The 62,142-nt window shown below is 37.9% G+C and overlaps 5 protein-coding genes across 6 annotated transcripts; 2 read left to right on the top strand and 3 right to left on the bottom strand.

Moving 5' to 3' along the window:
• Positions 1–17,740: 17,740 nt before the first annotated feature.
• LOC117497992 (trace amine-associated receptor 13c-like) lies at positions 17,741–18,754 on the bottom strand. The gene has a single exon (XM_034150039.1). The coding sequence runs from the start codon at positions 18,752–18,754 to the stop codon at positions 17,741–17,743; it is 1,014 nt and encodes a 337-aa protein (XP_034005930.1).
• A 3,528-nt stretch (positions 18,755–22,282) lies between these two features.
• LOC117497993 (trace amine-associated receptor 13c-like) lies at positions 22,283–23,296 on the bottom strand. The gene has a single exon (XM_034150040.1). The coding sequence runs from the start codon at positions 23,294–23,296 to the stop codon at positions 22,283–22,285; it is 1,014 nt and encodes a 337-aa protein (XP_034005931.1).
• A 3,363-nt stretch (positions 23,297–26,659) lies between these two features.
• LOC117497994 (trace amine-associated receptor 13c-like) lies at positions 26,660–27,673 on the bottom strand. The gene has a single exon (XM_034150041.1). It carries the CDS (start codon positions 27,671–27,673, stop codon positions 26,660–26,662), a length of 1,014 nt encoding a protein of 337 aa, XP_034005932.1.
• An 8,717-nt stretch (positions 27,674–36,390) lies between these two features.
• On the top strand, positions 36,391–50,988 carry LOC117498126 (sterile alpha motif domain-containing protein 9-like). 2 transcript variants are annotated; one of them, XM_034150211.1, is made up of 10 exons: positions 36,391–36,453; positions 42,165–44,867; positions 45,171–45,247; positions 45,340–45,404; positions 48,163–48,377; positions 48,456–48,706; positions 48,853–48,981; positions 49,109–49,237; positions 49,374–49,409; positions 49,563–50,988. In XM_034150211.1, the coding sequence occupies exons 2-10, from the start codon at positions 42,182–42,184 to the stop codon at positions 49,611–49,613; spliced, it is 3,639 nt and encodes a 1,212-aa protein (XP_034006102.1). In that variant the 5' UTR covers positions 36,391–36,453; positions 42,165–42,181; the 3' UTR covers positions 49,614–50,988. The 2 variants fall into 2 exon arrangements, with proteins under 2 accessions (XP_034006102.1, XP_034006101.1); XM_034150210.1 differs by having other exon boundaries at positions 49,374–50,988.
• A 4,458-nt stretch (positions 50,989–55,446) lies between these two features.
• Positions 55,447–58,436, top strand: LOC117497983. The gene is made up of 6 exons (XM_034150028.1): positions 55,447–55,514; positions 55,679–55,819; positions 55,938–55,970; positions 56,138–56,398; positions 56,955–57,257; positions 57,897–58,436. The coding sequence occupies exons 2-6, from the start codon at positions 55,783–55,785 to the stop codon at positions 58,169–58,171; spliced, it is 909 nt and encodes a 302-aa protein (XP_034005919.1). The 5' UTR covers positions 55,447–55,514; positions 55,679–55,782; the 3' UTR covers positions 58,172–58,436.
• Positions 58,437–62,142: the final 3,706 nt, after the last annotated feature.

A 62,142-nucleotide genomic window follows, 5' to 3' on the forward strand; every position in this document is an offset into this window, starting at 1 on the left:
TGTGAACTAATTTGTGTACTTGCATAAAGAAATGCAGTATTTTAAACCCATTTTTTAAAATTTACTCAAGGTAACCGGAAGAAAAGCATTGTATATTAGTTGTTTTTTGCCATGTACTGTTGAATTAAGAAGTTAATTGTTACAAAATGAAAGAGCAAAGCTAGTCGTTTTTTGCATTTCAAAATAGCATGAATATGGTTAATACTTGATTTCATTTCATTTCATTTCAAACCTTTATTTAACCAGATTGGTCCCATTGAGATCATAGATCTCTTTTTCAAGGGAGACAAAAACAATAAAGGACATCATACATTATATTTACAGGATACATTTACAATTGATTGATTATTTAAGATGCATTTTGAGATCAGAAATGTGTATCATTTGCCCCTTCAAATGTTTCTAATACTTATTGTGAATAAAAATAAACATATAAATTAAAATGCCCATTTTGAGCACTGTGTTATTTTTTCATTTTATGTCCACATGTCATCTTTTGTTAAAATAAATCTTTACAGAGTAATGATGATTGATCAGCTGGTCGGCTTTTTTGTGATTGGTCAATCACTTAGAGATGTCCCGCCCCTTAGCCTATCACGTACAATGTGTTGGAGCGCTAGCCAATAGAAGCGCTTGTGTTACCTACTGATTTCAATATATTACAGAAGTAAACAAAAGAGTCCAATGGAGGCGTTTTTACATTCTTCTGTGTGTGGAAGAGAAACTTTGGGATTTTAGCCTTTGCAGACGATTCACATGCACAACACACCTATATGACACACTGCAGGAGAGGGGAAGCCCCCAAAAGCACAATAGGGTCTCTTTAAAAGCTGATAACCTTTTGATGTAAAAGATTCCGACAGACGGTCAATCAATACTTAGTCTAATTTCATTTAACAGTTGTAAGTGCTTGAACATATCATGCATGCGAGTCATACACACATAACAATAATTTTAATTCAATCAAATGTTTAAGAATTAGTTTTGGAACATAACCAAAGCAACACGAACACAACCAAAGGAGCTAGTTAAAGCACCCGATGCCCGAGGACAACTTGTAACCAAATGTGTTCTTGTTTCCTCTGCACAAAAGGATGCGTTTTGCATAAAATGACTTTAGAAAAATGACAAAGCCTTGCATGTACTCCAAAACAGAGTTGGTTGTTGAACGAAGAGGTAAGGCTGTGTTTAAAATATTATACAGTCGGCTATTGTACTAGTAATTTGTTAAAATGTATCCCACACAAAATATGTCATTACTCTGTTATAACTTAATTTTTGTAATCTTTCTCTGTATGAAATACTTTATGTGATGCGCTGTTTGTGACATTTTTATTCTCCTGTCTCACAGATAACATGGTGTGGCTACAAAGTGTTATCCCCTTCATTGGTAAGCAAATTAAATAACTACTACTGTTAACTTGGTTGTTGTTGAATTGTGAGAAAAAAAACGCTGTGCTTTTTTCACAGGGATTGTCTTTTTGTCCCAGAGGATGTCTGCCCTGAGTAAGTACTGAACTAACTTTATTTGTATTTCTTGGCTGATGTTCAACATGTTCTCTTTGTTGTATTATTAATCATGTGAGACAACAGCCATAATAGAAATGTGAGGACTGTGTGAAAATAACTTTTAAATATTGGTCTGCTTAGATGCATTTCTGTGTTTTTTTCAGTGACATAGGTGTTGATTCTGCATTACTTCTAGACACTATTCCTCTTTTTCCACTTGTTTTGTGTTCAGACTGTGACATACAGTAGGTCTTTATTCTGCAGTACTTCTGAACACCCTTATTCCTCCTTTTTGATATCATTTGTGGTGTGTATATCAATGTTTCTGCTCTTTTTTGAACTTGTTAACCACCTAAACTTCTGCCCAAAGCCTCTCTGCAGTACCACCTCATCAACGGCTCCATGACCTGGTATGAAGCTCAGAGCTTCTGTAGATTAAAGTACACCGACCTGGCCACGGTGAACAACATGAGCGACAAGAACGATCTGGTCAACACTCTTGGCAGTCATGTGACATACAGCTGGATCGGGCTTCGAAGAGGAAACACTCGCAGGTGGATGTGGTCCGATGGCAGGGGCCCAGCTCACTTTACCAGGTGGTATCCATCTCAACCCAGCAGCGGCGGAGTGAGCGAACCGTGTGGAGAGATGCTAGTTGGAGGCAGGTGGAATGACTCACCGTGTGGATATGGAAAAGATTTTGCGTGTTATGAAGGTAAGCAAATTGCACACAGTGTGATTTTTGTAGTAGATGTTAAAGTTGTGATAAAATAAGCTTTAAAAACATCTTAAATCAGAAGAGCACCCTGAGCGCTCGGACCTCCAAGAGGGCGTTTCCATACCCGAAAAATAATCAGCAGTGTGATTCTGATCAGATCCCAAATGTAATGGTTTAACTGGTCATGCTGTAACTTCAATCAATATTTATCGAAAATTGTTGGATATTTTTTATGTAACCCTGCTGACAAATATCAAACACAAACTCCCTGGCTGAGTTAATACAAATCCAGATGTAAAAACAGAAGTTATTACTTTTTCTGATGTTGTTAGCAATATCTTACAGCAGTTTTTCTTAATCCTTTCTTGTTTGACCCCTACGGGCCCTAAGGGGACATGGACACAAAAAGCGTTATTGTTCCCATGAGTTAGTTTCTCGTGCTCACAAGAAAGTTACCGGCGGGGATGGCGCACACAAGAGACCACCAGTTAATTGCAGAACCTTGTGTTAATTTTGGAAATTACATTACAGGAATTATTTGAGTTATAATTCAAACTTGGACATCTTTTTAATGACATTTTAAAAGCATTTATTTTGGTTAAAACTGCCTCGTGCCTTGCGCACAGAACAGACTACACATTTTCAATCTATATGTGATGTGGGTAGAGATGTACAATATGATCACTTGATTGACTGATTGATTGTTCACGCATGCGTCATAGGTGCACTCCAGTGCCGAAACAAACAGCTCTTGTTTGCACGAAAAGGTTGTTGTTGTTTTTACGTCCATGTCCTTTTAGGAGCTCAGTAGACCCCTGCTTCGTTTGCTGATAAAAAAAACGTAAATATATATGTGCCTTATCCCTGAATCTCTTTTTAGCCCGAGCAGATGGAACAGAGAGATTTGTGTTTTACCCAGGAGTAAGAACCTGGGTGGAGAGTCAAGAGCAGTGCAGAACTAAACACACCGACCTGGCCTATATAAGCAGTGACTTGAATAATACAGCCGTTGCCAATCAAGCCAAAACATGGAAAAACGAAATGTGGATCGGTCTCTTCAATGATGCCTGGATGTGGTCTGATGGAGGAGAAACCTCCTTCAGGAACTGGCTGAGTGGCTCAGATTCAGGGGGAGACTGTGCTTCTGTTGCAGAGCAGGGACGCTGGGTTGGAGCCGATTGCAACAAGAAGTCTGCATTTGTCTGTCAGGGCGGTGAGTTACTGAAACGCTAGTTAAATACATGACTCTGAGACATGCTACTGTACCTAAGTTATTCAAGTTAGTAAGTTGAGAGAAGTTGGCTAAGAACCCAGACATTTGGATTTCCCTTCATATTTAGAAGAGCTTCACAGCTAAAGAGCCATGTATGACTTGTATTTGCTGGTGGAGACCAAACAGAGCAAAAAGGAAAGGGGAATATTAGACTTAGTCTTTGTCTTTATTAGGATCCCCATTAACAAAATTAAAACAAAACAAAACGGCTCATCATTTCATGCAATTTACAGTGCTGTATGAAGTGAAAACTAAAATGGTCATCCAATTATAAGACTTAGTCTTATTAATATTGGAATTATGGAAATCCAACTGCATTATAATCCTTAAGTTTTATATTTTCAACAACTTAAGCATTATTTGTAGTGGTTTGGTAGCAAATTCACCACACCATTCCTCACAGAAGATGTGTCTTTACAACTTGATTCAAATGTCTCAGAGTGGCCAAAAAAGACCTGATACTTTACGATTTGCTAAGTATTGTTTTCTTTACTCAAAAGAACATGCAGGCAAAGTTAAAGGTACTTTGTGTGCATATTGTTTAATTTGAGGCCACCTTATTTCCTGTGTGTTGACTTTAAGGCAAGGCGCAGGGCCAAAAAGCACTACCTTATTTCCCACCTTCAATTTTTCTCGTCTGGATTTTGGCTGCTGATGGTACGCTTCTAGAGGTTGTTAAGAGTATTACAAACTAAAACTGTAAAAATGGGATGTCTAAAATTAAAGGTCACCTATCATGCTATTTGAAGGCATATATCATGGTTCTCAGATATATAAAAACATATACAAACATGTCTATGATGTGTTTTGCTCAAAATACAAACAGATCATGCATTTTAGACATCCCTCATATCCCTCTATTCCAGCCCTGTTATGGCGCATTTCCACCGCAGGCCTCGCTTGACTTAGTACCGTTTTGTTAGGCCTTGTTAGGCCTTGTAGGCCCCGCTCACTTTAATGCTGCGCTTCCATTACAGTTTAGGAACTGGGGTAGTATCTATAGTAACGCAGTGTAGGCGGAGCCGTGACGTCATCTTCAATGAGCACCCCAGAAAAACAACATCAGCCGTTAGCTGTTAGCACTCAAGGTCACAGCTCCTCATATCTGTTCAGAAACTAGACAAAAGTTAAACAAGTACAAACCACAGACTGCCTGTGTCATGGTGAATACAGTCGCTGGTTTATTTATGTCTGTATAGGCCGTTGTTGTGAGTGTGGACGGTCGGAGCATATACAACGTTAGCTTAGCCGATCTCCATTTAGAAAACACGCATTTTAAAAGGTTTTTCGCCTGCCGTCTGTCTGCAGACTTGTTAAAGCATTAAAGCATTAATTCATGGTTTTTACTAACCGGTATCAGTATGTTGTTACTTCGGCATCATTTTGAAACGTGTATTACAATTAAATCACGGTCAAATATGTTCATTTTGTTGTAGTTGTAGCCACCTTGCCAGCGATTCTCTCTCTAGTTTAGCAAACTCAGCCCGACTCAGCCCTGTTTGTTGGCCCCGATAGAACCACGATTTTGTCGGGCCAGAAAAAAGGTGAAAAAGTAGCCCCGGGCCGGAACTAGGTATAGTGGAAACGCAACCAAAAATGTACGACACAGCACGCTTAAACCGCGCTCCGCGCCATGGTGGAAATGCGCCATTAGAGAAACTTGGATTTTCTGTCCTTAGCTTTAAAAAAAAAAAAAGAGGAGGCAGAGCTAATGCCTGATGAGAATTCTACCGGAGATAAAGTTAAATTCTGTTGTGATAAAACGCCATACTGTTCTAAACCACATCAAGGTTTATTTCTGAAACAGTATGGAACAGCATTATTTCCTGCTTTTTAAACACAAGTGCTCTACACTACAGGTTAGCTCTGAGTGTTAGCGAGGCTCGCTAATGTAAACACCGACCATATTACGTCCAAAACACGTCAGGCATTGTTTCTGATAGCAACTTTCTGTGGGTCCACCATCCGAAATTACGTCATATCGGCAGCAAATCTGTATCCGCTCGTTGTAGCCCCGTTTTTAAAAGATTTGGGTACGGAGGAAAAGAGAAAGGGTTTTATTTTCTGACGCTGAGTGAGTTCCCCGACACACCGGGGACACATATTTATGTATAACTGACATCAAAAAGTGCATTTTGCATGATAGGTCCCCTTTAAGAAAGTAACGTGACATGTCCTCCCATGACCATTGGTAAATACATTTTTGGTTAAATAACCTACACTCCATTACTGTTTTCCACTAAATCATTGCACTTTGCCTGACATTGATCACTAACATTATTCTGTGTTGTAATGCAGGTCTTAAAGTGAAGAAGACTGTAATAGGAATGACGGTGCGCTCTGATGTTGACCTCACTGACTCCACAATCAGCGATGCTCTTCTGGAAAAGGTAAAAGGTTTTACAAATAACAAGAGTAAGAATGAAGGATTATGTTATTTCTAACACTTTCTTTTACTTTCAGTTGAAGGTGAGCCTGGCACAACAGGGGATTACTGATGTCAATCTCAGCTGGCGAAGGGACAGCAGTGGACTCGCCTTTCAACGTCATAAGTAGTTAAAGGTCCCTTAGGGGTGAGTGTAGCTTCTTAATCTCAAAATACATGATCGTTGTAGTCCAACGACTGACATATAAACAAACCTATAGCCTCCAGTGTTTACAGAACATATAGATGTTATGTTGGATGTGTGTTATATAAAAACGACATACTGTATACTCATTAAAAGCAAATCTGCAAGAAATCAACACTTTACCATTGGGGCCAGTATCTAACAATACTGTGATGTGCTTTTTAACATGTGACATAAGTACATATATGTTCAAAGGAAATCAGAATGATGCTTTGGGTGTAGTTTTGAATATAATCTGCTTTTAATTAAGAATATATAGGAACATTTAATCTTGTTAGTAATTTATTTGTCTTCTTCTCAATACAGAAACTGTTAACCAGAGGAGCCACCATTAATTTAATATGACTCTTGTGGTTAAGATGCTCTGAGTGAAGAGAGTTTCCCTCTATTAACTGCCTCTAGTATAAAGCCTGAGCAACCTCGGGTCATATCGATATAATTGACCTTTAGGTTTTAAGGTTTGCGGCTTGTTCTGAAAGCTTTCTCCTGACAGATAAACATGCAAACATCTGTTTCTCTAAATGTGCATCTACTTTGCTTTTTCACATGTTTACCTGTGGAGGGAGTCGGATTACAGAGTGTGTGTGAGCTGCCATTTCTCCATTAAGTGTATTTGGTGAAAAAGGAGTCCTGCTATTTTGACAGGAATATATGTTCTAGAGGGAATAAATGGGAAAATTAGAGTAGGATTGTAAACAGAAATTTGTAACCTCTTATTTTAAATGTACTCAATGTAACTGGAGGAAAAGGTTAGTATTTTACTTGCTTTTTGCCATGTACTGTCAACACACTTGATTATTTAGGATGCACTCTGAGGTCAGAAATGTGTATCTGTTTGCCCATAAAATTCTTATAATACTGATTGTGAATAAATAATTATTGATTTCCAAAGAAATGGGTTTTGTTGTATTTTATGTCCAGTTGTTTGTTGAAACTCAATCTTTACACATTAATGCTTGCACATCGTTGAGAACCTTTTAGTAACAATTAAAACATATCCACAGATGGTCCATCTATACATTATATATTTTTGTAAGAGCTTGGAAATGTCAGGTGCATTGGATTACATAACACTTATAACAACAATAGGCCAATACACAGTCACAAATGTTAAAGTTTTGAGGGTTTTATTATGTTTCAAGGTTACGTTAATATCCTAAAACACAGGCTTCTGCATCTCCAAATGCAAATTCAATCAATTGTCTTAGAATTTGATTGGTAAGATAAACAAAGCAACACTTCAGTAAAACAGAACAAACACAAACAAAAAAGGAGTGCAACCCAAGGTGAAGGTTAAAGCACGGGATGCAAAAGGACGACTCATACTCAAATGTGTTCCCTACTCTCTAATGGAAATATTTTTGCATGAAGTGACATTGAAACAGTGACAAAGCTGCCAATAAATATTTCTATCACACAATCTAAACTTTGGAAAGAGTTGGATGTGGAAAGAAGAGAGGTAAGCCCTTTGTGTGGAATAATATACAGTATATGCTATTGTACGTACATTGTTAGAAGGTAATTACTCTGATATAACTTAATTATTATTAAAGTATTCCATGTTCTCTTTGTGATATACTTTATGTGCGCTGTCTTCTGTCTCACAGATAAAATGGTGTGGCTACAAGGTGTTATCCCCTTCATTGGTAAGCACATTTAATACTAATGTTAACTTGGCTGTTGTTGAATTGTGAGAAAAAAACGGTCTGCTTTTTTCACAGGGATGGTCCTTTTGTCACAGATGATGTCTGCCCAGGGTAAGTACAGAACAAACTTTATTTTTATTTCTTGGCTGATGTGCAACATGTTCTCTTTGTTTTATTATTAATCATGTGAGACATAACAGAAATGTGAGGACTGTGCAAACATTTCTTGAGAATTTTGGTCTGCTTAGATGCTTTTTACCTTATTTTTATCGACTGTTTTAATAAAATGGACCGATTTGGCCAAGACAGAAATTAGACCGTCATGGGACATGTTTTTGCCTTAGTTAGAAAATGTAAAACGTACCGCCTTATCCACCGCCTGGTGATAGATTAACAACTTTTAGATCACAGTTAATCATCAAGTGGTCTTTGTCATATAAAACCAGACATGTTAAAGAAGTGAGATGTCCCACATGAGCCTAAATTGGTTGTTCCCTAGTTCTTATTTGCATCATGATTAAATACTACAACTTTCAACTATAAATACAGGTTAAACTACATGTATGTTAAAATCCCAAAAATAATGGTGTACACTTGGTTAAACTGTTTTACTCAACATTTGAACTGTGACTGCAGTAGAAATCTTAATTTAAAGTAGATCTTTCAACCTACCTGTACACCAACCTTTCTGACAGTACGTTGCATCGGGATTAATTACCAATGGGGAAAGAATAATGCAACGCAGCATTAGCTGGGGAAAGCTATGGTGAAGCATCCAAGGAAAGTTCCAGATAGGAAGTTTCAACATCAAAACATCAACACTTGTGATTCATCTGGAAACCTATGCCTTTATGAACAATTAAAGCAAATTAGCACATCACCAAGTTCCACCCTAACTTTATCCAATAATTCCAGCGCGGGTTTTTACCATGAATTCCACGGCAGTGAAATGGCAATGAAAACAGAGGAAGTTAATTAAATAACACTTTTTCTCCTCTATTAAAATGCTAACTGTTTTGTGTTCAGACTGTGATACAGTAAGTGTTGATTCTGCTGTAATTCAGGAAATCCCGATTCCCTGTTTGTGACTTTCAATGTTCCTGCTCTTTTTTAACTTGTTAACCACCTAAACTTCTGCCCAAAGCCTCTCTGCAGTACCACCTCATCAACGGCTCCATGACCTGGTATGAAGCTCAGAGCTTCTGCAGATTAATGTACACCGACCTGGCCACGGTGAACAACATGAGCGACAAGAACGATCTTGTCAACACTCTTGGCAGTAATGCGACATACAGCTGGATCGGGCTTCGAAGAGGAAACACTCGCAGGAGGATGTGGTCCGATGGCAGGGGCCCAGCTCACTTTACCAGGTGGAACGTTGGTGAACCCAACAGCAACGAAGGCAGCGAACCGTGTGCAGAAATGCTTAACATTGGCTCGTGGAATGACATACCGGGTTCGGAACGAAGAAATTTTGCGTGTTATGAAAGTAAGCAAATTGCACACAGTGTGATTTTTGTAGTAGATGTTAAAGTTGTGATAAAATAAGCTTTAAAAACATCTTAAACCAGAAGAGCACCCTGAGCGCTCAGACCTCCAAGGGGGCATTTCCATAACTGAAAAATAATATCAGCCGTGTGATTCTGATCAGATCCCAAATGTAATGGTTTAACTGGTCATGCTATAACTTCAATCAATATTTATCGAAAATTGTTGGGTATTTTTAATGTAATCCTGCTGACAAATATCAAACACAAACTCCCTGGCTGAGTTAATACAAATCCAGATGTAACAAGAAAAGTTATTACTTTTGTTGATGTTGTTAGCAATAGCTTACAGCAGTTTTTCTTAATCCTTTCTTGTTTGACCCCTACGGGCCCTAAGGGGACATGGACACAAAAAGCGTTATTGTTCCCATGAGTTAGTTTCCCGTGCTCACTAGTAAGTTACCGGCGGGGATGGCCCACACAAGAGACCACCAGTTAATTGCAGAACCTTGTGTTAATTGTGGAAATTACATTACAGGAATTATTTGAGTTATAATTCAAACTTGGACATCTTTTTAATGACATTTTAAAAGCATTTATTTTGGTTAAAACTGCCTCGTGCCTTGCGCACAGAACAGACTACACATTTTCAATGTATATGTGATGTGGGTAGAGATGTACAATATGATCACTTGATTGACTGATTGATTGTTCACGCATGCGTCATAGGTGCACTCCAGTGCCGAAACAAACAGCTCTTGTTTGCACGAAAAGGTTGTTGTTGTTTTTACGTCCATGTCCCTTTAGGAGCTCAGTAGACCCCTGCTTCGTTTGCTGATAAAAAAAACGTAAATATATATGTGCCCTATCCCTGAATCTCTCTTTAGCCCAGCCAAATGGAACAGAGAGATTTGTGTTTTACCAAGGAGGAAGAACCTGGGTGGAGAGTCAAGAGCAGTGCAGAACTAAACACATGGACCTGGCCTATATAAGCAGTGACTTGAATAATACAGCCGTTGCCAATCAAGCCAAAACATGGAACAATGGTATGTGGATCGGTCTCTTCGAAGATGCCTGGATGTGGTCTGATGGAGGAGAAACCTCCTTCAGGAACTGGCTGAGTGGCTCAGATTCAGGGGGAGACTGTGCTTCTGTTGCAGAGCAGGGACGCTGGGTTGGAGCCGATTGCAACAAGAAGTCTGCATTTGTCTGTCAGGGCGGTGAGTTACTGAAACGCTAGTTAAATACATGACTCTGAGACATGCTACCTAAGTTATTCAAGTTATTAATATTGGAATAATGGAAATAAAACTGCATTATAATCCTTATGTTTTATATTATCAACAACATAAGCATTACTTGTAGTGGTTTGGTAGCAAATTCACCACGTCATTTTATTAAGAAGAAAATCTTTCTTTACAACTTCATTCAAATCTCTCTGAGTGGCCAAACCAGACCTGATACTTTACGATTGTTTATGTGTTATTATCTTAATTAAAAAGAACAAGCAGAACCGTTCAAAGGTATTTGTCTGCAGATAGCAATGCCTTACTCCTATACTGCACCTAGCACAACTTTTTTTCCCCACATTTAGTCTTTCACTTTTTTATTTTTTTATTTTGGCTGCTGGATGGTATGCTTCTAGAGGTTGTAATGAGTATTTCAAACTAAAACTGTAAAAATGGGATGTTTAAAATTAAGATTTTTGATATGTGACGGGACATATCCTCCCATGACCATTGGAAACTACATGTTTGGTTAAATAACCTACACTTCATTACTGTTTTCCACTAAATCATTGTATTTTGCCTGACATTGTTCACTAACATTATTCTATGTTGTAATGCAGGTCTTAAAGTAAAGAAGACTGTAATACGAATGACGGTGCGCTCTGATGTCGACCTCACTGACTCAAAAATCAGCGATGCTCTTCTGGAAAAGGTAAAAGGTTTTACAAATAACAAGAGTAAGAATGAAGGATTATGTTATTTCTAACACTTTCTTTTACTTTCAGTTGAAAGTGAGACTGGCACAACAGGGGATTACTGATGTCAATCTCAGCTGGCGAACGGACAGCAGTGGACGCGCCTTTCAACGTAGTAAGGTCCCTGAGGGGTGAGTTTAGCTTCCTAATCTTAAAATACATGATCGTTGTAGTCCAACGACTGACATATAAACAAACATAGACTCCAGTATTTACAGAACATATAGTTGTTATTTTGGATTTTTGTTATATCAAACCTTTTAGAATTAAAACGACATATACAAATATAAAGCAGATGTTTAACCTGCAAGAAATCCACACTTTACCATTGGGGCCAGTATCTAAAAATAATGTGATGTGCTTTTATTAACATGTGACATAAGTAAATATGTGCAAAGGGAATCAGAATGATCCTTTGGGTGTTGTTTTTCAATATAATCTGCTCTTAATCATGTTAGTAATTTTGTTGTGTTCTTCTCATTACAGAAACTGTTAACCAGAGGTGCCACCATTGATTTGATATGACTGTTGGGATTAAGATGTTTCAAGTTTCAAGGTTTCAAGGCTTTTATTGTCATATGTGCATATCTACGGTGTAGTTATGACAATGAAAATCTTAGGTCACAGGCTCCTCCAACAGTGCAACACAATAAAACAGATAAAATAGTACAAGTAAATAAAATAAAATAGAATAAAATAGAATATAATAGAGACAGAATAATAGAAACTGTGCAGAATAGTATATATACAGTCATTAGAATATTGATATATATGATATATGTGAGTTGCAAACAGATGAATGTTCTGCATGAAGAAAGTTTTCCTCTGTTAACTGGCTCGTAAAAACTTATATATAAGGTCCCATGTCATGCTTTTCCGGTTATTATTGTCATGCTGTAACGGTGGTGGACCCATCAGAACAGAGTGGGCGAGCTGACCAATCAGAGCACAGTGGGCTCATGGGGGGGGGGGGGGGGGGGGGGGCTGGAGCTCCAACACGCCGTTTAGGACAGAGAGTGAATACACATGCTATACAGAGTTGCTGTATGAGAAACCAATGTGATTTTGGAACATTGAACAATGTAAATATATTCTGGTAGACCTCAACAATGGAATTATGATCAGTAGAAATGGCCATGTCATGGGACCTTTGGTATAAAGCCTGAGCAACCTTGGGTCATATTCAATATAATTGACCTTTACATTTTAAGATTTGCGTCTTGTTCTGAAAGCTTTCTCTTGACAGATAAACATGCACACATCTGTTTTTGTCTAAATGTGTACTATCTTCTTTGCTTTTCCACATCTTTACCTTGTGGAGGGAGTCCGATTACAGAGTGTGTGTGCTACTTTGAAACAAATATATGTTCTATTACGAATAGTTTCAGAAAGTAGAGTACAATTATTAATACTACAGAAACAATATTTTTAACTTCTTCTTTTAAATGTACTAAATGAAATGCCATGAAAAGTTTGTATTTAACTTGCTTTTTGCCATGTACCGTCAACACACTTGATTATTTAGGATGCACTCTGAGGTCAGGAATGTGTATCTGTTTGCCCATTAAATTCTTCTAATACTGATTGTGAATAAAAATGAATAGATTTAAAAAGAAATGCCTGTTGTTTTTTTTTGTATTTTATGTCCAGTTGTTTGTTGAAACTCAACCTTTACACACTAATGCTTGCACAACATTGAGTATGTTTTAGTAACAATTCAAATGTATCCACAGACGGTCCATCTATACATTATATATTTTTGTAAGAGCTTGGAAATGTCAGGTACATTGAATTGCATAACAATTATAAAAGCAATAGGCCAATACACAGTCACAAATGTTAAAGTTTTGAGTGTTTTATTATGTTTCAAGGTTACTTTAATATCCTGAAACACAGGCTTCTGCATCTACAAATGCAAATTCAATCAATTGTTTTAGAATTTGATTGGTAAGATAAACAAAGCAACACTTCAGTGAAACAGAACAAACACAAACAAAAAAGTAGTGCATCCAAAGGTGAAGGTTAAAGCACAGGATGCAAAAGGACGACTCATACTCAAATGTGTTCCCTACGCTCTAATGGAAGTGCTTTGCATGAAGTGACATTGAAACAGTGACAAAGCTTCCAATAAATATTTCTATCACACAATCTAAACTTTGGAAAGAGTTGGATTTGGAAAGAAGAGAGGTAAGCCCTTTGTGTGGAATAATATACAGTATATGCTATTGTACGTACATTGTTAGAAGGTCATTACTCTGATATAACTTAATTATTATTAAAGTATTCCATGTTCTCTTTGTGATATACTTTATGTGCGCTGTCTTCTGTCTCACAGAATAAATGGTGTGGCTGCAAGGTGTTATCCCCTTCATTGGTAAGGTATTTAATACTAATATTAACTTTGGTTGTTGTTGAATTTTGAGAAAAAAACGCTGTGCTTTTTTCACAGGGATGGTCCTTTTGTCACAGATGATGTCTGCCCTGAGTAAGTACTGAACTAACTTTATTTGTATTTCTTTTGCTGACGTGAAAGTAAAGGCAAGGTAAGTTTATTTATATAGCCCCTTTCAACACAAGGCAATTCAAAGTGCTTTACAAAAATGAGACATTAGAAAGGAGCATTGAAAGTTGGAGGAATTGGGTTGAAAGGACTATTTCTCCACTAGTAAAAAGATAACATTGTACAGTTTTGTGTTCAGACTGTGACATAAAGTAGGTCTTTATTCTGCAGTACTTCTGAACACCCTTATTCCTCCTTTTTGATATCATTTGTGGTGTGTATATCAATGTTTCTGCTCTTTTTCCACTTGTTAAGGACGACGGTCCCCCCATTGGACCCCTCCCACCGTTTTTTTTTCGAGACAATGTCTCAGGGCTTCTTAACATTTATGAAACTATTAATGTGTAGCACCAGATTAACGGGAAGAATCTCAGCTAACTGAAGATATGAACCATTTTTGCCAAAACAGAACACAAGTCTCATAAGAAGGGTCTAAATGACCCCTGAGCGAAAAAATGCAAACTGACTTTGGCACACAATTCAAGATAAAGATACCCTTATTACTTATCGTAGCTGCACATACAATATATCCGATTAAAACTGAGACTCCACAGATTATTTAGGTATAGTATCATCACTGAGCGATCCGAACTTGCGACAGGGGAAGCAAACACAGACATCACAACACGTACCTTTACGGAGCTTTTACGGCAGATCGTCTCACCGTAGCTGTCAATTAGATCAAAAGACGTGTTCAATGGCATTTAAACGAAAACAAATAAATGCTACAATTGTTGATCCATAGGTTGATAATGTACCTGTGCCTTTGAAAAAATTATTTATAATCCATAATTCCATTTTTATGTAAAAATCGGAGCGGAAAAGTTAGCTGCTAATGGTAGCCACCAGAGTGTATGCAGCTTCCGGTTTTGGTCACGCGTCACTCTCACTCCTTATTTGTTAACGTTTTGGTGTGTATAGAACTTTCCCTCGATTCCATTGGCTCTAGCGGTTATAAAGAGATTTCATTCATCAAAATCGACCAAGGGGGGCCAGAGATAGGTCAAATCCACCCAAATGACCCCAGAAGTGGGGGTTTTTGGCTAAATCTCTCTAAAAAGGTCAAACGTCACTTGTTTTGCATCAATCTTGATACAGGGTACTTATTATATGTTGTACTTTTGATTCCTAAAGCTTTTAGTCTACTAACCCATCATCCAAGGGTAGTTTTCACTATACTGTAAGTAAAAAAGAATTTTTGGACGGACACTATAATTTACAGTTTTTTACTATGTAAAATCTGAATTTTCTTTAAAATAAAAAACATCTATATTGATTCTGACTTTTCTACATCCAACTCACAGGTTTATCATTACTTTGAGAATAAAGATTATTAATTTAACCCTTTTAGAAGGGAAGATATGGTCATTTGTTCTGGGAATGTCATTTTCGAGCCTGAGACCTGAAAAACAGGCTCAGGGCTTAAGAGGTTAAGAGGTTAACCACCTAAACTTCTGCCCAAAGCCTCTCAGCAGTACCACCTCATCAACGGTATGACCTGACCTGGTATGAAGCTCAGAGCTTCTGCAGATTAAAGTACACCGGCCTGGCCACGGCCATTTTAATCCTGCCAGGAATTGTGTAAATGCTTTTCAGTACATTTGTAGTCAAATACATGTTGATGACGTCATCAAAGTACACTTTAGGTTTGCATACAGTATGGATGATTTAACCCTCACATGAAGTGCAGGGTGAGAGCTGTGAGCCTTCAGAGGAGACGAGACATTATTTATTATATTAAACGGTTGTAACTTTTACTGCTTGTTGCTAGTGGATAGAATACTAAATTAGAAAACAACTAAATATTATATCATACTATTTAGTTATTGTTGTTTGAAGTCAAGGTCAACTTACCAAATATCTTTAGAAGTGGCAGTTGTGAGAGTGAAGTGGTATTGTTGAATGAATGATTTTTGTAAAAGATAAAACAAATACATATAGCAAGATAGAAACACATGACCAAATAACTAGAGGCTTCTCTTTTAGAACTACAACTTTACTCATGTGTAATGACATTTACAGCTATATTGCATTACAGTACGTTTATTAATTGTGTTTGAAGGGCCCTATTATGCTTTTTGGCGTTTTCCCTTTCCTGTGTTATATACACCTTTTTGAACGCTGATGAGACTGAATAATCTGCAAGGAACGAACTAGCGGCAGAGAAATAATTATATATTAAAAGACAGCAACATCATAAGAGGCCAACCAGAGTGACAGTGTGTGTCACTTTGCTGAAGGATATTTGTGACCAGCTATCCAGGCCAGTCTCTAAAGACTTTCCAAGGTGTAAAAATGCTGCTGCCGAAGTATTGCTGATAATATGTCCACCATATCCTCTCAAAATACTCTGTCCAACAATATAAGTTTCATAAAGAAAGGTGTTTTAATGCTTATTAAAAATAGCAGAAAAACATGCATTCTTGTATACAGTAAAAGTACTTCATAGTTCTTGTGGGAGTAGTTTCACTAGTACTGAGTCCAACAGGGTCAATCTCGCGAATAACTAATGTCAAAAATCCATTTTTCCCTCATCAAACTTAGCAGAAGTGGCTTGATTTTGTTCTCAGGAGGGGACATTGACAGAGGATTTTATTTAAAACAACACACTAGAAGTACTTCCTTGTATTGTGGTAGTAGGTGTAAGACTACTGAGTCCAGCAGTATCAATATCATTAAGAACTAATGGTACAATTGTCTTTTTATCACTCATCAAAGATAGCAGAAAACATGCATTATGTAGGCTACTATGGAGGGGACTCTGACAGAGGATTACTCACAAAGTACACCGTAAAAGTACTTCAATGTATTGTTAGTAGTAGGCTTACTAATACAAAGTCAAACAGTATCAATATCATTAAGAATTGATGGTAACATTTTATTTTTTATCATTCATCAAAGATAGCAGAAAACATGCATTATGTACTATGGAGGGGACTCTGACAGAGGATTACTCACAAAGTACACAGTAAAAGCACTTCATTTTATTTCTGGTAGCAGTCAAACTAGTACAGAGTCCAACAGTATCAGTTTTATTAAGAACTTATGTTAACAAATATTTGTATCGATCATCAAATATAGCAGTACAAAAAATGAAGAGCAGCTGATTTGAAAAAACAAACTCGAGAGACGGCTGAGTTGACCGCAGTGCAGAATCGCTGTATAGTTTAAATCTCCTAACAGTGTTGTCCATTTTAGACATAGACTTATTATATTTACAGCCCTTAATAACATTAATTTTCTGGGCTCAATATGTGTCTTGGCCATTTTCGTTGTGATCGCTAAATTCACCTTGTTTCCCCTTGTTTATAATATTATCCCCGTTCCAAGCAAACGAGTGCTTTTGTTTTGAAATCACTTCCGTGAGTTTCGTCCCGCCCCTCGCTCCAATGACCATTAGACCATTTAGTAAGGCAAAAAGCAAAAGGCCTCTCATAGCTCTTCCGTTTACTTGTTTAATAAAGAAAAACAAATGGACGGTAGATACACGGATTGTTAACCTACACTAGTTTCAATGAGAAAACATAAACAATTGTTCGCATTTATTCATAGTAACACCTTTAGTTATTCTAATTTCCATAAAAACAATAAAGTTCCTTATGTGGTAAATGTACCTTCGTTAGGGATCATAAACTGTTGGTCTTTCTTAAATGCAAGAATTGTTTTTTTAGATGGTGGCATTTACAGATTGAAATATTTTGACTTAATTGTAATTTTTACAATCATAATGACAATAAACTGGAATGCTCACCAAAAACCTGTCACAGGAAAATAAGGCTGTAGTACATTTCACACTTTCATTGGCTGAGCAAGAGAGATCAGCGGCAGGAAAAAAAGGATAAGCGTCCATGCATCTTTCATCTTTCATCTAGGTCTAGGCATTCAAAACGGCTCTTAATGCAATCATTTCCATACAAATACTCACCAATACTTTCACAAATGTATAAGCACATTTATGGTTGAAGAATGGGGGTTAAGTATTTTCAGATTGACAATAAGATAAAAGCATTTCTTAAACCAAGTGTAAAAGAAGGCATAGATTATTGGATTTAAGGTTGAGTTGAAGTAACCCAACCAAAAAAAAGCATCAAAGAGGGCAGCAGGTGTGTTAAAGCCAATGTAGCCATCGATTATTGAGGTAATAAAAAACGGCATCCAACAAAAGATAAAGGCACCAAGCACAATACCCAGAGTCTTTGCAGCCTTATGCTCAGACTGTTTAACCAACCCTCTGTCGTTTGAACAATTGCCCATATCTCCAATCTTTCTGACATGCTCTTTTGCCACGATAAATATTTTAGTGTACAGACAAACCATAACAGTGCAGGGAAAGAAAAAGGCAATTACACCATCCAGGATGCTCCAAAGGGGGTTAAAGAGAAAGTTACAACTACCGAGGCACTTTATCGATTCCATATACTCCTCTAACCCTACTACGTTAGCCTTTGAGTAAACTAGTCCATAAGAGAAGACGGCAGCCAACGCCCAGCTTGCACATACCATAATCCACGCCACTGACATGGTGATATTCCTAGAGTAATGCATAGGATTACATATTGCTTGTTGCCTGTCCACCGCAATACAAATGAGGTGGAATATAGAGACAGAGGTAAGAAACATATCAAAACTTGAGTGAAGCATACAGAAATCATCCCCGTAAAACCAGCAGCCATGAATGGTCCGAATGGTGCTGAAGGGCATCACAGCGAGACCCACAAGAAGGTCCGAAAGAGCAAGAGATAAAACAAGCACATTGGTGGGATTATGCAACTGCTTGAAATGAGCTATTGATACCATGACAATAAAGTTCCCTAAAATGGTAACCAGCATACATGAAACAAACAACAAGTAAAGAGCGACTTTGGTCCCCGCATTGAACTGATCCGTAACACACGAGGCATTAGAGCCGGGAAAACAGAACTGCTCCTGAGAAATGCCAAACGTCATGATGGAACCAAAGATGTGATGCAGAGCCTCAACAGAGACACACAGATCTGTGTTAGGGTTGATGGTTGTCTTAGCCATACAAAAAAACAACTGCATAGACAACGCCTTCCAGTATGACGTCCTGGGCCATCCAATCAGAGAGGGTTTCATCAATGTATGAGAAACAGCCTATCACACAATATGTTGTGTTTTAGCAAGACTGACAAACAAACAGTTATGTCATTTTTAAACTGAGTAAAGAACATTTTGTAAATACATACGCTGCAGTTGACATTTACTTGTGTTGAAAAGTGATGGGGTCATCAGAGGTCAGAAGATTTTAAATGGTCTTCAACATATACACTTTTAGGCAGTGTAATTGGGGGATCAAAGTCAGGTTAGAGTAGATATATACCAAAACGGGGCTATAAAACTGATGAGTACATGCGCAATAATTATTTTGGGGCACAAGATTTTTAAAAAACATTTTACAAATTGTACTTTTGGACCAAATCAGCCTTCTCAAAAGGTGTAGGGGACATGTCCCCTGTGTAAATGACACATATGGAAAATTGGCAAATATTGCAGTCAAAATATATTAGGTACAAAACTAAATGAATGAATACATGTTTTGAGCGATATTACATGAGCTTTAGACCAAACAATTACGATGGGGGTCAATAGCAATATACTATTAGCTCTTGAGTTAGAGTTTTTACAATTGAAGCACCAGGCTTCCGGGAGTATACCATGAATAGTGGTTAAACAAGTGGTTTAACACGTGTACACTTTTGAAGGTTATCTCTATTATGTTAATGGAAAAGTTGTTTTTCAACATCTGAGTCATTTCTTGCATTTAAATAACTGTTTTGATGTGTTCCAGTCAGGCTTTCGACCGCACCACAGCACTGAGACTGCTCTTGTTAAGGTCTTGAATGACATCCACTTAAACACAGACAGTGGCAGACCTTCAGTGTTAAAAACAACAACATTGTTTCTAAAGGTAACTATCCATCTGAGTTGACAAATATGACATGTGGGGTTCCTCAAGTCTCCATCTTGGGGCCTCTTTTCTTTGACATCTACATGCTACCACTCAGATAATGAAAAACACCATAATAATAAGTTACTATAGCTATGCAGATGACACACAAATGTACATAACCATTTCACCAGGAGACTATGCTCCAATTCAAACACTGAGTCAATGCATTGAAAAAATAAATGACTGGATGTGTCAGAACTTAAAAGTACACTTTAGGTTTGCATACAGTATGGATGATTTAACCCTCACATGAAGTGCAGGGTGAGAGCTGTGAGCCTTCAGAGGAGACGAGACATTATTTATTATATTAAACGGTTGTAACTTTTACTGCTTGTTGCTAGTGGATAGAATACTAAATTAGAAAACAACTAAATATTATATCATACTATTTAGTTATTGTTGTTTGAAGTCAAGGTCAACTTACCAAATATCTTTAGAAGTGGCAGTTGTGAGAGTGAAGTGGTATTGTTGAATGAATGATTTTTGTAAAAGATAAAACAAATACATATAGCAAGATAGAAACACATGACCAAATAACTAGAGGCTTCTCTTTTTGAACTACAACTTTACTCATGTGTAATGACATTTACAGCTATATTGCATTACAGTACGTTTATTAATTGTGTTTGAAGGGCCCTATTATGCTTTTTGGCGTTTTCCCTTTCCTGTGTTATATACACCTTTTTGAACGCTGATGAGACTGAATAATCTGCAAGGAACGAACTAGCGGCAGAGAAATAATTATATATTAAAAGACAGCAACATCATAAGAGGCCAACCAGAGTGACAGTGTGTGTCACTTTGCTGAAGGATATTTGTGACCAGCTATCCAGGCCAGTCTCTAAAGACTTTCCAAGGTGTAAAAATGCTGCTGCCGAAGTATTGCTGATAATATGTCCACCATATCCTCTCAAAATACTCTGTCCAACAATATAAGTTTCATAAAGAAAGGTGTTTTAATGCTTATTAAAAATAGCAGAAAAACATGCATTCTTGTATACAGTAAAAGTACTTCATAGTTCTTGTGGGAGTAGTTTCACTAGTACTGAGTCCAACAGGGTCAATCTCGCGAATAACTAATGTCAAAAATCAATTTTTCCCTCATCAAACTTAGCAGAAGTGGCTTGATTTTGTTCTCAGGAGGGGACATTGACAGAGGATTGTATTTAAAATAACACACTAGAAGTACTTCCTTGTATTGTGGTAGTAGGTGTAAGACTACTGAGTCCAGCAGTATCAATATCATTAAGAACTAATGGTACAATTGTCTTTTTATCACTCATCAAAGATAGCAGAAAACATGCATTATGTAGGCTACTATGGAGGGGACTCTGACAGAGGATTACTCACAAAGTACACCGTAAAAGTACTTCAATGTATTGTTAGTAGTAGGCTTACTAATACAAAGTCAAACAGTATCAATATCATTAAGAATTGATGGTAACATTTTATTTTTTATCATTCATCAAAGATAGCAGAAAACATGCATTATGTACTATGGAGGGGACTCTGACAGAGGATTACTCACAAAGTACACAGTAAAAGCACTTCATTTTATTTCTGGTAGCAGTCAAACTAGTACAGAGTCCAACAGTATCAGTTTTATTAAGAACTTATGGTAACAAATATTTGTATCGATCATCAAATATAGCAGGACAAAAAATGAAGAGCAGCTGATTTGAAAAAACAAACTCGAGAGACGGCTGAGTTGACCGCAGTGCAGAATCGCTGTATAGTTTAAATCTCCTAACAGTGTTGTCCATTTTAGACATAGACTTATTATATTTACAGCCCTTAATAACATTAATTTTCTGGGCTCAATATGTGTCTTGGCCATTTTCGTTGTGATCGCTAAATTCACCTTGTTTCCCCTTGTTTATAATATTATTCCCGTTCCAAGCAAACGAGTGCTTTTGTTTTGAAATCACTTCCGTGAGTTTCGCCCCACCCCTCGCTCCAATGACCATTAGACCATTTAGTAAGGCAAAAAGCAAAAAGGCCTCTCATAGCTCTTCCGTTTACTTGTTTAATAAAGAAAAACAAATGGACGGTAGATACACGGATTGTTAACCTACTCTAGTTTCAATGAGAAAACATAAACAATTGTTCGCATTTATTCATAGTAACACCTTTAGTTATTCTAATTTCCATAAAAACAATAAAGTTCCTTATGTGGTAAATGTACCTTCGTTAGGGATCATAAACTGTTGGTCTTTCTTAAATGCAAGAATTGTTTTTTTAGATGGTGGCATTTACAGATTGAAATATTTTGACTTAATTGTAATTTTTACAATCATAATGACAATAAACTGGAATGCTCACCAAAAACCTGTCACAGGAAAATAAGGCTGTAGTACATTTCACACTTTCATTGGCTGAGCAAGAGAGATCAGCGGCAGGAAAAAAAGGATAAGCGTCCATGCATCTTTCATCTTTCATCTAGGTCTAGGCATTCAAAACGGCTCTTAATGCAATCATTTCCATACAAATACTCACCAATACTTTCACAAATGTATAAGCACATTTATGGTTGAAGAATGGGGGTTAAGTATTTTCAGATTGACAATAAGATAAAAGCATTTCTTAAACCAAGTGTAAAAGAAGGCATAGATTATTGGATTTAAGGTTGAGTTGAAGTAACCCAACCAAAAAAAAGCATCAAAGAGGGCAGCAGGTGTGTTAAAGCCAATGTAGCCATCGATTATTGAGGTAATAAAAAACGGCATCCAACAAAAGATAAAGGCACCAAGCACAATACCCAGAGTCTTTGCAGCCTTATGCTCAGACTGTTTAACCAACCCTCTGTCGTTTGAACAATTGCCCATATCTCCAATCTTTCTGACATGCTCTTTTGCCACGATAAATATTTTAGTGTACAGACAAACCATAACAGTGCAGGGAAAGAAAAAGGCAATTACACCATCCAGGATGCTCCAAAGGGGGTTAAAGAGAAAGTTACAACTACCGAGGCACTTTATCGATTCCATATACTCCTCTAACCCTACTACGTTAGCCTTTGAGTAAACTAGTCCATAAGAGAAGACGGCAGCCAACGCCCAGCTTGCACATACCATAATCCACGCCACTGACATGGTGATATTCCTAGAGTAATGCATAGGATTACATATTGCTTGTTGCCTGTCCACCGCAATACAAATGAGGTGGAATATAGAGACAGAGGTAAGAAACATATCAAAACTTGAGTGAAGCATACAGAAATCATCCCCGTAAAACCAGCAGCCATGAATGGTCCGAATGGTGCTGAAGGGCATCACAGCGAGACCCACAAGAAGGTCCGAAAGAGCAAGAGATAAAACAAGCACATTGGTGGGATTATGCAACTGCTTGAAATGAGCTATTGATACCATGACAATAAAGTTCCCTAAAATGGTAACCAGCATACATGAAACAAACAACAAGTAAAGAGCGACTTTGGTCCCCGCATTGAACTGATCCGTAACACACGAGGCATTAGAGCCGGGAAAACAGAACTGCTCCTGAGAAATGCCAAACGTCATGATGGAACCAAAGATGTGATGCAGAGCCTCAACAGAGACACACAGATCTGTGTTAGGGTTGATGGTTGTCTTAGCCATACAAAAAAACAACTGCATAGACAACGCCTTCCAGTATGACGTCCTGGGCCATCCAATCAGAGAGGGTTTCATCAATGTATGAGAAACAGCCTATCACACAATATGTTGTGTTTTAGCAAGACTGACAAACAAACAGTTATGTCATTTTTAAACTGAGTAAAGAACATTTTGTAAATACATACGCTGCAGTTGACATTTACTTGTGTTGAAAAGTGATGGGGTCATCAGAGGTCAGAAGATTTTAAATGGTCTTCAACATATACACTTTTAGGCAGTGTAATTGGGGGATCAAAGTCAGGTTAGAGTAGATATATACCAAAACGGGGCTATAAAACTGATGAGTACATGCGCAATAATTATTTTGGGGCACAAGATTTTTAAAAAACATTTTACAAATTGTACTTTTGGACCAAATCAGCCTTCTCAAAAGGTGTAGGGGACATGTCCCCTGTGTAAATGACACATATGGAAAATTGGCAAATATTGCAGTCAAAATATATTAGGTACAAAACTAAATGAATGAATACATGTTTTGAGCGATATTACATGAGCTTTAGACCAAACAATTACGATGGGGGTCAATAGCAATATACTATTAGCTCTTGAGTTAGAGTTTTTACAATTGAAGCACCAGGCTTCCGGGAGTATACCATGAATAGTGGTTAAACAAGTGGTTTAACACGTGTACACTTTTGAAGGTTATCTCTATTATGTTAATGGAAAAGTTGTTTTTCAACATCTGAGTCATTTCTTGCATTTAAATAACTGTTTTGATGTGTTCCAGTCAGGCTTTCGACCGCACCACAGCACTGAGACTGCTCTTGTTAAGGTCTTGAATGACATCCACTTAAACACAGACAGTGGCAGACCTTCAGTGTTAAAAACAACAACATTGTTTCTAAAGGTAACTATCCATCTGAGTTGACAAATATGACATGTGGGGTTCCTCAAGTCTCCATCTTGGGGCCTCTTTTCTTTGACATCTACATGCTACCACTCAGATAATGAAAAACACCATAATAATAAGTTACTATAGCTATGCAGATGACACACAAATGTACATAACCATTTCACCAGGAGACTATGCTCCAATTCAAACACTGAGTCAATGCATTGAAAAAATAAATGACTGGATGTGTCAGAACTTAAAAGTACACTTTAGGTTTGCATACAGTATGGATGATTTAACCCTCACATGAAGTGCAGGGTGAGAGCTGTGAGCCTTCAGAGGAGACGAGACATTATTTATTATATTAAACGGTTGTAACTTTTACTGCTTGTTGCTAGTGGATAGAATACTAAATTAGAAAACAACTAAATATTATATCATACTATTTAGTTATTGTTGTTTGAAGTCAAGGTCAACTTACCAAATATCTTTAGAAGTGGCAGTTGTGAGAGTGAAGTGGTATTGTTGAATGAATGATTTTTGTAAAAGATAAAACAAATACATATAGCAAGATAGAAACACATGACCAAATAACTAGAGGCTTCTCTTTTAGAACTACAACTTTACTCATGTGTAATGACATTTACAGCTATATTGCATTACAGTACGTTTATTAATTGTGTTTGAAGGGCCCTATTATGCTTTTTGGCGTTTTCCCTTTCCTGTGTTATATACACCTTTTTGAACGCTGATGAGACTGAATAATCTGCAAGGAACGAACTAGCGGCAGAGAAATAATTATATATTAAAAGACAGCAACATCATAAGAGGCCAACCAGAGTGACAGTGTGTGTCACTTTGCTGAAGGATATTTGTGACCAGCTATCCAGGCCAGTCTCTAAAGACTTTCCAAGGTGTAAAAATGCTGCTGCCGGATTACTGACTGGAAGTATTGCTGATAATATGTCCACCATATCCTCTCAAAATACTCTGTCCAACAATATAAGTTTCATAAAGAAAGGTGTTTTAATGCTTATTAAAAATAGCAGAAAAACATGCATTCTTGTATACAGTAAAAGTACTTCATAGTTCTTGTGGGAGTAGTTTCACTAGTACTGAGTCCAACAGGGTCAATCTCACGAATAACTAATGTCAAAAATCATTTTTTCCCTCATCAAACTTAGCAGAAGTGGCTTGATTTTGTTCTCAGGAGGGGACATTGACAGAGGATTTTATTTAAAACAACACACTAGAAGTACTTCCTTGTATTGTGGTAGTAGGTGTAAGACTACTGAGTCCAGCAGTATCAATATCATTAAGAACTAATGGTACAATTGTCTTTTTATCACTCATCAAAGATAGCAGAAAACATGCATTATGTAGGCTACTATGGAGGGGACTTTGACAGAGGATTACTCACAAAGTACACAGTACAAGTACTTCATTTTATTTCTGGTAGCAGTCAAACTAGTACAGAGTCCAACAGTATCAGTTTTATTAAGAACTTATGGTAACAAATATTTGTATCGATCATCAAATATAGCAGGACAAAAAATGAAGAGCAGCTGATTTGAAAAAACAAACTCGAGAGACGGCTGAGTTGACCGCAGTGCAGAATCGCTGTATAGTTTAAATCTCCTAACAGTGTTGTCCATTTTAGACATAGGCTTATTATATTTACAGCCCTTAATAACATTCATTTTCTGGGCTCAATATGTGTCTTGGCCATTTTCGTTGTGATCGCTAAATTCACCTTGTTTCCCTTTGTTTATAATATTATCCCCGTTCCAAGCAAACGAGTGATTTTGTTTTGAAATAACTTCCGTGAGTTTCGCCCCACCCCTCGCTCCAATGACCATTAGACCATTTAGTAAGGTAAAAAGCAAAAAGGCCTCTCATAGCTCTTCCGTTTACTTGTTTAATAAAGAAAAACAAATGGACGGTAGATACACGGATTGTTAACCTACTCTAGTTTCAATGAGAAAACATAAACAATTGTTCGCATTTATTCATAGTAACACCTTTAGTTATTCTAATTTCCATAAAAACAATAAAGTTCCTTATGAGGTAAATGTACCTTCGTTAGGGATCATAAACTGTTGGTCTTTCTTAAATGCAAGAATTGTTTTTTTAGATGGTGGCATTTACAGATTGAAATATTTTGACTTAATTGTAATTTTTACAATCATAATGACAATAAACTGGAATGCTCACCAAAAACCTGTCACAGGAAAATAAGGCTGTAGTACATTTCACACTTTCATTGGCTGAGCAAGAGAGATCAGCGGCAGGAAAAAAAGGATAAGCGTCCATGCATCTTTCATCTTTCATCTAGGTCTAGGCATTCAAAACGGCTCTTAATGCAATCATTTCCACACAAATACTCACCACTACTTTCATAAATGTGTAAGCACATTTATGGTTGAAGAATGGGGGTTAAGTATTTTCAGATTGACAATAAGATAAAAGCATTTCTTAAACCAAGTGTAAAAGAAGGCATAGATTATTGGATTTAAGGTTGAGTTGAAGTAACCCAACCAAAGAAAAGCCTCAAAGAGGGCAGCAGGTGTGTTAAAGCCAATGTAGGCATCGATTATTGAGTTAATGAAAAACGGCATCCAACAAAAGATAAAGGCACCAAGCACAATACCCAGAGTCTTTGCAGCCTTATGCTCAGACTGTTTAACCAACCCTCTGTCGTTTGAACAATTGCCCATATCTCCAATCTTTCTGACATGCTCTTTTGCCACGATAAATATTTTAGTGTACAAACAAACCATAACAGTGCAGGGAAAGAAAAAGGCAATTACACCATCCAGGATGCTCCAAAGGGGGTTAAAGAGAAGGTTACAACTGCCGAGGCACTTTATCGATTCCATATACTCCTCTAACCCTACTACGTTAGCCTTTGAGTAAAGTAGTCCATAAGAGAAGACGGCAGCCAACGCCCAGCTTGCACATACCATAATCCACGCCACTGACATGGTGATATTCCTAGAGTAATGCATAGGATTACATATTGCTTGTTGCCTGTCCACCGCAATACAAATGAGGTGGAATATAGAGACAGAGGTAAGAAACATATCAAAACTTGAGTGAAGCATACAGAAATCATCCCCGTAAAACCAGCAGCCATGAATGGTCCGAATTGTGCTGAAGGGCATCACAGCGAGACCCACAAGAAGGTCCGAAAGAGCAAGAGATAAAACAAGCACATTGGTGGGATTATGCAACTGCTTGAAATGAGCTATTGATACCATGACAATAAAGTTCCCTAAAATGGTAACCAGCATACATGAAACAAACAACAAGTAAAGGGCGACTTTGGTCCCCGCATTGAACTGATCTGTAACACACGAGGCATTAGAGCCCGGAAAACAGAACTGCTCCTGAGAAATGCCAAACGTCATGATGGAACCAAAGATGTGATGCAGAGCCTCAACAGAGACACACAGATCTGTGTTAGGGTTGATGGTTGTCTTAGCCATACAAAAAAACAACTGCATAGACAACGCCTTCCAGTATGACGTCCTGGGCCATCCAATCAGAGAGGGTTTCATCAATGTATGAGAAACAGCCTATCACACAATATGTTGTGTTTTAGCAAGACTGACAAACAAACAGTTATGTACTTGTGTTGAAAAGTGATGGGGTCATCAGAGGTCAGAAGATTTTAAATGGTCTTCAACATATACGCTTTTAGGCAGTGTAATTGGGGGATCAAAGTCAGGTTAGAGTAGATATATACCAAAACGGGGCTATAAAACTGATGAGTACATGCGCAATAATTATTTTGGGGCGCAAGCTTTTTAAAAAACATTTTACAAATTGTACTTTTGGACCAAATCAGCCTTCTCAAAAGGTGTAGGGGACATGTCCCCTGTGTAAATGACACATATGGAAAATTGGCAAATATTGCAGTCAAAATAAATTAGGTACAAAACTAAATGAATGAATACATGTTTTGAGCGATATTACTTGAGCTTTAGACCAAACAATTACGATGGGGGGCAATAGCAATATACTATTAGCTCTTGAGTTTGAGTTTTTACAATTGAAGCACCAGGTTTCCGGGAGTATACCATGAATAGTGGTTAAACAAGTGGTTTAACACGTGTACACTTTTGAAGGTTATCTATTATGTTTATTGAAAAAGTTGTTTTTCAACAGCTGAGTCATTTCTTGCATTTAAATAACTGTTTTGATGTGTTCCAGTCAGGCTTTCGACCACACGACAGCACTGAGACTGCTCTTGTTAAGGTCTTGAATGACATCCACTTAAACACAGACAGTGGCAGACCTTCAGTGTTAAAAACAACAACATTGTTTCTAAAGGTAACTATCCATCTGAGTTGACAAATATGACATGTGGGGTTCCTCAAGTCTCCATCTTGGGGCCTCTTTTCTTTGACATCTACATGCTATCACTCAGATAATGAAAAACACCATAATAATTCACCACATAATAAGTTACTATAGCTATACAGATGACACAACAATGTACATAACCATTTCACCAGGAGACTATATGCTCCAATTCAAACACTGAGTAAATGCATTGAAAAATAAATGACTGGATGTGTCAGAACTTTCGTCAAATAAACAAAGATAAAACTGAAGTAATTGTTTTGGAGCCTTGGAGGAACTAATAAAAGTCAGCGCTGAGCTTCAGTCAGCAATGTTCAAAACAACAGATACAGACAGAAATGTAGGTGTAGTCATGGACTCTGACCTTAATTTTAATAGTCACATTAAAAAAATTACTAAATCAGCCTAATATCAATTTAAGAATATATCGAGGATTAAAGATTTATGTCACAGCTGATTTGGAAAAACTTGTCCATGCTTTTATCTTCAGTAGAATCGACTGTAATGGTGTCTTTACAGGTCTCACTAAAAAATCTATTAGAAAGCTGCAGCTGGATTCCTGTCTGTCAAATAATTTATTTCAATAAAGCATTGAATGGTTTAGGGCCAAAATACATTTCTGATCACCTGCTAAATTATGAACCATCCAGATCTCTCAGGTCTTCTGGTCAGCTTTCTGTCCCCAGAGTCAGAACTAAACATGGAGAAGTTCAGTTATTATGCTCCAAATATTTGGAACAAACTCCCAGAAACCTGCAGGTCCGCTGCAACTCTTACTACTTTTAAATCCAGGCTGAAGACTTTTATTTTTGTCCCTGCTTTTAATTGAACTATTCATATCATACAATGCACTGTAACCTTTTTTTCATGTATTTTATAGCTGTGTTATTATGTTTATTTTATTATCTTTGCTTTTTAATGAATGTTTTTAAATGCCATTTTATAATGTGTTTCCGATGCACTATTTCTTAATGCTCTTAATGTCTTCCAATTTTAAAAGCACTTTGAATTGCCTAGTGTTGAAAGGTGTTATGTAAAATAAATTTGCCTTGGCTTGTTTCGTACAATTTATTTTTCTTTAAATCGTTCCTTTCTCAAACTTAAATGATGCTTCTTGTCTCCTTGTTTTGAGATAAAGATTAAACATCCATGGCCTCTATGATTATCTTATTCTACTCTCAGAGTGGTATTGGGCATACAATGTATAAAGTTAATGTTTATAGTCACTGAGATTGGTTTGTACTCTGTTCAAACAGATCAGAGTATAGAAAAGTAGTCGTTTTTAATGTCCCCTTTTAAAAAGTCAAATCAAATATGGAGAAAACATGCTGCTTTACAAAGAAAAAAGCCTTGAGTTGCTACAAAATCTGGCATAGTGCAACGTTCAATTACTTGCAAGCTAAAGTTCCTTTTTGAAAACAACATAATTCTTTTGTGAAAACAACATAACATGCAAACAAGTAAAACTTTTACTGTGTGTCTGGAGTAACAATTAACACAACGTAAACACCAATTAGAAGTGTGAAAGATGGTCTGGTGGGGATGCAGGCAGCCGTCAGCCTTCTCTCCCGGCTTATCCCACCTTTAAGAACTGGGATCCCTTTAACACTGTGTGCATTCTGGCATCTCCTCAACTAGGGAGCTCATTATTTTCAGGTGTTTTGGAGTGACTTATTATGGCAGATTAATGTATGACCTGTCACATGAAACAAAAACATCTCTTGATAAGCCAAGCAATCATAGTTTAGTTTGAATGATTAGGATTTTCGCTAGACATATGATTTTCATTTTTCATTGTCATTTTTCTGTCCATTTTCTCAACTAATTCAAATTCAAAGACTGGAGATAGGAAAACTAGGATAACAATAGAGGCTTACATTATAGGACTCAATAACATTCAAGGGTACTGGAATAATGACATTAAATACTATGAGGTATTTTTGGGATTTGATCTACCCTGACTGTTTTAGCACATGCAAGAATAAAGAGCAGAACACTGGGTGATTATAGCCCCAGTTTGTGCCCTTAAAACATAGACCCTAGTTGCGTTAGCGTATGTAAGCCTAACAACTGAAAATCAATGTCATTATGTATTCCTATTCAGTGGCAGTTAACACAACTGACGGTAAGTGTGCTATATTCAGACCTTCACAAGATGTTTAGGTGGTAAACATTAGGTTACTTGTAATGAACAGCAAGGCTACGGCTATGTTCTGATAATCACCAAAAGACACACAACAGAGACCCTTTCTTAGCAGCAAAAAGACTAGTACTTTTTCTCAATTGGCACTCCGAGTAGCCTACCTGGATAGTGCACTCATAACAGTCAGAAAGTTGAGTGTTGAATGCTGGACACTGCTCACACTCAACAACCGCCATCTTAGCTACGTTACTTTTTTTCCGTATTTAATGAAAGTACCACTTTACTGGTGTTGGCAAGAAGCCACCAGTTTACTCCTGATCGTGCAAAAATAACGTCAAAGTAATTCTGATTCAACTAACAATTAACAAGCTGTAAAAAATAAACAGCAGACACAGAAACTAACCTTTTAGTTATATACGTTTTGTTTTTTTCAAAGAAGACTGCTCATGCTGCTAACTAGATGAGCATAAACACAGTCTGCAGTTGCTTTAGCTAAAAGTTAATACTGCTAACAGACTATCCTAGCTAGTTAGCAGCTAGTTAGCAGCTAGTTAGCATGTCTATGCTTGTTGAGCTGAACAGATAAAAGGTTAGTTTTTGCAGGGTTGCCAACTTTGGGTACCTGGCTGGAGTGAGATTTTGATATCATGGGTTTAATTACACATATGCGCACTAAATGACTGCTATCGTGTCAGTAGCGGGACCTTAGCATATATATAGGATATATATACAATATATACAAATACACAATATTGGACACAGACTATAAAGGGCACACAGTTTCATTCACTAATGAAAGTCAAACACATGTTTGTTTCCACTGTTTTATTGTGTGCATAGGCCTGTCGCGATAAGCAATTAATTGACTTATCGTACGATAAATAAAAATGAACTCGATAAATTGCCATTTACATGAGGATGTGACTAGCAGTTTGAAAGGATGTACTTGAATTATTATTATATATTATCATTATGTCAGTGGTCTAAAATGGTCATACAACGGTGCCGACAATATTATCGTTTATCGCAATAATTTCCGGGAAAATGTATCCAACAAAATTAATTATCGTGAGAGGCCTATACATGAAACACACACACAAACAAATTACAGACTTACTCCAAACTGCCAAATATATTAATTAACACACTCTCACTCTTATATACTCTTTGACTCTATTTTGGCCTAGTAGAACAATAAGCAGCAGACTTTTACTTTTTTATCATTTCTACTGGATGCGCAATACGGGTCGGGGATTGACCAACCGGCTCCCACTGCTCTGCTGTCTGTTAACGTTGTTAAGAGTGGTGAGGGCGGATCAACAGCTTGAGCAGCTGTCAACTCAACATTGTAAATAACCAGCCAAAAACGATCGCCGGTTCATCTTGTTTTTGGCGTGAGAATAGTTTGGGCAGCGTGAGAGCGTGAGATTGAGAGTGAAAGCGTGTGTCACACGCCAGCTGCGTGAGAGGGGGTAGTGGTGGTCTAATGGATAGTGAGGTGGGCTGAAGATTGGAAGGTTGTGTGTTCAAATCCCGCCTGGAACACCACCACTAGTGTGCCCCTGAGTAAGGCACTTAGACCTTAGTTACTCCAGGGAGAATGTCCCTGCAATTGGTAATTGTAAGTCACTTTGAATAAAAGCGTCAGCTAAATTAAATGTAATGTAATGTGAGAGTTGGCAACCCTGAGTTATTGTCTCTTTGCTATTAGTTGGTTGAATTGGAATTACTACTGTGTTGTTTTTGCTCAAGCTAACACAAGCTAAGTGTTTGAAGTTGGTAGCATTTGTTGAGCTTGCTAGCTTAAAACGGGCTAAAAGGGCATTGTGAATTTAATATATTTAATGAAATCAAATTAACATTTGTTTAAATGTAAGAATGGTTAAAGTGGACCTATCATGCTATATTTGAATAATATAGTGTAGGACCATACCTATATAAGGCATATTTATACTTTTTTTTTCAAAATACCAAACAGATCATGCATTTTAGCCATGCCTCATTTCGCTCAATTTGCACTTTTTTATCCCTGTTTTTGCAAGGGCAGATTCTGTGAGAACAGCACCACCTACAGGCCTGGCATATGTACTACAGCGTCTCCAGCGCTTTCGAACGGCAATGGCCGTGGCTGTCTCCTCCTGATTGGTGGAGTTGGCCCAATAGCCGTAGCGCCACCGTCCTGACGTCAGGACAGTGTTCAAATCTGGATCAGTTTTTATCAGATCCGTTGCAGCCCCTTTTTTAGAGATTTGGGTATGGAGGAAAATAGAGAGGGTTGTGTTTTCTGACACTTGGTGAGTTCCCTGGAACACCGGGGACACATATTCATGTATAAAAGACGTACAAAAGTGCATTTTGCATGATAGGTCCCCTTTAAGTAACATCTATTAATGGCCTAATGAAGTTGAGCCTTTTAGAAAAAAAAAGGTATATTTCTTTATATATTTTACACAATGTTTTCATGCTATTTTGTTTCATAGTGTACTCTGTTTCTGTTCAACATTGAACACATGAGGCTCCATAGTTTCATTTGCTATTTTTATTCAAGTGGGTGTCGTTGAATAAATAATGGACGCATGTATGAAGTTATAAAGTGAAGAAGCAACTACATGAGTATCAGTGCTGGGTACAGTTGTGAGAGTCGTTTGGGTTGTAGCTGATTGAGGTGATAGCAGAGAAAAATAAAGGCTCGTACTTTGATAAACATCTGAGTTTATCTCTGCCTCGAGTAAGTTTCGTTTCGAATGAAGCAGGTGTTGCACAAGGCTGCTGTACATTCACATGGTGATAATGATCATAAGGTGTGTCAATGTTAGGAATGCTGAATGTTGTATAAAGTTGTGCAGCAATGTTTTTATGAACTCCTTTTTAACCTTCGGGGGAAGCGCGTGAGTCACATTATGTCTCGCACATGCTCTTTAAAACACCTACTTTTATTTCTCTAGAGCTGCACATCTTAACGAATAAAGTTTACATTTCATTCACAAAAAAAGGCAAGCGTTCACATTGTGGTAAAAGTGCCAACTTGATTTAGTTGCAAGCTGCTGGGATGCATGGACTTGAAATCATGATATGCTTGACTTTAAACAATGTCTCATAATGTTTGTAGTGAACAATCTTAATTTCTGACTCACATTAACGCTTGTGGCTGGGATGTTCTGAAGTGTGTGCGTGGACTATGGAGGCTATTTTTAGATGTAATCTGAACTTTGTTACTGGAGGTTTCATTAATTACCTTTACTGTGGTGGTGTTCAAGTTTATAGGCGTCTATAAATGTGACTCAGCATGGGAGGGGATGTAGGGCAAGGGACAGAAACATCAGACAGGATTAAAAAGTCTAATAGTTTGCTGTTTCACATTATCTCAATACCTTTTAGGAAGGATTGCACCTGCAGGTTTTTAAATTGTCTCTTATTTATTAGCTCCAAACTTTACTTTTGACAGTTTTGTTGTGTTAGTGGAGATTGATAGCGTTGAAAACAAGCTATAGAAAGACATTATCTTTGATTTAAAGTTGTTGCTGCGTTTAATTATTGAGTTGTGCTGTGTGTGTGTGTGTGTGTGTGTGTGTGTGTGTGTGTGTGTGTGTGTGTGTTGTGTGTGTGTGTGTGTGTGTGTGTGTGTGTGTGTGTGTGTGTGTGTTTGTGTGTGTGTGTGTGTGTGTGTGTGTGTGTTCTCATATTCTGCCTGTTATTTTGTGATGTGCTTCTTTCTCAAACAGTGTAGCAAGTGACAGGTGCGTCAATCCAGTCCATCATGTTAGTCAAGACTTATTGCTCTTAAATAATGAATCTACATTTATGGCTGTTGGACAATGCAACACATTTGAATTTGGTTTAAGACAATGAACTTATCCAGTTCTCAGTGATGGGTTTGGAGGATGTGACACTTCTTAACGATGCAGTGAAGAGCGCCATTACATCATGTTTACATACAGCTCATAACATAATCCTGTTGGATGCCATAGGCTCAATGCTGTTAGAAACTTCTGCTAAGGTTTTTCCTCTCATGGGGCAAGAAGTACTTAAAGGTGTGATTTTGCAAAAGACTGCAAGAAATTATGATATGAGGTATTATTCAAACAGATATAAAGGTGTGGCTTTTTGTCATGATTTAAATGAGACTGAACTGAAATTATGCCATTTTGTCATTGTGCTAAAATGAATATAAATATTATATATTGAATATATTTGCTAACCAATATATCGTGTGAAGTTGCTTTCTTTCAAAGACGTTTGAAACGTTCAAATATTTTGATCATATTTTTTCATGTTTTAGGTTCAAATTTACATATAACATGGTTCCAGCTCCTCAAATTAATGAATTATATTTAATAAGGATAACCATAAATACCCTGTCAAAAAGTTGTTGGACAAAACAAGCGTTGTAAAGATGTCACGTTGGACCCTAATTAATTGTGATGGGCTCTTCTCACATCACACAGATTAATCTTTACAAAACATAGTTAAACATTAGCCCCATTTTGCAAAAACAAATATTTAATCCTGCTCTGGTGAAATCTTGACAGTTTAAAGGTCCCATGACATGGCCATTTCTACTGATCATAATTCCATTGTTGAGGTCTATTAGAATAGATTTACATTGTTCAATGTTCCAAAATTACATTGGTTTTCTCATACAGCATCTCTGTATGTGTATTCACTCTCTGTCCTAAACGCCTTGTTAGAGCTCCTGCCCCCCCCGTCCCTATGCTCTGCACTGTGCTCTGATTGGTCATCTCGCCCACTCTGTTCTGATGAGTCAACCACCGTTACAGCTGGACATCAGTGATTATGTGTTACAATGGAGTTAGCAACCAGAAAATGACACCAGTAATGACAAACAGATGAGAATGCTGCGTGGGGTCTGGGTGCCGTGTTGGCGGGACGTTGCGGGGCTCGCTGCTCCGCCCTTTGAGACTTGCGGAGCGGACAGTGTGAGCTGGATTACTGTTTCCTGGTTGCTGCGTGGGGTCTGCGAGACAGCGAGACACCGCGGAGCTCAGCCTGAGCACACACACACTGAGCTCAAAGTGTTGGGAGCTCCGAGCAGCACCGCGGCTGAGTGAGTGTGTGTGTGTGAGGATTGGCCCATTTGGACCAATCCGCGGAGCTCCGCAGCGTTACGTCACTATGACCAGGAAGAAAAAAATGGAAAAATAAAAAATCTCCAACGAGGCGTTCTGGGGCAGCATAGACAGGTATTTTCTGTGTTAGAGTTTTACTCGCTACAGGGTGTACTTTGAGAGTTTGTGACTTTGCAGACCGTTTACATGCAGAAAAAGCTACATAACACACAAGGGGACGGGTAATAACCGGAAAAGCATGTCATGGGACCTTTAAAATCGTCACAGGAATGATCTGTAAGTGAAGGGATGCATTGTTAGGATTCCTTTGTGGAGAAAAGGAAACCTGAGCTCAGCTGCTATCTACACACACACACGCATGCACGCATGCATGCACACACACACACACACACACACACACACACACACACACACACACACACACACACACACACACACACACACACACACACACACACACACACACACACACACACACACACTGTGGGTGTGTCATGTTGTTACCTTAACTTCCATTACATAAGACTAAAGTATAGTTACCGATGGCACGGTATGTTCACACTTCAGAGACATCTGGATCGTATGGGGAAAGGTAAGGTAACTATTTTATATTGAGTATATTTAACATTTACTATTTAATTTATGTATACATGTATTCATTTACTTCATCATTTGGAGCATCTTGGCACACAAGTTTTAAATGCTGCTCAAAATATATATATATATGTGTTTAGGGATGGGTACCGAGCCCCGGTATTAAACGGGCCCCGGGATGAATTATTGAAGACCGAGGTACCGGCGTTAAGCTCCGACGTTATCGGTGTTTTTATTACTGGAGACATTTAAAATATATATATGTCATATGTATTATTGCTACATAAACATTATATTGCCAGGCAAGAGATCTCTCTCCCCCGTCTGTGTGCGAGTGGGCGGGGGCAGTTTAAACACACGCGGCTGCTACTGTATGCAACACACACACACACACACACACACACACACACACACACACACACACACACACACACACACACACACACACACACACACACACACACACACACACACGCACACACACACACACACACACACACACACACACACACACACACACACACACTTTACCCATCTCGATGTGTGAATGTTCGTTGCCAAAAGTGCAATAAGAGTTTAGCATGTAAGGGCGGTAACACGAGCAATTTGTCTAAACATCTTGCAAAAGTGCACCACATTCAGACGGAGAAATGCACCGGGTTCGACTGTCTTTCTAGTAGCTCTGTAGCCCCATCAACGAGTAGCGTTTCCACGTCAGGTATGATATGCCAACCCAGTCTCACATCTAAACGTGTAATAACTACGTTGGTCCACAACTTGGGACGTAGTATTTCTACAAAAACGCCTCTGAAATTGTAGGATCCCTACGTTTTTTTTCATCATTCATTTCCAATGGCTGGCGTCTATGTCACGTGATCTTCAAATTTCTCCCTGCAGAAAAAAAACAACATGGCCGACCTTCGTTTTATTCTCGGTAGAAAATGCCTATTTTAAGGTTAGTTTGGCCATTAAAATGCGTTTTGATGTCATTTGATGCGAGAAATATGAGTTGTTATTTCAGATTATGTGTGCAGTGGATGTACATGATCTTTAGTTTGCTAGTTATTACGAAGATTACTTCAGGAAATTGTGTCCATATAACGTTTTCATTGTTACCAAGGTGGTTGCTAGGGACACTGCTATCGATATTATTTATGTTATGTTGTGTAACTGTTTAATGGTGTTATCTTTATTGCTACCCCCTTCCCCGTCAATTTATAGTGTTTGTCCACAGCGCAAACGCATCTAAAATTGTGGCATAGATACGTTATTTTCCCCTATGCTACCCAGTCTCACATCTCACATCACATCGTCATAAACAAATACCGGAAACAGACGTAGGCAAGATCCTCATCTCGGTGATTGGATGGTTTAACCTCTTAAGCCCTGAGCCTGTTTTTCAGGTCTCAGGCTCGAAAATGACATTCCCAGAACAAATGACCATATCTTCCCTTCTAAAAGGGTTAAATTAATAATCTTTATTCTCAAAGTAATGATAAACCTGTGAGTTGGATGTAGAAAAGTCAGAATCAATATAGATGTTTTTTATTTTAAAGAAAATTCAGATTTTACATAGTAAAAAACTGTAAATTATAGTGTCCGTCCAAAAATTATTTTTTACTTATAGTGAAAACTACCCTTGGATGATGGGTTAGTAGACTAAAAGCTTTAGGAATCCAAAGTACAACATATAATAAGTACCCTGTATCAAGATTGATGCAAAACAAGTGAAATTTGACCTTTTTAGAGAGATTTAGCCAAAAACCCCCACTTCTGGGGTCATTTGGGTGGATTTGACCTATCTCTGGCCCCCCTTGGTCAATTTTGATGAATGAAAGCTCTTTATAACCGCTAGAGCCAATGGAATCGAGGGAAAGTTATATACACACCAACACGTTAACAAATAAGGAGTGAGAGTGACGCGTTACCAAAACCATTAGCAGCTAACTTTTCCGCTCCGATTTTTACATAAAAAATGGAATTATGGATTATAAATAATTTCTTCAAAGGCACAAGTACATTATCAACCTATGGATCAACAGTTGTAGACATTTTTTTTTTCGTTTTAATGCCATTGAACACGTCTTTTGACCTAATTGACAGCTACGGTGAGACGATCAGCCGTAAAACCTCCGTAAAGGTACGTGTTGTGATGTCTGTGTTTGCTTCCCCTGTCGCAAGTTCGGATCGCTCAGTGATGATACTATACCTAAATAATCAGTGGAGTCTCAGCTTTAATAGGCTATATTGTATGTGCAGCTACGATAAGTAATAAGGGTATCTTTATCTTGAATTGTGTGCCGCAGTGCGTTAGAATTTTTTCGCTCAGGGGTCATTTAGACCCTTCTTATGAGACTTGTGTTTTGTTTTGGTAAAAATGGTTCATATCTTCAGTTAGCTGAGATTCTTCCCGTTAATCTGGTGCTACACATTAATAGTTTCATAAATGTTAAGAAGCCCTGAGACATTATCTCGAAAACAAAAAGGTGGGAGGGGTCCAATGGGGGGACCGCCATGCTTAAGAGGTTAATGCACGTTGGAAAATGGTGTTTATGCGATGTGAAATCCGAAAACATTTAAAAAAATAAAATAATACTTTATTCCGAGTGTTCTTGCTTTTCTCTTTGAAAGTCATCACATAACGGCATTGTAATACACGGTTCGGCTGCATTGAATATTACATATCTGCCGTAGTTCTGTATTTATAGAGCCCCGATGAGAAGACTTCTGGACAAACAGGAAGCACTGCCGCCAAAACTGAAAACGTGACGTGGATCATAAATATTTCAGCAATTAAACAACATCTTACATTTATTTTCACACAATACGTCTCCTTGCAGTATCAACACTAATTCGGCTGACTTTTATATTTGATCCAATTGGTGGATAGGCTGTATTTACACCATAACGGTGCACAGCTGATAGAAAGGGACACCTACTGGTTAAAGCACGTTATTGAATTTGATTATTTTATTATTAGATATTAATAGGATCCCTATAAAGTATATTCATTACTCGTTATTCTCTACTAATAGTTAATTAAAGACTGTATATAATGACTATTTTGCACATCCCTTTCAAGATTTCAAGATTTTCTAAGGTTTATTGACATATCATATTATACACAACTACGGTGTAGTTATGCAATGAATGAAAAACTTGGGTCGCAGGTTCCTCAACAGTGCATTACAAGACATCTATCAATAAGTGTGTACCTCCACCATTACATTGTCATATTCTGCACATTTCTTATACTATCTATGTACATCTTATAAGAGTATAATACATATGTATAATATCAGTTAAAATAAGTGCTTCAACATAGTTAACATTGCTGGAGGTATACACACATATTGATAGATGTCTGCAGCCTATCTACCAATTGGATCAAATATAAAAGTCAGCCGAATTAGTGTTGATACTGCAAGGAGACGTATTGTGTGAAAAGAAATGTAAGATGTTGTTTAATTGCTGAAATATTTATGATCCACGTCACGTTTTCAGTTTTGGCGGCAGTTCTTCCTGTTTGTCTAGAAGTCTTCTCATCGGGGCTCTATAAATAGAGAAGTACGGCAGATATGTAATATTCAATGCAGCCGAACCGTGTATTACAATGCCGTTATGTGATGACTTTCAAAGAGAAAAGCAAGCACACTCGGAATAAAGTATTATTTTATTTAAAAAAAAAAATTTCGGATTTCACATCGCATAAACACCATTTCCCAACCTGCATTGCGGCTAAACCATCCAATCACCGAGCTGAGGATCTTGCCTACGTCTGTTTCCGGTATTTGTTTATGACGATGTGATGTGAGATGTGAGACTGGGTAGCACAAGGGAAAATAACGTATCTATGCCACAATTTTAGATGCTGATTTTGTTAAACTAATACATTTGCACTGTGGACCAACACTATAAATTGACGGGGAAGGGGGTAGCGATAAAGATAACACCATTAAACAGTTACACAACATAACAGAAATAATATCGATAGCAGTGTCCCTAGCAACCACCTTGGTAACAATGAAAACGTTGTATGGACACAATTTCCTGAAGTAATCTTCGTAATAACTAGCAAACTAAAGATCATGTACATCCACTGCACACATAATCTGAAATAACAACTCATATTTCTCGCATCAAATGACATCAAAACGCATTTTAATGGCCAAACTAACCTTAAAATAGGCATTTTCCACCGAGAATAAAACGAAGGTCGGCCATGTTTCTTTTTTTCTGCAGGGAGAAATTTGAAGATCACGTGACATACAGCCATTGGAAATGAATGGTGAAAAAAAAAACTAGGGATGCTACGATTTCAGAGGCGTTTTTGTAGAAATACTACGTCCCAAGTTGTGGACCAACGTACAGTAGTTATTACACGTTTAGATGTGAGACTGGGTTGGATATGCTAGCAGCAACACACAGAGTTAACTAAATTATACAAACATGGGTTAATGATTAGAGGTAACTGAGTTATTTACAATGAAACAACCCTGGTGCTGTTTCTTTCGATGTGAAATATTATTATTTATTTAGTTAACAATTTGTTTAGTTAATTTTCCTTTACATTTTTTCAAAAAGAACCGATAAGAGTACCGTTAAAGGACCGGATCGATAAAAGATAAAATAGATAAAAGTAGTAGTACCATTAAAACCTTAACGATACCCATCACCAGAGATGGGGTCGTTACTCAAAAAAAGTAATATATTACATATTACTTCGTTACTCTCTACATAAAGTAACTCGTTACTTTACTCGTTTCTTTACATTACTTTTGCGTTACTCAGCAACAGCCTATAGCCAAAACTTAAAACGTAGGCCTACATGTGCACACATATAACAATTACTATTGCAATACGGAAGACATAACACAAGTTAATAACGGTGAAAATTCTAGTTTTTGCTGCTTATTCGGAGTCGGCACTCACTCAACATCATCACTCTGGGTTCGGGGGTCTTTAGCTACTACGAGGTTTGATGTTGTTGTGTTTGCAGCAGTGCACCTTACCGTCACATTCCTGTCCTTTCTTCTGACAAATTTAAAATAATGGGCATACCTCCACCCCTCGAAAGTTATAGCTGTTGATGTCTCTGTCTCAGTCTGCAGCTCAACCCCTGTGACAGCTGCATGTGGACAAGTCGCAAAAATTCCTGTAGTGACTTGAAATATTTAAAATGTTAAATGTTAGACCTATCACATTTACCAATCTTATCTACCCCTGGAACTAGCTAAACTAGTTATACATGTTTATTATTTACTGTCGTGTCGGGTCACTCATTCACTGGATCAGCGAGCTGCATAAGACACAGACGGGCTGTCAGGAGAGAGGGAGAGGAAAAGAGAGGCTCCGTTTATTAAACCCGCCGTGTTATTATCCAAAGTTAATGTAACCTTCTGAATAATGTAGTAACTACTAGTTACTGACTAGCCTGTCAAAGGGAGAATCTAGTAATTCTTTGGCGCAATGTTAGTAACTATAGTGTGATTACTGAATTTATAACAGTAACGCGTTATATATAATGTAATATTATTACAGTAACGCATTACTTTGTACTTGCGTTACACCCAACTCTGCCCATCACTATATGTGTGTGTATGTATTTATGGTTTTAAATATATGTATATATATATATATGTATATACATTTTTATATTTATAAAAAAGATGAAGGTGATTTACAATCTGTGTGTATCCGTTGCTGCAGGAAACTAAGAGTCCAAGATGGCGAATGGACCGTCCCTGTCCACTGTCACACGCTCCCTCTCACTGTTGGACGTTCTCCATGCAAATCAGTTTGAAGGAAAGTCTTTCGATCCAGAAACACTTGAGGAGACGGAGGAAAACCTTTACAGAGGGGCCCCACCCGAATGGTTAAACTTTCACATCAGTGAACAGGCAGAGTTAGATGGCACCGGATCTCCTTTCATTAAACGAGATGGATATGTTAAACTTATGAAGCAAATTCACAAGTTGAGAAAACACCCTGGAATATCAACAGTTAAACTGTTTCACCAGCCAGGATGTGGGGGGACAACACTGGCCATGAAGGTGTTGTGGGACTTTAAGAAAACTTTAAGGAGTGCTGTTTTAACAGGCTCAACCTCGGACATCACAAAGGTTGCAGAGGAGGTGGTCCACCTTTTCACAGCAGGCAGTCAAGGCGACCAGAAGACTGTGCTGCTGTTGGTGAATGGTGTGCAAGTTTTGGAAGATCTACAAGTAAGCATTATGAGGACGATTGCTAATCAGAAGATAGTCACCCGTATGCCTGTGGTGGTTTTACTCAGCTGTATTAGAGAAGATGCAGATTTAAAGAGTGATGATGTCTTCCTTCAAGAAGTGCTTTCTGACTCAGAGAAGAATCATTTTAATGACAAAAAGGTGGAGCTCAACAGGAAGTACGGTGATAAATGCAAACGATTCCATGGCTTTAACATAATGCAAAGCAATTTTTCTGAAGCTTACATCCAGGCGGCGTGCTCTGTATTCAAAACCATCAAAGAAACAGGAATACAAGAGAAAACCCAGCTTGCTGCCTTCCTTTCCCTGCTGAACGCGTATGTACCAGACTCTTATCTCCTTGAGGCTCAGTGCCTGGACGTGTTCAAACATGCCAACTACAGCCACAGAGACATATCACTGGAAGACATGCTGGACGACTTTAGCCATCTCATTATCACTATCCAACAAGATGGTTCTGAAAAAAGAGTCCGCATGGCCCACCCTCTGATAGCACAGTGTTGTACTGAATTGATGGCTGAAGCAGGTGTGACCAGAAGTGACACAGCGAAAAATCTCTTGACATGTTTGTGCAGAGATAAAGTCCCTCGATATTTGGCTGCTTTTGTAAAATACATGCTAACCAAAAGAAGACCAAAACAAAAAGAAAATGGAAGAGAAGAGAACCCAATACATCCTACAGAGATGCAAGAGGAGATAGATTCATTTGCTAGACTGATTCTACATATTCAAACAAAGGAGGACAACTCTCAGTGTGTATCACTTTTAGGGATGGCAACAAATATGTTTGTTCGAAATCCGTTTTTTCCACAAGCACTTGCTCGTTTTCATTGCATAGTACTAAGAGACTACGATCAGGCAGAAGTGTGGGCAAAGGAGGCAAAGCAAAGATATCCCCAAAACTCATTTGTTGCTGATACACTGGGCCAAGTCCATAAGAACCGTCTGAAGAACCTGAGGCGACCAGCCCAACCAGGACACATTTTGGATCTGGCCTTAAAGGCCATTCGAGCTTTCGAAGACGAAGAAAGACTTGCCGAAGATGAAGTTGGGACAAACGTGAAAATAAATGGCTATTTCCATGTCTCACGTTTCTTTAACACCAGAGGGATGTTTGGTTTCCTGCAGGTCTGCAATCTTGTGTATGACCTACTTGTCAGTCAGAACCAAACTTGGAGAGGAGTCCTCACAAAGAAGGTGTCTTTGGGCTCGGCCCTGCCATCTCTTGGAGATCACTCACTTCTAAGATTCAATGATCCCATAAACAGACTCAGAGATGCAGTTGAGAAAAAATTTGCTTTTTTTGAGGGATTTCTGACTTACTCCAAGCCTGACATGAAGCAAGATGATCCAGAATACATTTCAAGAGAAACCTCGGCTTGCTACAGGAAGTATGTTGGAGACTCCACATCCAGCCATTTGAAAGAAAAAGGCGCTGATCTGATCCAGAAGCTTAAACTCAAACAGGCTGGCACCACTACGGGAGTTCTCTCATGTCTTGACAGAGAATGCACTGAATCAGACCTTAAAGAAATAACTACATTGTGGGAGGAAATCTGTCTACATAAAGATCCGGTCACAGCTATGGTCAACAACATCTTCGCTCATATCATGTTAAGAAATACGGGAGCAACCAAGTCTGATTGCAAACATTTAACTGCATTCAAACAGGAAATGTACCCGATCCTCACGGATAAACCTGAGCCCCATATGTTAGCCCTCCTCTTGCACTGGCCTACAGACAATGAAGACACATGCATCCTTGACCTCAGTGCAATGATTAAGCGTACGCAAGACCTGTATAAACAAGCATATGCGAATCACTTTCGTACAAGGTACCTTCGCCCTATGTTTTTCCTCGGAAAAGGTCAAGAACTGAACAGGATAGTTCACAGAAAGGCCCTAGAGGGGTCGGTTCTTCAGGCAATGCAAGATTGGAGCGATGAGAAGATTTTCCAAGATCCATCGGTCAAAGAACACCTTCTTAAAGTTCGAGGGGAGATACGAGAGTACAGACTCTTTGCAACTGTTGATGGTAAAGATATTGAGGTGGTTGCAAACCTCCGAAACAGCCTCTGGAGAAAACGCAAGGTGTCCTTCTACCTTGGATTCACCATCAAAGGTCCTGTAGCCTTTGCCATCCAGACTGAAACTGCAGACAAAAAGGGTAAGATACTATAATTCAAGCATAACTGAACATCTATCTGGCCATTTTAAATATAGTTCAAGGTGTAATTCCCATAATTCGAACATTAAACAAAAAATGTGGTTTGGATGATCATGGTAAACATTTTGATCATTCAGTAACAAATTGACAAATTGCATTGCTTGTATGTACTCTACATCATTATAAATGAACACAAATAAAGTCATGGTCACTTCATATTTGATGTGTTCTTTGGTGACAAAGGTCATTGTCATTGCGGTGTTCAACACTAATGAAATCATATTGCATTGTGCTGTGTGGCAGAACTACTCTCAGAGATGGATTCCTCCAAACCATGGCCTTGTGGGTTGTTTAAGTTTGGAGCTTGTGGCGATGAAATGGTACGTTTTCTTTATTTGTTTATTTATATTAATTTAAATAGCTTTTCCAACAACCATGACTGCTCATAAAACATTTTGCCTTCTGAAAATAGGATGCCAGGGATTTGACTGAACTTAAACCTGAAGTCAACAGAGTGGATGAGGTTCAAACCTATAGGTAAGGGTTGCCTCTTCAGTACAGTAATCAGGGATGCAAACTTGTCACCTTTCGGCGAAATTCGCCGTTTTGAATCCAAAATAGGTTGTTTGTGTGATTCATGTAGATCTGCAATAAAAATATTTTGGGGTATGGGGGGGGTCTGGGACCCGGAGTAATCTGCGGCCGCGAGCTGTTATGTGCCATCATGACACGCATGGTGTTCTTTTTTTATATATTATAATGAAGCGCGAGCTGTGTGCTCGAGTCTTCCTGCCTGTCGGCTCTGCTCATGGATGTATAATAAGGCTCTGCTGCTCCGCTATGATGGTCTAGCTTCAGCAGCTACATTACCTACGGGTGCGTTTCGTTTATATTAACTGTGTGGCCCGGAGTCACTGTGGCACAGACTGGACCGCTGCTGAACAGCTGTTAGAACGGGCCGTTCAGGTGTTCAGAGCAGAGCTCCCTGTCGGAGCGGCAGAGCGTGATGTGCACTGAAAAGTTTTTCTGTCGCAATATTATCGTTGAGCTAGCTAACTAGCATACATTGTCACTATCTGCTAACGTTAGCTTTAGCCTTAGTGTTCTAATAGTTTTTTTCATAGGCTATAAACGGAGGTGGTATAAGTATAGATCTTGTACTAGAGTAAAAGTAGAAGTACTCAGATCTTGTACTAGAGTAAAAGTAGAAGTACTCAGATCTTGTACTTGATTAAAAGTAGAAGTACTCAGATCTTGTACTTGAGTAAAAGTAGAAGTACTCAAATCTTGTACTTGAGTAAAAGTATAAGTACTCAGGTCTTGTACTTGAGTAAAAGTATAAGTACCAGAGTGTAGGAACAATCCTGCAATCAAAATGTTCCTCAAATAAAAGTACAAAAGTATTATCATCAAAATATAGTTAAAGTATCGACAGTAAAAGTAGAAGTACTCAGATCTTGTACTTGAGTAAAAGTAGAAGTACTCAGGTCTTGTACTTGAGTAAAAGTAGATGTACCAGAGTGTAGGAATACTCTGTTACAGTAAAAGTACTGCATTCAAAATGTTCCTCAAGTAAAAATATTATCATCAAAATATAGTTAAAGTAGCGACAGTAAAAGTAGTGATTGTGCAGATTGGTCCATTTCAGAATAATATATATGATATGTTTTATAATGATTGATCATGAAAGTGTTCTCAAAGCTGGTAAAGGTGCAGCTAGTTTGAATGACTTTGTATACTGCAGGGTAGCTTGTGAATTTACTCCAGGTGGAACTAAAGTCTGATTTAACACTTGATTATATTTCAACTCATTCATCCACATCTGTAAAGTAACTAAAGGTATTAAATACATGTAGTGGAGTAAAAGTACACCATTTACCTCTGAACTGTAGAGGAGAAGAGGTACAAAGTAGCAAAACATTGAAATACTTAAATAAAGTACAAGTATCTCAACATTGTACCCAAGTATAGTACTTGAGTTTATGAACTTAGTTACTTTACACCATATAAAGATAGAAAGACTAAGCCTTGCACAGAGGCATGAAAATACATTTTCAAAATGCTCAACAGTGCTGCCAAAATTATAAACTGACTGCTACACAATTAAAATAAATGCTTTTATATATTTCTATTAGATGTGACTCTTTGGCGTTTCTGTTATTATTAACACTGCTGCTTTAGTTGTTCTGACTGCTAAAATCCTCTGTTATTCCTCATTTTAAAGCCGATATTCCGTGGGGTCGGGGGGCTCGGATCCTTGTCACCTTTTTCATACCTGATGAGTTTGCATCCCTGAGTAATACATTTTTATGCACTGATGGAAAAGGGTTAATCCCCCCGAATCATAAATACACTTTCTTCTTAGTTTCTTTGCTATTAATCAATTGTGGTGTGAGAGAAATCAGCCAAAGACATATTCCTTTCCTCTGTAATATAATGGAACTAGATGGCACTTGACTCTGTGCTCAAAGTGACAAAGAAGTACATTTGAAATAACTCTGCAGCAAAGTCTCTTTCTATAAATAATTAGCTGGTTACAGTCCCACTACCTTGTTGTAAGCCATCACATTTTACTATATCCAAGAGAAGGTAGGTGTTTCTAAAGCTGATATCTCCAACATTTCGCAAATCCACCCAAAACAAATCTGTATTGATAAATAGAACTACATCGAAGACAACAAATATGTTGTTTTGTTGGAGGTCCCTTTAAGGAAGTACAGCAATGTTTTAAAGGTCACCTATTATGGAAAATCCCCTTTTTCATGTCTCTTCTACATCAACATGTGTCCCCTCTGTGTAAAGAGATTCTGAAAGTTTCAGGAAAAAAGATTCTCTCTCTTTTTGTCCTGATCCATTTATATAAAAACCTGCCTGAAAATGAGCTGATCAGATTTTGGCCACTTTATGATGTCATAACGATTTTCTTGGCTTGAGTAACCATTAGCCAATCACCAACCAAGGTAACCCCTCCCACCTTATCACCTGAATCTCCTCCTGGAGCACCATTGTGTTCTTTGTAACCAAATGTCTCTGAGAGGGGCGTGGGGAGTGGCTCCTTATTTTCATCTAAAGTAACAGACAGAGAATCAGCACGTTTGAAACAGGGCTGAAACAGAGGGGATTATGGGATGCTGCAATGATCTGTTTGGTGTTTGGAGCCAAACACTTCAGAGACATGTTTTGTATATATCTGAGATCTATAATATATTGACGAAAAACAGTATAATAGGGGACCTTTAAACTAGTAATGGTGCAAATTGGGCTGAAAATCTGTTATGTTTTTCCCTAAAAATAGCCTCCAGTCTGATGCAGGCAACTATGAATGCAGTGTGTCTGGCCTGCGCTGGGTGTGTAAGGAAAAAGTCAGCTTCAAATACAAGTTCCTCTCATGGGAGGAACACATGAGGAGTCCAGTTTGCAAGGATTACATGCCAGCAGGACCCCTCATGGACATCACAGTCACATCTGGGGAGATAGAAGAAGTGCATCTGCCACACAGCGTCTGTATCGGTGAGTGTTCATGTCGTGGGAAAGGACTATAATCACTTTGATTCAGCATATATTTCATCATTATTTTGTACTTTGTAGATCAAACCTCTACATTTTCTGGCCAGTTTGCGGTTCTTCACGTGTATCCCTGCTGTGATGTTGTGGAAGAAGTACCTAAAGTGACATTGTCCCACATCACGTTTCTCCAGCCAACGTTCCCTCCAAGGGGGGTCATGATCCGAAAGATGGCGGGAATCCCATTTTACTACGACGTGTTGATATACAAGACGAACAAAGAGTTCCTCGCGTTGGATGTTTATGTGGTGCCGCGCGATTCTGCTCTACGACAGGTGTCTGTTTTGTTCAAACAATCAATCAATAAGACCATATATTAACTTCTCCATTACCTAGAGAATTCAGCATTGTAACTGCGCTTCAAAAATGTTGCCTACTTTTAAGACTTTTCTATATCTTTAATAAATGATGTTTTTTACAGGAAGTGGAAGAAAAGCAAAAGTCTTCTGGATCAATACTAATCCTAAATCCAAGTCCAGACAAGTCCATGCAAATGGGAGAACATTTGTCCCTCACAACAGACCAGGCGGATGCAATCATTCAACCCAGCGTATGTTTCAATCACTTTTTAATTTCACTGTTTAAAAAGGGTTAAACGTGGAGAATGTATCAAGGGAACATCCTTAAAATAGAAAATAATGACAGCAATAATACTTCAACCCCCTTTTTTTCCATAGTCCCGAAAGCTCAGATATGAAAGCATTTTCTTTGAGGTGTTGATCAGAAACACCGACAGCGACATCACCCTCAGGCTTCAAAGTGGAAAAAAAAAAAAAAGACTCTCTGGACCTGTACCATTCATAAAGGTCAGAGTTTTTTGCAATTGATTTGCAGCCACATTGCACTCTTTAGCTTAATATGCATAATCTAATGCCATATGTGTTGTGAATTCAAAGCTAAACAGGAAAAAAACAACCAGCATTGTGACTTATTTTGTTTCAGGAGACTACCAAAATCAAAGCGCTGAGCATTAACAAGGTAAGACGAGAAAGACGTTGGATTGATAAGGGATATCAGATGACTTCAAACACTATTGCTACCTTGCTCTTCATCACTTTCTCAGTTTCTTGATGAAGAATTTAACACATAACTGGAAATTCTGCTTACTTTTTTCCCCCTGCGTCACATCAGCATTTTCGTGGATCGCCATCAGGCAGCTCTGATAAACACAATGAGCGATAAAAAACCATTTCTGGATTAACTCAAGGAAAATAAGGCGATCTCTGAGACCTACGATGTGAGGGGGATGAAGAGTGTGGGGGGGGGGGGCTCTTGTTTCTGAGCTTCAGGGATCAGGATAAAGTATGGGAAAGTAAAGGGTCGTATTGTTATGGAGAATTGAAGCATCTGCTGTGATAATCAGTGCCACAGAACAGTTTAATATCATCAGCACTCAGAAGACAAGAGTGACGATATGTTGCTACTTAAACTCTTTTAAAAAGTACCTATTTTTCGTGATTTATTTGTGGATTTGTGAAACCCTGAATGTGAAAATCATAATAACACTTATTTTATTTTTTGATATATTTTTGATATAATAATTCATTACATTTTTTTATTAGAGCGCTTTTTCAAGGTACTCAAAGCGCTTTACAACTACACATTACATGCATTAGACATGTATATATCTTTCTTTTCATGTTTAATATCTTAGGTGATGTAAACTCAATGTATGTCCAGTTAAAAAGACAGATATTATAATATTGAAATACTTTTTTGTATCTATCGCAGTTGTAAAGCTTTTGAGAGTAGAATAATTCATCAAAGAAAAGAGAGAAAGAGTACATGACTTTTGATGTTTTATTGTAACGTGCTTGACTTAATGTACATAATGTTAGATTTGTATGACTAATGAAGAGATTGAAGGTTTTTTTGTTGGTTTGGTTCTTTAGTGCCAAAAAAAGGAAAAAAACGGCATAGTATAGTATGTAATACAAAAGTATTGTATGTCGTTGAAATGTTACACAAACAGAAACAGAATTGGAGCAATAAATAGGACAATGTCTTGCGTTGTAAAAAATAGACTTGGTTTTATTGTCTTCAAATTGTCACAAAAGAAAGTCAAACATGAATGTGTACAGTTCTTTTTTTATGCAAATGATCACCTTAAACAGCAGTGAATAAATACAAACAATTAAACACAGGTAACCAGATCTAACATGTGAGTGACGAACAGTTTAAGGAGTCAGGAAAGTGAAACTGGAGAAGGTGAGTCTGAGGTCCTAGTGGCTGATCTTCGCCTTGAGACCCTCGAGTTCAGGACGGCCCTTGAAGCGAGCTCTGTAATCCACCTCTGTGTGCTGAGAGGAAACAGAAAGAGAGATTATTAGTGGGAGATAACGGGTGTCCATGACAGATGTGTGTGGTTAAAGTATGTCTATGTGTCTAACTCAAGTCACTTCATTACATAAAGCAAAAAAGGCCCAGAATCTTTTCTCCTTATTTGACTTATTTATGTTACTTGAATAGACCCTTACTCTGTTAATGATTGTTTTGTTTTGTTTTTTTGTAAAATGCCAACTGTTTGTTTTATTTTATCGATACTGTATTTGCACCATTCAATAGCCGCGTTCACACCGCAGTACTTTTCCCACTTTAGTTCCGATATAGTTCCGAAATGTCGCGTTCACACCAAAAGAATCCGGAACTAAAATGAGTTAATGAGAACCTTTTTTATCCCCATTTTCCTGCTAGAGAGCAGGTACTTTCGTGGGAGAAAAAGGTTCCTATTTCTGATTGGCTGGGCGGAATGCAAACCATGCCCCATAAAACTCCCAAAAAGTTTTGTGAAGGCGCTATTTTATTATCCTCGCATTAGCATTATTAGCATTAGCATTAGCCCAGCGCACAAACGCAGAGAGACTAACTTATGGCAACACAAAATAAAACATGGGAGCGGTGGAGATGAGGAGGTGTCGGCGTTCTGGCGATTTACTCGGAAGGCTTCAGTAGAAGCTGCTGGGAGTCCCAGCAGCTTCTACTGAAGCCTTCCCCAACTCCGGGGACTTCCGGCCGGGGACTTCGGGTGGCAGTATACGCCATGAAGTTGTTTGCGGCCTGCCAATATACCCAAAGCAGAAGAAGAAGAAGTGACGTCAGCGGCTTCATTTGCCTAATCCTCCCCCACGGACTTATTCCGGTGTGAACGCGATCTGTACTTAGTTCATGAGAGCTAAAGAGTTCTCATGAACTAAGTTCTCATGAACCTTTGTGGGAAAAGTACTGCGGTGTGAAAGCGCCTAATGTTATTGACTCAAATAAGTGCCTTAAAGGTTTGTAAATGACTCTTGATTAATAAAGTTTTAAAACATAAATAAGATGTGTTTGACTGCATAAAGAAGACTTGTGTTGGTTAGGGGTATGCATAATGATTAGGTGTTTAATCCAACACACTCTCACTCCATAAACGTCCAGGAGCGACGCTTGGTCAGGGTCCCGAGGCGTGCAGTTGGGACGCTCCTAGACTGCTTCAGCTTCATAAACAGACGCAAATAGCTTTCAACTGATTTCAATGTATTCCCATCTGCGGCGGGATTTGACGCTCATGGAAGCACGGCATTCGTTTGTGTCGGAGGCTGTTAAAGGCAATGTGACCGTCCATTCCCATTGGATAACGGAGAATTGTACACCCGAAAGTAAGTATTCCGCTTACTGTCGATTGAGTTGACAGTGATATCTCCACTACTCATCAACTCAAAAACACCAGATTATCCTTGTTAATTAAACGACATTGATAGGTTTTAGTGTGTGTACAATGCTTTTGTCACGTTTTCCCCTTCAATTCTGAGAAACAAGTCATTTTCTATGAGTTTTGGATGGCCGAAGACATTACATTACCCACAATCCTCTTTAGCAACCATAGACTGTATACAAAAATTAAATAATACATTATTCCGAGTGTGCTTGCTTTTCTCTTGGTATTGGTAGATAGGCTGTATTTACGCCATAACGGTGCACAGCTGATAGAAAGGGACACCTACTGGTTCAAGCACATTATTGCATTTTATAATTTTATTATTAGATATTAATAGGATCCCTATAAAGTATATTCTTTACTCGTCGTTATTCTCTACTAATAGTTCATTAAAGACTGTATACAATGACTATTTTGCACGTCCCATTCAAGATTTCAAGATTTTCTAAGGTTTATTGACATATCATATTATACACAACTACGGTGTAGTTATGCAGTGAATGAAAAACTTGGGTCGCAGGTTCCTCAACAGTGCATTACAAGACATCTCTCAATATGTGTGTACCTCCACCATTACATTGTCATATTCTGCACATTTCTTATACTATCTACATACATCTTATAAGAGTATAATACATGTGTATAATATCAGTTAAAATAAGTGCTTAAACATAGTTAACATTGCAGGAAACCAATATATTAGACGTTAAGTACTTTGTCAGGCTTAATATTTATCTGTAGATACAAATTTCACTGTGTGTGCTGTGTGCTCTGCATGTGTGACCATCAAAGAGGGTTTCATCCCTCCATATTCATCTTCTATACCCCCAAAGCTTTTTTCTTATTCAAAAGAAGACCTTAACCTAAAGTATTCTGTAATGTTTAAATAAAACCTTATTAGTTTGTCTGTTTTGCACATCCTCCTATTAATATCTAATAATACAGTTAGGTGTAGGTGTCCCTTTCTATCAGCTGTGCACCGTTATGGCGTAAATACAGCCTATCTACCAATTGGATCAAATATAAAAGTCAGCCGAATTAGTGTTGATACTGCAATGGAGACGTATTGTGTGAAAATAAATGTAAGATGTTGTTTAATTGCTGAAATATTTATGATCCACGTCACGTTTTCAGTTTTGGCGGCAGTTCTTCCAGTTTATCTAGAAGTCTTCTCATCAGGGCTCTATAAATAGAGAACTACGGCAGATATGTCATATTCAATGCAGCCGAACCGTGTATTACAATGCCGTATTGAATGACTTTCAAAGAGAAAGCAAGCACACTCGAATAAAAGTATATTTTAATTAAAAAAAAATGTTTTTCGGATTTCACAATACGCATACAACAAAAACCATTCCCAACCATGCATTGCGGCTAAACTCCCAAATCACCGAGCTGAGGATCTTGCCTACCGTCTGTTTCCGGTATTGTTTATGACGATGTGATGTAGATATGTGAGACTGGGTAGGCAACCGGGGAAAATAACGTATCTATGCCACAAATTTTAGATGCAGATTTTGTTAAACTAATACGTTTGCGCTGTGGACCAAACACTAATAAATTGACGGGGAAGGGGGTAGCGATAAAGACTAACACCATTAAACAGTTACACAACATAACAGAAATAATAGCGATAGCAGCGTCCCTAGCAACCATCCTTGGTAACAATGAAACGCTGTAAGGTGACACAATTTTGAAGAGTTGTAAATTACATGAACCGAAGCTGTTGCCTGTTGCAATATACAGCTATGGTTGCTACAGAAGGGATTGTGGGTAATGTAATTTTTGTCCTTCGGCCATCCAAAACTCATAGAAAACGACTTGTTTCTCAGAATTGAAGGGGAAATCGTGACAAAAGCATTGTACACACACTAAAACCTATCAATGTCGTTTAATTAACAAGGATAATCTGGTGTTTTTGAGTTGATGAGTAGTGGAGATATCACTGTCAAATCAATGGACAGTAAGGGGAATACTTACTTCCGGGTGTACAATTCTCCGTTATCCAATGGGAATGGACGGTCACATTACCTTTAACAGCCGCCGACACAAACAAATGCCGTGCTTCGATGAGCGTCAAATCCCGCCGCAGATGGGAATACATTGCAATCAGTTGCAAGCTATTTGCGTCTGTTTATGAAGTTGAAGGAGCCTAGGAGCGTCCCAACTGCACGCCTCGGGACCCTGACCAAGCGTCGCTCATGGACGTTTATGGAGTGAGAGTGTGTTGGCCTCCAGAAGAAAACGCCACTGGAGGCTGAGCAGAATCTCCCCTGTGCTTCTCTAGAAGTTGTCTTTATGGGTGAAGTTAATTAACTTAAAATTACCATACTGCTTATAACCAGTGGCGACTGGTCATTAGGGGCAGGTGGGGCACAGCCAAAAGTATTAAAATAATAATTACAAAATAATGCAAAAAAATGCAAAGGAATACATCTTAAAATATATTTTACGATCATGTTTAATCATCTGATTCATCTGTACATTGCTGTTTTAGCCTGTGTTCTTCTAATTAGTGTCTACAGTGTGCCTATTGAGCCGTTTTGAGCGACGTGGGTCAAGCCCCGATCAAGCCCCTCTCTCTCACTGTCTAAGTGAATGGGTGCTGTAAAAACTACACTGTGCATGCTCAGAGTCTTTTTCTATTCAATGTGTGCGGCAAAAAAAGTATCACCTTAGGGGCACTGTGCTGACACACCCACCAAACGTCATCTCACATAATTCAGAGCTGAAAGGTGTGGTGTGTGAAGAGGAGACGAGAGAGGTCCAGTGACGCGTCCTAAAACCCGGAAGTAAGCTGCGCATTCCCTCGACAAAAAAGCAATGGGATTTCTCCATAAGATTTTAGAAAATAGCTCGAAATAAGATCTGTGGGAAACGAACCTGTTGGATAAATGCACATTTTGTTCAGCCGGATAATATCCACATGTCTACCCTACTGTACTTTTATAATTTTCGAATCATAAATCTATCGATCATAAATCTATCGATTAGATTTTAATTGTTTGCAAGATTATAATTAATATCTCAAAAAATGTATTTTGTTATCCAAATCATTTCATTATAAACTCAAAAGCATAATATCTATGCTGTTTCTTTTTGAAAGGTTGATACTATAAAGTAGCCTTATTCAAGTATATTATTGGCAAAGACATTTCCAGGAAAGCAGTTCATTTATTTGAAAACCTAACTGAAAGGATTTCATTTCCGAGAAATGAGTTAGAGTGTTAAGTTAAATGTTAAGAGTCATTGTGCCTTGGGCTTTTGAGGGTTTTTTATTATAAATCACCTGCAGTAATAACAACCAATGAAGAGAAGGCAATATTCAACTGTATAAATAACATTGTCAGGATCTTTTGTCAGACACACAACTGCTGGAACTCGAACAGGTAACAAATTATTACTTCACTGTTTTTTCACAGTTAAATAAATGTTAATAATAATCTTTTGTCTGTTTAATGTTTACATTTTAGAATTGTTTATTTCTACTCTTTTAATTTCTACTTATGTGCAATTCCTTTTCCAATATTACATTGCATTTGTTTCTCTGTAGTTCCTGGTTTCTCTTCATATGCTGCATTTTCAATCTTTCTATTTACACAAAGTAGAAGAATTTCTCAGAAACAGAGGAACAGGTTATCAGTGTTGGATGTGAAGATGGGACACACTTTGCTCTCTCTACTGGGGTTTTTCTGTGAGTACTTTCTGTGAATGTTTGAATTGCCATTGATACAACTTTTTAAATGCCTGAGGTTATGATATATGTGTCATTATATTTAATAATGTCTGATGTATTTTCAAACTTATTTTAGTGCTGAGTTTACTTTACTGTGGACAAGCTCAAGGTAATTATACCATTTCTTTCTTTTTGTTTACCAACTAAAGTAAAATCTACCTATGAAACTCTCCAGACAACAACCTCTTTTTTGTGTGTTCCGTTTTGTCAATTTATTATAAATGTTTTTACAAAAAGAAACACATTTTACTTCATGTATCTTGTGATGGTTTCTAGATGCTGTGCTGACCATTGATCCAAACTGGACAACTTTCTTTTCTGGAGAGTCTGTTACCTTCAAGTGTGACATCACAGGAGGCAGATACAGCGACTGGTATTACTCAATCCTCCAGGATGGTGGAGCATTTCTCCCTCACCACAAACATGAGAAATATAAATTACATTCTCTAACTCCAGGCTACAGTGGTGCGTACCAATGTTTTTATCATCAGAAGAACTCAACAAAGGAAAGCAATAAAATCTATCTAACTGTATCAGGTAAGTGATCAAAGTAATACCATCATGACCAAGTTCAATACAAACTATTTATTTTACTTAATGAGCCATGTTGATATGAAAACCCAGTTTGGACAAGTTCTAATATATAATCTGTGAACTATTTTGATATTTTAACATTTAGAACAGCTTCACTGATGCTGTATAGGCAGGTGAAGAATACTGTACAATCCTGTGCTTTGTGTTATCACAAAATCATGAATATTAAAATAAGAACAAAAAGACAGACAGGGATAAGCTTCTTACATCAAAGCATTTACATAAAGATAATACTTTACCAATAAACCATGTTATACTTTATAACCTGTGACACATGGATTGTTTTCACATTGACAGTATCTGACAGTAAGTCATTTATCATCAGTTGACTTTTTTTACTGTATATAAATAAAAAGATTAGTATTTTGGTTTTTATATTTAAGGAAAGTTCACCCTTAAATTTGTTTTATACGTTTGTAGAAAATATGTAGGATCCAAGGAGAGCATTTAACCCGCCAATTATAAATCATAACATTATATTTAAATCACTTTCCAACAGAAATACCTAAGCCTGTCCTCACTGTGTCTCCATCATGGCCGAGTCCTGGAGCCTCAGTAACTCTGAACTGCAGGGTTGATCATCCGTCTGCTGGCTGGAGCTTCTACTGGTATAAGGCTGTTCCCCAAAAGTCAGACTACTCCTACAGCTTTGAGCTGCTACTTGGCAGCGAGAATGGGACTGAACAGGATCTCTTCATCATTGATGGACAAACACACACAGCAGGATATGTTTGCAGAGCTGCAAGAGGAGATCCAGTGTTTTACAGTTGGCACAGCAAACCTAAGTTTGTCTGGTCTGGAGGTCAGTATGTTCTTCCTTTTTCTTTCTTCCTGTAGTTTGTACCATCATTAGGCTAAAAAAAAATGTCTTTATCGAAGTTTGTCTGCTCTGGAGGAATGTTTGTTTTGACTTTTCCATTATTACAAAATGGAACAAAGTCACTTATTTTGGGAACTTTTCTTTTACACCAGCATCAGGTCATACCTGTAGTTACGTTTTCAAAACTATTCTCTAAAACAGAATGATGATGAATTTATTCAGCTTCTGGACTTGACTGAATTTTAACACAAGTATGCGTATGCGTTTTACCGTATGCGTCCTCGTGGGGCTGGCGCCTTTTGACACATGAGTTGTTTACTTTGTAAATCCAAAACCTAATAATAAAAGGCTTCTCAATACATTGTAATTAGATATAACTGGTAAGTGTTTTCTTTATTTTTTTAGTTGGGAATATGTTTTAAGATATGTATCTGCTGGTTAAATGGTTTAAGATAAACAATACATATAACTAAAAAAACGTGTCTTTTATTTTTGTTTTCCTCCTACTTTAGTTTGTTACCGTTTGTTTTTTTAGGGTAAATTAAGTGGAAGTTTTGCTGTACCCATGCATTGTCTTTTTCAGTTTGCATGTTTTAAATGTCCTCTCTTTGTGTGTTTCAGATTTGAATTCAGCAGCGTCTCTCACAGTGAGTCCTGACAGTGTGCAGCACTTCACCAAAACGCCTGTGTCACTGAGCTGTGAGGGAAACTCCACTGAGTGGAGAGTGAGGATGTTTTCTAAACCTGACTACCTTTATCACTGTTCTATCTTGGGGACAAAGACTGGATCCACATGCAAAATAACCAGTTACAGGTTTAGTGGAGTGTTCTGGTGTGAGTCTGAAACAGGACAGTTCAGTAATGCAGTCAACATCACTATGGAGTGTGAGTTTTAATTATTTAAAATGTTTGTTTCTGAAGTATTATATTGTTTTGAAATGTGAAGGTGACTGAATGTGAATCAATGTATCATCTTAAAACTTGCTAATATTCTCTTATGATGTCAACATTTACACTTTCATTCTTAGGCATGTAAGTGTATTGTATCATGGTGCACAATTATAAACTTTCTATGATTTTGTGGATTTTAATAGAGTGGTGCAGTGACGAGTCCTAAAACCCGGAAGTGAGTAAGCATTTTACCACTACCGGTTCCCTCGTCTCAGAGTCAATGGGATTTCTCCATAGGATTTTGGAAAATAGCTGGAAATAAGGTAGGACTACAGAAGTTGTCGAGGACGTTGTACGTCATTACGCCGAACACGTAAACACTACCGCTAAGTTAGTTTGCCCCTGTTCTGCTTGAAAGCAAGTACCTGCCTCCTGCAAACTGTTAAAACAAACGCTTCAACTTGTACCATTTTGAACCTGTATTTTTGAATATGGATCTTAAGTTGGCGTGACGTTGAAGTCGTGCGACCCTGCTGTACTCGGCTGTAGTTCCTTTATAGCATAACATTACATTTTGCTTCTGGCGATTAGATTTATGATTAGAAAATTATAAAAGTAGGGTAGACATGTGGAGATTATCCGGCTGAACAAAACGTGCATTTATCAAACAGGTTCGTTTTCCACAGACCTTATTTCGAGCTATTTTCCAAAATCCTTTTGAGAAATCCCATTGCTTTTTTGTCGAGGGAACCCGTGCGCAGCTTACTTCCGGGTAAATATGTCATCCCTGTGTTCGATGCCAGAACGTCAATCATAAACCATTTGTTATTAAAGAAAACATTTTATTTTTTTATATAAATAAATATGCTTAAACTATATGTCTTCTTGTTTGTTTCACCCTGCTTTAAACTTGTGTGTTGAAAGCTATACAGTGATAGTAAAAAGGACTGAAATCCATTTCTAAAGTAATTTATTATTATTTATTAAACAGTTTGACTGAGAAATGTTGTGTACCATTTTAATCCTGCAAGGAATTGTGTAAATGCTTTTCAGTACATTTGTAGTCAAATACATGTTGATTACGTCATCAAAGTACACTTTAGCTTTGCATACAGTATGGATGATTTAACCCTCACATGAAGTGCAGGGTGAGAGCTGTGAGCCTTTTTTTATTTATTTTTTAGTAAATTGTATTGAACATGTCAGAAACTAAACATTCAACAATAATAATATATATATATAGATATACTTTTTTTTTTTTAATTTATAATAATAATTATAACAAAGTACAAAACATTTAAAAAAAAGAAATTCTCAAATAGTCTCTGTCATGTTCAACAGGTGCAGGAAGAAGCTTAAAAAAACGTTTCTGTTCCTACCCCCTCTAGCGTACATTTTCCTTACAAATAAAATACTAGGTCACCGTCATCAGCGATATGTTTGTCTTATTTTTTAGTTTTTTTACACAACAATCAAAAAATAAATAAGTTTTACAGTTAGAAGAAATAGAATATATGATTTCACAGGTCCTGCTCATAACCATTCAGGATTTGGCTTCTAAATAATGTTTTCAGTTTAGATAGACTTGTACAATATTTCAGTGCATCATTACAGTTATTCCACAGACTAACACCTTTTGATGAGATGCAATTAAGTTTGGAAGTAGTTCGTATTGGTGGTTATTTGAAAATGCAGTTTCCTCTCAACATGTGTATGTTTTCTCTCCGTCTGAAAGGTCCCTGGATATTATGAGGTAATTGTTGATTTGCAGCTTTGAACATAATTTGAATAGTTTTATAGTCAACCAGGTCTTGTAGTTTTAGTGTTTTTAGCTTGATAAATAATGTATTTCAGTCAGACAACTCACGTGTTTCTTAATATGTTTATTATAGCAGCATATACTTTGAGTTTGGCGTCTAGGCTCGGGCCTCATCACTCCACAGATTTACAAAGAACATTGAGTGATGATTAGATAACTATCCCCCGAGCCTACAGGTGGAAGCTGGGGTGGAAGCTGGGGTGGTGGTGGGGCAGGCAAGTAGCAGCAACATGAAACACAGCAGCAGGAACATGAACGTAGCAATAGCAAGTGAACACAGCAGCAGCAGCAGCATTAGCGAGGCAGAGGCAGGAAGACCTGGCAGCTTAAATAGAGCGGCATGTTTAGGAGAATGTGTTTGGTTGGTTGTAAGAGGGACGAGGTGCGTCACATGTCAATGTATGATTGGTGCTCGAGTTGACTGCCTGAACTAGCTCGCAGGCTTCGCCCCATTTGTTGGTTCTCTGTACGTAGTTTTATGTATAATTCGTACGGATCTTTTTTGCAGGATGAAGATAGGATGTGTATTTGTTTTATATGTGTTACATTACATTACATTGCATTTAGCTGACGCTTTTATCCAAAGCGACTTACAATAAGTGCATTCGACCAAGAAGATACAAACTAGAAGAAAACAGAATCATATAAGTACATCAGGTTTCATAGAGCCAAAACATTTCAAGTGCTACTCAACTAGCTTTAGATAAGCCAGTCCTTTGTTAGTATATAAGTGCTTTTTAGTAATTTTATTGCTCGAAGTGGAGTCAAAAGAGATGAGTTTTTAGTCTGCGCCGGAAGATGTGTAAGCTTTCTGCTGTCCTGATGTCAATGGGGAGCTCATTCCACCATTTTGAAGCCAGGATAGCAAACCGACGTGTTTTTTCTGATGGGAACTTGGGTCCCCCTCGCAGTGCGGGTGCAGCGAGCCGTTTGGCTGATGCAGAGCGGAGTGCACGTGCTGGGGTGTATGGTTTAACCATGTCCTGGATGTAGGAAGGGCCAGATCCATTCACAGCATGGTATGCAAGTACCAGTGTCTTGAAGTGGATTCTAGCAGTTACTGGAAGCCAGTGAAGTGAGCGGAGGAGCGGTGTGGTGTGTTCCCCCAAACTTCCACACAGTACCTCATGTATGGAATGTATGCCTTAAGAGGAGATGAGACATTATTTATTATATTAAACGGTTGTAACTTTTACTGCTTGTTGCTAGTGGATAGAATACTAAAATAGAAAACAACTAAATATTGTATCATACTATTTAGTTATTGTTGTTTGAAGTCAAGGTCAACTTACCAAATATCTTTAGAAGTGGCAGTTGTGAGAGTGAAGTGGTATTGTTGAATGAATGATTTTTTTATAAGATAAAACAAATACATATAGCAAGATAGAAACACATGACCAAATAACTAGAGGCTTCTCTTTTTGAACTACAACTTTACTCATGTGTAAAGACATTTACACATATATTGCATTACAGTACGATTATTAATTGGGTTCGAAGGGCCCTATTATACTTTTTGGCGTTTTCCCTTTCCTGTGTTATATAGACTTTTTTGAATAATAAAACATGCCACAGTACAGGGAAAAAATACAATTAGCACACCTGAAAATGAGCATAATAGAGAGCATCTTAAAGGTGCTTTTAGATGCTAAAATTGTGTACTTCAAATAAAGTGTCGCCAAACAGGTTTTTCTAGGAAATTTGGTTTCTCTTTGGGGTCACAAGCAAAAACAGAAAGGGAGAGGCAGAATAGATGTCCAAAGAATAAAGACATCCACCAACTCTAAAGCTCAATAATTAACACACTATATCTTGTTGATTTAATCTTTAAAGAAAAGTTTAGGGGAACCATTTTAGAAAGTGATAACCAAGATAACTGTGGTGTTGTAAAAACAAATCTCTGTGTCTTTCAAAAAGAGTGGTGTAGGAAGTACGAGTCATTTTGAAACGTTTGTGTATTGGCATTCATTATCCGGAGGAACGAGGCGTGTCTGAAGTCAAAGCTTGCTGGATGGCTGACAAAAATGTGTCAACAAAACAAATTGCAGCGTATATATAATCACAATGAAACCAAGCGACTAGGAGCCATTTCCCTGAAATGCTTTTGATTTCTTGTAAAACAAAAGTGATGGTTTGCCAACACGTCACTTTTGATGA

Source organism: Trematomus bernacchii, unplaced genomic scaffold (assembly GCF_902827165.1).
Source record: "Trematomus bernacchii unplaced genomic scaffold, fTreBer1.1, whole genome shotgun sequence".
Classification (NCBI taxonomy): domain Eukaryota; kingdom Metazoa; phylum Chordata; class Actinopteri; order Perciformes; family Nototheniidae; genus Trematomus; species Trematomus bernacchii.

Bases quoted from the DNA above. Each gene is read 5' to 3' on its own strand.
- LOC117497992 (XM_034150039.1), bottom strand. From the start codon at position 18,754: ATGACGTTTGGCATTTCTCAGGAGCAGTTCTGTTTTCCCGGCTCTAAT.
- LOC117497994 (XM_034150041.1), bottom strand. From the start codon at position 27,673: ATGACGTTTGGCATTTCTCAGGAGCAGTTCTGTTTTCCGGGCTCTAAT.
- LOC117497983 (XM_034150028.1), top strand. From the start codon at position 55,783: ATGGGACACACTTTGCTCTCTCTACTGGGGTTTTTCT. The intron at 55,971-56,137 runs GTAATTATACCA...GATGGTTTCTAG, and splicing joins TTACTGTGGACAAGCTCAAG to ATGCTGTGCTGACCATTGAT. The intron at 57,258-57,896 runs GTCAGTATGTTC...TGTGTGTTTCAG, and splicing joins TAAGTTTGTCTGGTCTGGAG to ATTTGAATTCAGCAGCGTCT.
- LOC117498126 (XM_034150210.1), top strand. From the start codon at position 42,182: ATGGCGAATGGACCGTCCCTGTCCACTGTCACACGCTCCCTCTCACTG. The intron at 45,248-45,339 runs GTACGTTTTCTT...TTCTGAAAATAG, and splicing joins GAGCTTGTGGCGATGAAATG to GATGCCAGGGATTTGACTGA. The intron at 48,707-48,852 runs GTGTCTGTTTTG...TGTTTTTTACAG, and splicing joins GCGATTCTGCTCTACGACAG to GAAGTGGAAGAAAAGCAAAA.
- LOC117497993 (XM_034150040.1), bottom strand. From the start codon at position 23,296: ATGACGTTTGGCATTTCTCAGGAGCAGTTCTGTTTTCCCGGCTCTAAT.